Source organism: Zingiber officinale, chromosome 5B (assembly GCF_018446385.1).
Source record: "Zingiber officinale cultivar Zhangliang chromosome 5B, Zo_v1.1, whole genome shotgun sequence".
Lineage (NCBI taxonomy): Eukaryota > Viridiplantae > Streptophyta > Magnoliopsida > Zingiberales > Zingiberaceae > Zingiber > Zingiber officinale.
In genome coordinates this window covers 2,626,624-2,679,997 of record NC_055995.1, presented here as the reverse complement: position 1 = coordinate 2,679,997, position 53,374 = coordinate 2,626,624, and the positions used below count along the sequence as shown (strand labels likewise).

General features: G+C 37.0%; 2 protein-coding genes and 1 non-coding gene across 5 annotated transcripts; 2 read left to right on the top strand and 1 right to left on the bottom strand.

The window, feature by feature from the left end:
- The first annotated feature begins 22,412 nt into the window (after nt 1-22,412).
- On the top strand, nt 22,413-32,503 carry LOC121983916 (U-box domain-containing protein 44-like). 3 transcript variants are annotated; one of them, XM_042536614.1, is made up of 5 exons: nt 22,413-22,728; nt 28,689-29,251; nt 29,356-29,665; nt 30,485-32,100; nt 32,190-32,503. In XM_042536614.1, the coding sequence occupies exons 2-4, from the start codon at nt 28,703-28,705 to the stop codon at nt 32,062-32,064; spliced, it is 2,439 nt and encodes an 812-aa protein (XP_042392548.1). In that variant the 5' UTR covers nt 22,413-22,728; nt 28,689-28,702; the 3' UTR covers nt 32,065-32,100; nt 32,190-32,503. The 3 variants fall into 3 exon arrangements, with proteins under 3 accessions (XP_042392548.1, XP_042392547.1, XP_042392549.1); XM_042536613.1 differs by having other exon boundaries at nt 30,485-32,213; XM_042536615.1 differs by lacking the exon at nt 22,413-22,728 and having other exon boundaries at nt 28,868-29,036; nt 29,111-29,251; nt 30,485-32,213.
- Nucleotides 32,504-32,925: 422 nt separating this feature from the next.
- TRNAF-GAA lies at nt 32,926-32,998 on the top strand. Its single transcript has one exon. It is a non-coding gene; the product is annotated as a tRNA-Phe (tRNA).
- A 589-nt stretch (nt 32,999-33,587) lies between these two features.
- On the bottom strand, nt 33,588-39,662 carry LOC121983915. Its single transcript, XM_042536612.1, has 5 exons — nt 39,362-39,662; nt 38,620-38,776; nt 37,902-38,142; nt 35,984-36,174; nt 33,588-33,944 (listed from the first exon to the last, which is right to left on the bottom strand). Exons 1-5 carry the CDS (start codon nt 39,426-39,428, stop codon nt 33,836-33,838), a joined length of 765 nt encoding a protein of 254 aa, XP_042392546.1. The 5' UTR covers nt 39,429-39,662; the 3' UTR covers nt 33,588-33,835.
- Nucleotides 39,663-53,374: the final 13,712 nt, after the last annotated feature.

Below are 53,374 nucleotides of genomic sequence, written 5' to 3'. Positions count from 1 at the left end.
TGAGTTGGATTATTCCTTAGGCCATGCAATATGACCATGCATGCAGTAACACTGTAGTGATCGCATCCATTTACGTATCAGATTAGCATGCAGTTCCCTTCTTATATGAAAGGTCATCTAGATGGATCCATCGGATTCATCCGTCCTATTAAATAATTTTAATTTAAATATATTTGATTAAATTTTTATTATTGAGATGGCCCAACTTGTCTGGGCCCACGATCCATGTGGCCTGGGTCAAACCGAGGTCAAACCATGGCGAATTTGAGTTGACCCATGGATTAAGAAAATGCTGAAATAGTCACTCATGCACCTTGAATGGTCGATGATGTCTCTTGACATTTCTCTCATGTTCATCAAAGCTAAAAGCACATTTACTAGTTTTTTTTACGGTGCATTGATACTATGGAGATTACGAGTCATCTTTATGCATAAAACTTTTTTAACTTGCATTTTAAGATGTTAAATTTATTGTGTTTCATGAATATTTCCTCCAAACTGGATGAGTAATTTGGGAGTCAACCCAAGCCACTAAGGGCTTTTTATTTTATTTTATTTTTGGTGGACCTATAGGTTGGCCTACCTAACCTGTAATCCATCTTAAATTGAATTAGGTTGAGTATTTTTTAAACCGACAAAATGATGGATCGACCCCCTCCGCCCAGTTGAATGGCCGACCTCTCACGGATCGATCTGTCTGACCGCTCTAAATGTAGTGATTGATCATGTCCGAAAGTAAAGAAGATAGTGTTGGAGCAATCCCAATGGTCCGTGCGACCATGTGTTTTGGTGTTTGGGCAAAGCGTTTAAGTTAGGTTCATCCTTGTATTTGATATGTGTATTTGAGTTATGCAGGTTTGCAGGATACACATATAACTCAGGTTGATGACTTCGGGTCCGGTGAAGGATGGAGCATCTGAGGGACCGTGGACAAGGCAGCGAGGACAAGGGCCGAGGGAAGCGACTTCGAGGCATACGCGCAATGGCGGAGCCAGGATTTGTAGCCCACCTGGGCTACAAATGTCCTCCAAAGGGGTACCCGGGCTAGAGATTCCTTTGCTCTATTTGGAAATGGAAAAATCAATACAATTAAAGGGTAAAATTTAATACAATTTTAACCGGGTCCCCGGGCTATAGCCCGGGTAGTCTAAAGCCTGGCTCCGCCATTGCATACGCGAAGGATGACATTGGGGACGAGCCGCGGGCTTGAATGCATCCGAGGGACGAGAGCCAAAGGAAGTAGGCTTGAAGGCAAGAGGTTAAAGCTGCAAATGAAGCGTCAAATGAGTCATAAGGGTGAGGGTACGAGTGCATGAGAGACTGTACTCGGAGTAAAATTCTAGTTTTAGAGCTTTACTGTAGCAGTACTGTAGCAGTCGGTTGCATGTTTTAGTAGTCGACTGGGGCAGTCGACTGGCAGTGAACAGAATGTCTCTGTTCGCTCAATTAGTGTGGAATCGAGCCGTTGGGATGTAACGATCGAATTTCCATAGAGGGCAGTCGACTGTATGTTTTAGCAATCTACTGGTAGGCGGGGTTTTCCAACCCGTGGCCTATATAACCAAGCCTTGGGAGCTTGGTTGAGGTTGACGAAATAGAGGTGGTTAACCCCTATTAGTAGTCTACCTGTGCCCTAGCTTGTAAGAAGTTCTTGTGAGAGTTGTGGTGAGGTTGCTCCATCCACAAGGAGCTACGTGAGCTAGCCGGAGGTCTTCCGGGGAGTAATCCACCGACGGATAGGGATCGTCCACCTTACGGACACGCCGTGGAGTAGGAGCTTTATCTCCGAACCACGTAAATGATCGTGTAGCTTGGTTTGCATTCTTTCTTTTAGTATTTAGCTTTCTACTTGTTTTATTTGCATTTCCGCTTGCGCACTAACGTTGTAGAAAGAAGTGAGTATTTGGGGGCGCCGTCTATCCAACCCCTCTTCAAGCCGGTCGTCCGACCCCCAACAAATAGTAGGTTCAGAATGTGACTCTGTGGTTGACTTGATGGAGACTCCTCGTTGTCCTGCAAAAACGAGAGCGTTAGTGTTGGACCGGGAAGGGGTTCTCGATGTTGACCCTTTGACGCTCAAATCAGTCCTTGGATCAGTGGAGAAGAACAGTATGAACAGTAGCTAGAGTGTGTAGCATAGCAAGATATTGTATATCTCAGCCTATAGATGGAAACCCCCTTTATAGTGTCACTGTTAGCGTTTGTGCATGCATATTTTCCAAAGCGTCCTATGAAAAGACAAGTAAAAAGTGTCCCTAATATTTTTCCTTAAGCGACCACCGGTGTGATAGGTTGGAAGCTTCTAAAGTATGATTTGCCTGCTGGCCACATGATCTGTTGTCAGTAGTACAAATTTCCAAAAGGGTACTATAAGATATGTAAGTGGATCCCACTGTAGGCGGACCGAAAGTCACTTGGCAGGGATGCCCCCGCTTGATCGTACTAACTAGAACTATTTTCCTTCACTCGACTTTCTTGTTGTCGGAGGGTTACCTTTTATCCGACCGAATATGCCATTCGATCGGCAAGAACGGTGGGCCGAGAAATTTACTATTTGTCTCTTAACCCTAGTCACAAGTTTCCAGAGGAATGACCTTCCGAGCGGTCACGTCTGACCAATATTAAAGGCCTGATTAGTCAACTTCACATGATCTATAGACCTAGACTTTTGACTATTTTAACTTTACCCTTTACACTAACTGCTCTTCCTGCTTTAGCCGATTTTTAAGGGGCCCTCTCAATCACCGCATCAGTGATGAATTGTTGTCTCAAGTGCTTGAATTTAATGAGGGAGTTGAGGGGGAATGGAATTCAATGTGGGAAGCTCCCTTTGAGCGAATGAATGCTTGGTCGCCTTGGTAAACGACATCCATGTGCTCGCGTTTAATCAATGCCATCGAGTTCCTTAATTTTGTGCCTACAAAAATGTTAAGTGAATCATCAAAATCAATACTCTCCTGAAATGCATGCAACAGACGAACTGTCACTCTGTCAGTGTGGCTGGCACCTCACACACTGATCAGGGAAATTAATGAATTCTTTCTTTCTTTTCTTGTTGGGATTATTAATTATGAACGATGATAGAAATCATCATCATCAAAATATTTGAAATTTTGAAAACTTATTATATTCATGCATATGAGATCGATCACATTTTCATCAGGCTCATGGTCGACGCCAATAGAGGTCTCTTCCTCGAGCACTAAATTGAAGAACATAGTCCGGCGGACCAAGCCTCAGGTCAGTGTTTATCTTCATAGCCTCCTTCCGGAACCGTATCCCACAAGCATTGCACAAAGTCTGAAATGTAGTAATTAATTAACACAAATTAATTAGTACGTCCACATATATTTTCAAAGAAATCAATAAGTTAATTGCACAAATTCTAGCTCACTCACTTTAGGTCCATCAGGACCATTTCGCCATAGCGTCGTGTTCGTTCCTGTGCAAGCAACACAACTCTTCACCTTGACAACAGAGGGCGATGCACCATGCGAGTCGAGGTTGATGTCTGACTTCGACATCTTGTATTTGCTTGGCTCCATGTCTCTCGATCCGGCCGGATACTCCCTCGATCAACATCATTGTATACATATATATAGATAGATAGATAGATGGATAGATGGATGATGTTTTTCATTTGGATTTGATGATGAGATTTTGATTGCACATGCATTAATGGGTGACATTTACATGATTCTTCAATTCTCATGGAAGAAGCTTGCATAGTTAGTGTAACGCCTTGACATTCAATGAGTAAGAGCGCACAGCTATTTAATTACAAAACAACGATGCCCTTAATAAATCAGGAAATGAATGACATTAACAAACGACTATACACTCTTTCCAAATCTCGTCTTGTGGTTCTCATTGAATAAAATTAGGTTTGGCTGCCGACTTCCCCTCACTTGGGTTTGGAGCGCCTCCACCCTCACTTCCCTAGGGTTTCAAAATCTACACCTAAGCCAAGAGGAGTTGTGCTTCATTCGTTCTTCTGAAGGCTTGGATCATGGCCGCCAGAAAAAACAATGATGATATGGAAAACCAAAATAATCAGTTGTTGGCCGGACTTATAGCACACCTTCAGGAATAGAGTCGAGTTCAAGGAGAGCACATCTAGCACCTACTGAGGGCTAGGGAAAAAGAAGATGCACTTGGTCACCCCACTATTGGTGTGAACCCAATTTTAAGCCGTTTAGAAAATAGGGATCTACGGAGTTCAAGGGTCACGCCGATCCGATTGTTGCTGAAGAATGGATTAGATCGTTGGAGACAATCTATGATTTCATGCAGTTGACAGATGCAGACAAGGTGAGATGCACCATCTTTATGTTTCGAGACGATGCCCATATCTGGTGGGATGGGGCAAGCTCGGCAGTAGACGGTAATTGGAATTGGTGAAGGACTACGATTGTGACATTAGCTATTATCCGGATAAGGCCAATATAGTTGTAGACGCTTTGAGTCTCAAGTCTTCAACGTTATCACAGTTGACAACCCGACAACAGTTGATATCTGAGTTTCAACAGTTGAGTCGGGAGGTGTTAAGACCAAATGAGCCGTCTAGTTTATTAGCACTAACAGTTACACCGAATCTACTTGACCGAATTCAGGCAGGCAAAGCATCTGATCAGTAGTTGCTGGATTGGAAGAGTAGGGATAAGGTGAAAGGTTGTACTTTATATATGATGATTGATAGGATTGTGCAGTACAAGAATCGTACATGGGTGCTAATGGTCGACTCACTAAGAGAAAACATTATGGCCGAGGGTCATACTACTCCGTACTCCGTTCACCCAGGGAGTACGAAAATGTATAAGGATTTACAGTTATTATACTGGTGGTCAGGAATGAAGAAGGATATAGTCAAGTTTGTAAATGAGTGCCTTACTTGCCAACAGCTGAAGGCAGAACATCAGAGGCCAATTGGAATGCTAAAACCACTCCCTATGCTCACGTGGAAATGAGAAGATATCACTATGGACTTTGTGGTAGGATTACCAAATACATCAAGGGGATCGAATGTCATTTGTGATCTAATTACTCTACCAAGTGTGCAGGAGTTGACGGGTCGGAAAGACCTAACACCAAGCTGAAATCCAGCTAGGTCCGTGGGACCCGATAGTTGGCGGGAAATCCAGATAGGTCTCGGGGCTCGATATCTGGAGGAAAATCTGGTTGGATCCGCGGGACCTAACAACTAGCCTAAGTCAAGTTGGATCCGCGAGACTTGACAACTGGCAGGAAGACCTGGTGGGTCAAAGGCAAGTCAAGCGACTGCAAGTGGTAAATGAAAGTAAGCAAGTGGAGGAGAGATCTAGTGAAAACATGTTCCCGGTTGAGGAAACGATAGGAGTTGGTCCAACTTATGTCCATTTGAGAAACCTAAATTGAGACATTGACTAGATCCTAGTCTCGGGAAGACAGGATCTAATTACTACTCATATTTTATTAATATTGCCTTAACTCTATTTTGTAGGATAAATATATTTTTATTTGCCTGGACTAACTCCTTTTTACAGGAATTAAGGCTAAAAAAGGGAGTCTTAGCACTCAGAAGGGATGTGGGCGCTCGGAGTTGGTCCGGTTGCTCGGAGCTAGTCCGAGCACTTGGACCAGAAAAGTTATCCCAAAGTTGAGTTGGAGCGCGATGACTGGCCGAACCCACTTCAATGGTTCAGGAGCCAGGAAGGGGTCCAAACACCCGGAAGTGGATAAACTTCATGAATGAAGTTTCAACGAGAGATCACCACATTAGCAATGGTCTAGGCACCTAAAGGGGTTCCAGGCACCTAGAATGAGCTTATATAAGAGCCTTCGACCAGTAGCTTCAGAACATCATCCACTACACTTGTCATATTCAAGTGCTGCTCTGAAAAGGCTCTGACGATACCGAAAGGCTTCTCTGAAGTTCGAGGAACAAGAAACTTCATTTTCCTTTCTATTTGTAAATAACAAGTTTTATTTTCAGTTTTTGTACTAAATCTTTGTAATCCATTTACGAACTGAAAGTGATTGCCCAACGAAAGCGATCGACGATGGTGGGCCTTGGAGTAGGAGTTGTCATAGGCTCCGAACTAAGTAAAACTTAGCATTGTTAGTGTTGTCTTTTTTTTTCCCTTTTCCGCTACGTAACTCATTTTAACTCGTGATTTTTGATGAATACTATTCACCCCTCTCTAGCGTATTTACGATCCTACAAGTGGTATTAGAACGGATACCGCTCTGAATTAGTGCAACCACCAATCAAGCAAAGGGGTGATTTTTAAACTTGCTTTTAATATTTCTTTTTTTGGTTTTGAGCTTTTTTTTATAGAATCCAAATTGGTATAATTATCTCTTTAGATCAATTTTCGTTGCAAAATACTCTTGAATTAGTGCAACACCAATCAAGTTTTATTTTTTATTATCTCCCACACTACTAATCCAAGACCTAGTCTTGAGATTGATCTTCTCCTCCTTCTTGTGTGCAAGATTCCATTTCTCTAAATGACTCAATCCAAAGGATACAACACTGTTCGTCCCCTGCTCTTCAAAGGGGACTACTTTCCATTTTAGAAGAAGCAGATGGAGATGTACCTGAAGACCAACATCAACCAATGGTTCACCATCCGACGAGGTTACAGGGCGTTGGTGGACGAACAACAAAAACACTAATCGAGCCAGAAAGATGGAATCCGGATGACAAGAAAAAGTCCCAGACCGACTCGAAGGTAACAAATACAATCCAGTGCAGTCTTACTAAGGACGAACTGAACTGTGTCAACCCATTCAAGAACACAAGAGAGCTCTGGGACAAACTGATCGAACTACATGAAGGTACAAACGATGCAAAGATAATGAAGCGAGACTTGTTATTAAATAATCTATTTAACATTAAAATGTAGGATGGAGAAATGGCTACTCAGCTACACGCTAGAATCAAAGACATTTTGAACGGGCTCCACATAATCGATCACTAACTAGAGAACAAGGATGTAATCAGGTATGCCATGAATTCTTTTTCTCAAAATGCACTGTGGACATCTATAGTAAATGTCTGCAGAGTTTCGAGGAACTTAAATAAATTAAAACTAAATGAGTTATTTTGTGAGCTTGAACTCCACGAGCAGACTAACTCAAAACCGGTTGAGAAAGGTATTGCACTTTTTTGCAGGTTCTTCAAAAGAAGCCAAGAATAAGAACAAACTAGAGCCATAATCTAAATCTGACTCAGAAGCCGATGAAGAGCAACTAGTGAAGATGGTCAGAAAAATGTTCACTAGAAGAAAGAACAACTTCACAAAGAAGAACCTACAAAAAGTGATCAAATCAAATGATGCAAAGGCGAAGGTCACATGCTACGGGTGCAACAAGAAAGGACATTACAAGTACGAGTGTCCAAAAATCAAAGACAACAAATCCAAAATAACAAGAAAAAAGAAGGCACTCAAGGCGACGTGGGACGAATCGTCCTCAGAAGAATTGAACGTCGAAGATTAGAAGCATCACAACTACTTCGCATTGATAGCATCCAGACCGGAATTAGAAAGCGAGATGGAACAAGACAATGAGTCTGAATACGAATCAAGCCACGAGTTTACACTCGTTTTTAAAGGTTCGAAGGAGGTATCTTCTATCTTAACATCTGAATTTTTTAGAATAATTGTATGTTTGAATAAAAAATTAATAAAATTTGAAAAAAAAGCTAAAACACTCCTTTTGGAAAATCAACAACTCAAGGAACAAATTGAAAATAAAAATCTAAATCAAGAAATAAAACTTGAGGAGAAAAATATAATCTTAAAAAGTGAAATCAACAAACTCAAAGGACTATTAGAAACTTTTACCACAAGATCAAAAAATTTGGACCTAATTCTCAAAACACAAAAAGTCGTATATAATAAGTCTGGGCTCTACAAATAAAACTTTTGTCTCTCTAATAAGTCAAAACAAGAAATTAACCAAAGCTTGGGTTCCAAAAGTGTGCCTAACAACACAAGTAAGACTCAATCAATTCTATATACCCAAAAATAAAATTCATTATCTAAAACCAAATTCATCTAAACCAGTTAACTCAAACCTAAAATGTAAAAATAAACCAAATTCAAAGCAAAAAAATAAATTTAAATTAAACAACTACAAAACTAAGTTAAATTCAAATTACCATCAAGTTTATTATAACTACAAAAATAATTGACAAAAATCTAAAACCTAAAACCTAAAAGCTCAATCATTTAGGGGGAGACTCTAAATTAGCTGGCACCTCCAAAAAATAATAGTTTACCTAGCTGGGTAATTAAGATTAGGTTAAAAAGGGATAAAAGTTTAACTTGAAAAACATCACTGGAGAAGTTTTAGATGATAGTAGGTTAGAGAAACTATGTCTATGCATGTCTAAGAATATATGACTTCGACTTGGTGTATTTGGCTTAGTGGAACTAACTGAAGCTACCCCTTACTAATCCTAGCTGGTTAGACTGAAGTTTTGTTATTAAGTTTAGTGGATAGGATTATTTCAAAATTTTTGAAGATATGGTTACTCTAAGGATGTCCAGGTGACTCGCCACAGCTTAGAAGTTTATCCAAACAATGTATGTTTGTTGAACTCAAAGCTAAACTTGAATCTAACAACAAGTTAAACCCAACTCTAAAATTCAATTTAACTCATCTCACAAAATCATATAATCCCTTTATTTGAAAACTTAGACTAGTGAGATAAATAAGGTTAAATCAAAATAAAATTCAATTATGATTAATTTTAATTAATCAATCTGAAATTCAATAATTAATCCCTTTAAACTTATCATATTATTTTGAAAACTAAGACCTTAGTTTAAGGGGGAGGATATTTATTTGGTTAATTTTTAAATTCTAAGAAAACTATTTACTTTTCTTAAAATTTCCCTTTTTTCTTAGTATTTTAAAATTATTTTTGCCTTAGCCTATACCGAACCCTTAGAAAACATGATCCTATAGATCTAGGAATCGAGCATCTCACAAACACACTAGGTTTATCTTGATTGTGCATTCTTAAATATAGAATGCTATGATATGCGTAGGCCTTTTGCTTGGACTTCAGATGCTTATATCAGTGCATCAACATAAGTCTGCGTGAAAAATACAACAATACATTAATCAAGTTAAGCAGTCCTTTTTTAGTAAATTCTAGCTGGACATTAATCCTTAATTTGACTAACCAGGTGAACACTGCTATCTTCTGGTAGTTAGTTAATAACTAAAGGTTAAACATTTAAGGACTAATTTTAGATGAGTACATTTAAGCTAAGTTTTTTTTCACATTAAACTATTCTTAACAATTTAATTAATTTTCAACCTAATTAATTTTTAACTCAAATTAAGTTCTTAACTTAAAACAATTCTCTTTAAAATTAACTTAATTATTAAACAACTTGACTAATTTTAAATTACTTATTAAACAACTTAATTAATTTTTACCTTAATTAATTCTTAAACACCATAATTCTTAACTTAATTAACTTTTAATCAACTTAATTTTTAGCTTAATTAATTTTTTTTAACTTAAATTAAGTTTTCAACCATCAATTTTTAACTTTCAATAAGATTTAAAAAAAATAAAAATTTAAAAAACAAAAAACAAAACGACACAAACTAGGGGCCCAAACCGAGGATGGGGCCCCTTGGTATTGGGCTCCGGGCGCCCAAAAAATCTTCGGGCGCCCCGCCCTGCCACCTAGTCTAGGCGCCCATACATAGCTCTGGGCGCCCCGACCAGCCTATTTAAGGGGGCCAATGGGCACCCCCTTTCCTCACATCTCTTCCTTTTCTCTTTTGCAAAGGCTCCTCACCGGGCTTTACGAGCAAAAGCAAGAAAAGGAAAAAGAATTTTTTTTCCAATTTCTCAAACTTTTCTCCTTCAATTCTTAAGCTACGTCATTGCAGATCAACCGATGTCGTCAGTTCTATTATAAATATTTACGATGCGTCGGTAATATTTTAAACTTAAATTTTATTTTTTGTTTAATTTAGTATTTTAGTTTTAGAATTCTTTTTAGGAAAAAGTAAAATACTGGTGCTGGCCCCTCGACTCCTAGTACTCACCCTAAGTTTCCAACTGAAGAGCTTAGGGTTAGATTTTCCTCCATTATATATGTTCCTTTGTTTTCTAGATATTTAGATAGGCAATTTTTTATTCGGTCATGCATTCCCTCTATAGAGGTTATTGACTAGTATAGCTTACAGTGTTTAGTATATTATTCTAATTTAATCAATATAGGTTTGTGTGATGAATTCTATAATAACTTAGTTAGAGTTAATGATCTTACTTATTCCACTAGGGTCGCCGGTACGAATGTTATGTTGTCCCCTACTATCATTCACGACTTTTTACGATTACGACCATCTGCATGCTCTTTCCAATGCTACCCCTCTCGGGGCCCATCATTTGGTGATCCCTACTTGCATATCACGCTTGATACGATATATTCATATTTTTAGGGGTCGGCGTGTAGCGAGCATGACTCTGCTTAGATCTGTCACCCTTAGGATCCAAGACTATGCCCTGTATAGGGTCTTAGTTACATGCATTCTGCCTCTGACTACCCACGACGTAGCTATGATGCGTCTGTTCCATTCATTCCTTCTCTATGCATTATGTTAGAGGTTAGATGTAGATATCAGTTTGCATATCTTTCATGCCATCGTCTATTCAGCAGGTATTACCACTAGCTGACGGGCTCATATGCCTTATTGTCATATTTTCACCACCTACATAGCCTCATTAGGCATTGATGTCACCACAGGTGTGTTAGGACCAAAAGTAGCTAGAGGGGGGGTGAATAGCTCGTCGCTTGCCCGTTGTTCGGCGTTGCTTGTTTCTTCGAAGATGTGTAGCGGAAAATACAGAAACAACTCACACAACGCTAACACGGTTGGTTTACTTGGTATCCACCTCACAAGAGGTGACTAGTCCAAGGATCCACACCTACACACACACCCTCCACTAAATAAAACTCTCCTTTATGGTAACTACCAAGGGCGGAGAAGCCCTACAAGACTCAATACAAGAAGAAGAAAGGGTAGTAAAGAAATACAAGCTTACAAGCTTACAATGAGTGCACAAACCCTAACCCTAGTTTCTTCTTCTTGCTTTGATCCTCCTCTTGACTTGGAAGAGCCTCCAAGAACCTTCAAGAACTGGCGATCTCGAGCTTGAGAAGGGCTGTGGAGGAGCTGGTGAAGATCTGAAATGAATCGGTGAAGAAGTGCCGAAGACAACGCTCGCCTGCGGCTCAAATACGACTCAACGGTCGGATCTCGATCGATTCGAGTTTTCCCAATCGATCGGGGAGGCTTTGGATCGATCCACGGATCGATCCAGAGCACCTCTGTGCTCTGGAAAAACGCCTGGATCGATCCACGGATCGATCCAGCGCTTATCGCGCGAAGCAGCAGCGTCCCAATCGATCCACTGATCGATTGAGACCTCTGGATCGATCAACTGATCGATCCAGAGGCTTTCTGTTCGCTGGGAAAGATCTGGATCGATCCACTGATCGATCCAGAGCCTGGATCGATCCACGGATCGATCCAACACTTGGTTTTTGCCCAAAACCAAGTCTCAAACCTCCCAAACCAACATCCGGTCAACCTTAACCTGTTGGTACGTCATGCCTAGCATCTAGTCACTCCCTTGACCTGCTAGGACTCCCTCACCAAGTGTCCGGTCAATCCCTTTGACCCACTTGGACTTTTCTTTCATGCCAAGTATCCGGTCACTCTCTTGACCTACTTGGACTTTTCTTTCATGCCAAGTATCCGGTCACTCTCTTGACCTACTTTGACTTTTACCTAGCTTCACTCACTAGGGTTTTCAATCTGCCTAGCTTCACTCACTAGGACTTTCACCTGGCTTCACTCACCAGGATTTCCATCCGCCTGGCTTCACTCACCAGGACTTCCATACTGCCTAGCTTCACTCACTAGGACTTTCACCTGGCTTCACTCACCAGGATTTCCATCTGCCTAGCTTCACTCACCAGGGTTTCCTTCCAGTCAGGTATACCTACTTGACTCTTCTTCATTCACACTGATCAGTCCCTGATCAGAATCTCTCTATATGAACAACTGCACCTGCATTGTCCATGTGTCTACATGTATTGTCAAACATCGAAACTATGACCAAGACTCAAGCTTGGTCAAACCAGTCAACCTTGACCTAAGGGATATTGCACCAACAATCTCCCCCTTTTTGATGTTTGACAATACCTTTAAGTTTGGACCATTCTGAGTTAAGCTAATCCCATAGCCTTAACTCCATTCATGCCAAAGTATGAATGTTGGTTCCCTTCATTCTCCCCCTATGACCTCCCCCATAGGTAATGAAGGTCTAACTTAAACCACACATTCTCCCCCTATTGGCACACATCAACCCATCTTTGAGCACACGTAGACCCGTGCCTCAATTTCGGACACACTTCAACAAATGCCCCATTGTTAAAAACTCTCCCCCTGAAGAGTTGCTCATCGTTGTTCACAACTTCACTCGTTGTGACCAACACGATAATGAAGGACCCATTCCCTTCATTTTCAAATAATGTTCGCTCTGGAGCATTAACATGGTCTAATGACCCAAATGAAGGTCCCATACCCTTCATTTATCCTTAACCCTACATTCTTCCTCAATGTAGGCAAATGCCCATCCTTGAGCATTATCCACTTAACGGAAGGTTAACCACCTTCCAAGGTTCATGAAAAATAATTTTCATGCCTTTAAAGAGTCCCTCCCCCTAAAGACATGGTGGTAACTTCTGTCATTGCACCAACAATGACTTGGAATCCCTAAACCTTTAGGAAACCCAAATTTAGAAGCTTTGAGGCTCAGATATTCAAAATTTGAAACAAACCTCACCCTAGACTTCAATATAGTCTTCCTTAACCAATCCATCCTTGTTTTCAACACGAAAACACCTTTTTTATGTATACAAATGTATTTTGAGGGGTTTGGAATGGTTACCTAGACTAAAATAGGTTTAAAGATGCTGAAATCAGGCTTTCCCAGCCAAAATCAGCAACTTGGATCGATTGGAGTTGGGTTCCAATCGATTGAACCTTTCTGAATCGATCCACTGATCGATTCAGACTTCCTGGATCGATCGGCTGATCGATCCAGCGAGCTTCTGCTCGCGGGAGACTTGCCTTCTGAATCGATCCATGGATCGATTCAAGCACTCCAATCGATCCATGGATCGATCGGAGCTCTGATAGTTGCTGAATTTCAAAATCAGCCAACTTCAGAAACCCTTAGAAAATTCTACAAAAATCCAAAAATCATGAAATTTCGTGTAGGCATTGTTTAGGGCATATACTATCAAGGAAAAATAGTTTTCTATGAAAATACTTCATATTTTCAAAGATTGACACAAACTTGAAAACTTGCAAAAACTTTAGTGTTTTCTTCAAGTTTGTGTCTAACTATTCAATAGTGATTACTATCAAAAGATAGCCTCCACCAAGGTTTTCCAAAATCATTTTGAAAACATTTTCAAAACCAATATCCCACCATGTTCCTTGGGCTTAATGCACATGACTTGTACATTAGCTTTCCCAATGATGGGAAAACACATAACTATGTGTTTTGATGAACTTAAAACTCAAAAGAATGCACTAAATCAACATATTGAGTTTTGTTCATCATCCTAACATCTCACTTGTATCTAATGTGCACTAAAACACATACAAGTCATCTTATAGGTCTTGTGAGATGTGAGATTTTGGTTTTGCCCTATTCTAGGGATCATGCATATCTATCTAGGCATTTTAGAGATATTAGACCTCCACCTAGGATGTCACTTGTTAATAAGTGTTGTTAAATGCCATTTGTCCTTAATTACAAGGAATTAACCTTAATGCATGATAATGTTATGGCATACATCAAAAGGAACTAATTTTTCAAAAGAAAATATCCTATAACTACATGATGTATGAATGTCATGACATGGTATTTTTAGATTTTTCATAATAAAACATGAATGCAAAAATAGACATGATGTCATGGCATATGATGGGCAAACAATCATGGCAAGATTTAGCATCAATAAAATACCTAGATTACCTATCTAGGTGTCCTTAAACTTAGCTAACTTAAAATTAAACTTTAGATTGTCCATAAGTGCTTCAAGAAAATGCCAAAACTTAAATTGGCATTTCTAATTCCCTTGATTAATTTATGCCAATTGAAATTAAACATATTCCTCAAATGTTGGCATATTTCATTTTTCCACAAGAGTAGCACTTTTAAATTAAGACTTAAAATGCCTTCAATTTTCTAAGAATATACCAAAATCCCAACTTGGTATTTCTCTAGGTTTTCTCAATTTATGCCATTTAAGATAAAATCAATTTTTCCACCATTAGGCACATTTTACTCTTTCAAAGAGTAAATAATAATTCCATTTCATTTTCAAAGGTTAACAAAAACCTTGAAAATACTCCTTGAGTGTCAATTTCCTCAAAGTTGGGTTAACTACCCTTCTAATCGGAGTTGACACTCTCTAACCCATCTATGGGGTAGAGAAGATGCTCCTAGGAACCCAACACCTATTGGTGCTCCTTGGATGCTCTAGGTACTCACTAGGGATTACTTCCCTAGATACCTTCCTAGTGACCTTGTTGGGCTTCTTAGAAGCCTTGGTCACATTTTCTAGGTCAACTCTAGGGATAACCTCCCTTGTGACCTTGTTAGTGACTTTCTTAGACTTCTTAAAAGTCTTAGTCACATTTATCGCAAAAATACTCTTAGGGAAGACTTCCCTAGTATTCTTGGCTTGACCACTGGACCTTGGGTTTGTTCCATAACTATATGGAACTCTATGGTATGAGGGCACATCCTTCTTAGCCTTTGGTTTGTATCCCAACCCTCTATGGCCGTTGGATGGCTTTGATTTTCTTAGCCCTAGGTATTGCTCATTTTGCCCTTGTAGGATATTTTCCATCCTTTTTAGAGTCTTTTCCATTTTATCAAGTCTTGACCTCAAGACTTGATTTTCTATCATTAAATCCTTAGGTTTTGGTCCATGAGCATTTTTGTTCTTGGCCATGTATCTATTATCCTTAGTGTTCCTGCCCAAGTGTCTATCTACCTTCCTAGCCTTAGGTTGGGTAGTTTTGGCATGTAGGGCCACATGTTTTTCCTTAAAACTCTCATGCTTTCTATTCTTATGGTAAATTGCATTAAAATGATAAAAATTAGAACTAGCATGCTTTTTACCATGATGTAAAGGGGTAGGCTCAATAAAAGTTACCTTCCTTTTTACCTTAGAGGCTCCCCCTTGACTTGAGCTTCTCCCTTGGGCCTTGCCCATCTTCTTCCCCTTAGGGCATTGACTCCGGTAATGCCCCTTTTGATTGCAAGAGAAGCACACAATGTGCTCCTTGCTCTTCTTTGTTCCGGGAATGGTCTTCTTTGGCTTCTCCTTGCCCTTTGGTGCCACTTGACCCTTCTTCTTGGCCAATTTAGAGCACTTGCTTTTGTAGTGCCCATGTTCCCTACATTCAAAGCATATAATATGATTTTTATTATTAATTGAAATATTTATACCTTTGCTTGTAGTGGTGGCATCTTTTCCTTTGGATCCGGAGGTGGAAGCTTCCTCTTGATCGGACCTTGATTCCCCTCCATTTGATTTTTCTTGACTTGTGGAGGTAGAATCTTCTTCCTCCTCTTCGTCTCTTGACCCGGATGTAGAGGCTTCTCCTTCTTCTTGATCCGGCGTCACCAAGGATCGCTCCCCCTCAATCCTAGAGGTGGAGACTTCATCATCTTGAATATGAAACAAGGAGTATGCTCCCTCCTTGTTCCCTTCGATGCATTCCCTTGAGGATGAAGCTTCTTCTTGGACTTCTTCTTCGGAGGTTGAGCATCTCTCAACCTTGGAGTCCTTCTCTTGGTCTTGCTCCAAAGAGTCACCCTCTCTGGATACTTCTTGCTCTTGTACAGTGGAGGGGATCTCTTCATGAAGCTTGGCCAATTTGCTCCATAAATCCTTTGCATCTTCAAATTCTCCAATTTTGCAAAAGATGGTGCTTGGCAATAAATTTACCAAAAGCTTGGTCACTTTTTCATTGGCCTCGCACTTTTGAACTTGCTCCGAGCTCCATTTGCTTTTCTTGAGAAGCTTGCCCTTGGAGTTTGTTGGAGCCTTGAAGCCTTCCATAAGAGCAAACCATTGCTCTATATCCATCATAAGAAAATTTTCGATTCTTGATTTCCAAGAATCGAAGCTCGTGGAAGTGTATGGTGGAGCCACCCTTGTGTCGAATCCGAGCCCATCTCGGAATTCCATTGTAGAAGTTGAGCTTTTGAATTTCTTTGACTTTGACGATTTGCTTCAACTTCTTCACCCTCTAGCTCTTCTTGTTATACTTGACCCTTCCGACGATGATTCCGGTGAAGAGCGACCTCGCTCTGATACCACTTGTTAGGACCAAAAGTAGCTAGAGGGGGGGGGGGGGTGAATAGCTCGTCGCTTGCCCGTTGTTCGGCGTTGCTTGTTTCTTCGAAGATGTGTAGCGGAAAATACAGAAACAACTCACACAACGCTAACACGGTTGGTTTACTTGGTATCCACCTCACAAGAGGTGACTAGTCCAAGGATCCACACCTACACACACACCCTCCACTAAATAAAACTCTCCTTTATGGTAACTACCAAGGGCGGAGAAGCCCTACAAGACTCAATACAAGAAGAAGAAAGGGTAGTAAAGAAATACAAGCTTACAAGCTTACAATGAGTGCACAAACCCTAACCCTAGTTTCTTCTTCTTGCTTTGATCCTCCTCTTGACTTAGAAGAGCCTCCAAGAACCTTCAAGAACTGGCGATCTCGAGCTTGAGAAGGGCTGTGGAGGAGCTGGTGAAGATCTGAAATGAATCGGTGAAGAAGTGCCGAAGACAACGCTCGCCTGCGGCTCAAATACGACTCAACGGTCGGATCCCGATCGATTCGAGTTTTCCCAATCGATCGGGGAGGCTTTGGATCGATCCACGGATCGATCCAGAGCACCTCTGTGCTCTGGAAAAACGCCTGGATCGATCCACGGATCGATCCAGCGCTTATCGCGCGAAGCAGCAGCGTCCCAATCGATCCACTGATCGATTGAGACCTCTGGATCGATCAACTGATCGATCCAGAGGCTTTCTGTTCGCTGGGAAAGATCTAGATCGATCCACTGATCGATCCAGCACTTGGTTTTTGCCCAAAACCAAGTCTCAAACCTCCCAAACCAACATCCGGTCAACCTTAACCTGTTGGTACGTCATGCCTAGCATCTAGTCACTCCCTTGACCTGCTAGGACTCCCTCACCAAGTGTCCGGTCAATCCCTTTGACCCACTTGGACTTTTCTTTCATGCCAAGTATCCGGTCACTCTCTTGACCTACTTGGACTTTTCTTTCATGCCAAGTATCCGGTCACTCTCTTGACCTACTTGGACTTTTACCTAGCTTCACTCACTAGGGTTTTCAATCTGCCTAGCTTCACTCACTAGGACTTTCACCTGGCTTCACTCACCAGGATTTCCATCCGCCTGGCTTCACTCACCAGGACTTCCATACTGCCTAGCTTCACTCACTAGGACTTTCACCTGACTTCACTCACTAGGATTTCCATCTGCCTAGCTTCACTCACTAGGACTTTCACCTGGCTTCACTCACCAGGGTTTCCTTCCAGTCAGGTATACCTACTTGACTCTTCTTCATTCACACTGATCAGTCCCTGATCAGAATCTCCCCATATGAACAACTGCACCTGCACTGTCCATGTGTCTACATGTATTGTCAAACATCGAAACTATGACCAAGACTCAAGCTTGGTCAAACCAGTCAACCTTGACCTAAGGGATATTGCACCAACAAGGTGATGTCAGAGCCCTAAATAAGTTTGATATAGTAGGTGCTAGGAACCTATTCTTAGTTGGTGTACATATAGATGATGAGGGTGTCTTATCCTGGAGGAGACAGACCCAGCACCAGCCTAACCCAGCAACCCAGTCGCCACCTAACCCAACATCCCAAGCTCAACTTGACCCAGCTCCAGGAGAGGAGGCAGAGGTACATGAGTTTATGACTGATCTTTTTGGGCTGCCCACGCCTCCAGTTTCTCATACTTTAGATGATAGAGTTACTAGACTCGAGGCATCCATGACGGGTCTTTGACGAGAGGTCTCCAACCTTTGATAGGACATCTCCAGTCTTCGAGAGGAGGAGCAGACTTGTCATACTGAGTTGAAGGATATGTTATGATCTTAGGGTTCCGACCCCACTTCCTCGTCTTCTCAGTAGTTCAGTTTTAGACTGATATTATTTAGTTTTCACTTTAGCTATTTTATTTCACTTTAGTTTTAGACTAACCATTTCAGTAGTTCCTTCTGAACTGATGCTATTTGATTCTCACTTTATTTACTAGATGGTTCCGTTCATTTAATATCATACTTACGATTTCAGCTGTTTTGTGCTTATTGTCTTAAATAAAGGTCTCAGGTTCAGGAGGATCTAATTATAAAAGAAAAATTATTTGAGAAATTTTTCTTAAAACTTAGAAAACTCTCCGTAAAAATTTCTTTAAAAATTATTCATTAGAAATTTTTTCTTTAAATTTACTCTGAAAAAATCTTTCTTTGGAAAATATTTTTAACAAATTACTTTGAAAAGTTTTTCTTTTAAATCACTTTGAAAATTTTTTTCTTAAAATTGCTTTGAAATCCTTAAGTTAGGAAAAAAAATTTCAATTATTTTGAAAATACTTCTTATTTTAAAAATCTTTATTAGAATTTTTTTTTAAAAAAAATCAATTTCAAATTAACTTGGATTTTTTTTTAAAACTTCCTTTTACTCCGGAAATTTTCTTTCAAATTATTATTGACAAACTTATTTTGAAAGTGTTTTTTACTATGACAAATATTTTGAAAAATATTTACTTAGAATTTTTGTAAAACTTTTACTCAGAACTTTTTGAAAAAGTTGTCTCAAAAGTTTTTGCCAAAGTTTATTTAGAAGTTTTTGAAAATATTTACTTAGACATTTTGAAGAAATTTCCTTGAAAATTTTCGGAAAACAACTTTGCCAAATATCTTACTTAGACAATGCTCTTTAAAATATTTACAAATTATTTCATACCTCTTCCTAAGTTTGAGATATACAAAGTATTTATTTTCAGTTATTTTCTATATTATTATCCGACATTACCTGTCTTATACTTGCATTTCCTTTACTTTAGTTTTTTTAATGAATAGCAAGGGGGGTAAAGGGTTAATATAGAAAAATAACAAATGCAAAACTAACTTAGATCTTTTGTTTACATTTTAAATATTATTTTTCAATATTATTCTTTTTCTAACTTTAACCCATATTGTCATTGCATCAAAAAGGAGAAGATTGTTAGTGCAATTTGCACTAATGATCTAACTCAGGTTTTGATGAATGATAAATGGATTAAAGTTAGAGTGTTTTATGATCTAATTGCTCTACCAAGTGTGCAGAAGTTGACGGGTCTGAAGGACCTGACACCAAACTGAAATCCTACTAGGTCCATGGGACCCGATAGTTGGCGGGAAGTCCAGATAGGTCTCAGGGCCCGATATCTAGAGGAAAATCTAGTTGGGTCCGCGAGACCTGACAACCGGCCTAAGTCCAGTTGGATCCGCGGGACTTGACAACTAGTAGGAAGACCTAGTGGGTCAAAGGCAAGTCAAGCGACTACAAGTGGTAAGTGAAGGTAAACAACTAGAGGAGAGATCCAGTGAGGACGTGTTCACGGTTGAGGGAACTGTAGGCGTTGGTCCAACTTAGGTCCATTTGAGAAACCTAAGTTGAGACCTTGACTAGATCCTGGTCTCGAGGAGACAGGATTTAATTACTACTCATATTTTATTAATGTTGCGCTAACTCTATTTTGCAGGATAAATATATTTTTATTTGTCTGGACTAACTTCTTTTTGCAGGAATTCAAAGGCTGAAAAAGGGATTTCAAGCACTCGAAAGTGAAAGATGGTGCATGCCACTAAGCATGTAAATCCTAACTATATCCACCTCCATAAAGTATGTACTAAAAAGGGTAAATGGATCAAATAAAATGATCTACGTACACATGTCAGGTATGGCAAGTAACTAGACCTGATCACAATAAGGCATGGTATGTCACTACCTCTATAGACATAAATACACATTGCAATAATCAAGAGGGTATAAGCATGGATGTATAGCAGACAACAAATAAAGCATGCTACAGGTATCAAGTAGTGACATACCAAACAAAAATAAACATAATTATTACTGCAAGTTATAACCTACTAAGTATATCAGAATGACAATATCAAAAGGATAAGTCAAAGTATCCGCCTCAAAAAGGAGATCGAATCAAACCAATCCGACGTCGAGACGTCCCTCTCGAATCAGAGTCCTACAATCAATATATATATATATATATATATATATATATATATAGCTAAATTCAAATGGATTAAATAGCTAAATAAACTTCCCAAAACAAGTTAGGGAAAACCCTAATCGATATAATCATCTAACCACTCTAATAATCCTCAATCCACATAAACTTTTCCACACATGAACAACCAACTACCATATCCAACTCAATCCATAATCTATAGCAAAGGTCCAATTCTCTACATCTCACCTCAATCTCACAGCCACTCTTGTCGATCCACAGCCCAGGCAAGGAAGAGTAGCTGTTGGAAACCACCTCACTGTTCGGATCAAGAAGGAGATCAAGATGAAGTTGCTGCTGTTAATTATTCTCGATCAACACTTGTTAGCTGGAATTTAACAGGATTGTAGTTCTACAGATCATATCTATAACTAAATGTAATTCATGTGAGTGTCATGGTCGCAATCGCAAGAAAACAGGACTAGAGATGGAGATGGTCATCTTGATGGCTGCTTTCTCTCTGCTGGAGAAAGTTGCCCTGTGGTCGACGCCTCCCAAAAGCTACTGCCAGATCTTGTTGTTCGCAGTTTCCTCCCCAACGAAAATTAGGGCAAGTGTCGATCGGAGTTGGCATCGGCTAGATCCAGTGGCACCAACAGAGGGTAAACGGCGACGCCTATGCTCCCGTGTCGGCCCACAACAGTCGATGGTGAAGAGGGATGGCTAGGGCACGAGGCCAGCCGTCGTTTGACACCGACAACGCATCAGGTGGCACCTATCGGTGGCGACACAAGGAGAAGTGGGTGGCGCAAGATCAGGGAAGAGGAAGGCTCAGGTAGAAGCTAGGGCAGAGGGAAAGAAGGGGAAAACGGCCTGCGGTTTTGTACTTACGGGAAAGAAAAAGCGTCGAGGCGGCGCCGTCGGTTTGGGGAAGATGAAGGGCTCGGCGCCGCGCAGAGGAGAGGAGACGGCGTCAGTGTCGGGGAGAAGAGTCAGGCGCAGGTGAGGTTAGGGCACGGGAGAGAAAAGAAAAAAAAAGAAAAAAAAAAAAGAAATTAAACATTTCCTCGTTCAAATAGGGTAGCTTAAACAGGTTTTCCCTTGGCCCAATAATTTATCCCCTTAACATACGTTATACAAGCTCCGAAAAGTTTTCAGAAAATTTCTAAAAATTTCTAAAAATTTCGTTAAGGTTATTCGTCTATTAAACCTTATTATTAAATTTTTATTTGGGTACCATATTTTACAACTGGTACTAGTGGCCGACACAGCCGCCAGCCGCGTAGTGTGTCGGCCGCTAGTCGCTGTCGACATCAAGAAGAGAGAGAGGGGGGGTAGAGAGATTTACCGGAGAATCACCAGAGTGCTGGGGATTGGGGGAGAAGAAACTAAAGTCACTCGTGAGGAAAAAGAAAATAGGGGTGCCCTAATTCTAATCGGATTTACCGAAGGAATACTTATTCCGTCCGAGATTATCGATTAAAGTGTTATTCCGTCAATAAGTCTATTTGATATTATCTACGAAATCTATATTTCGTCGATAATTCTATTTGATATTAACGACGGAAAAATAATTTCATCGATAACACCTCAAACTCGTCAGTTATGGAGGTTACGTCTTCTTAGCGGAAATCAAATTCCGCCACTAAATACTAACGAAATTTAATTTTTATAAAAAAATTTATTTGATATTATTGATAGAATAACAAATCTATCGATAATCCTAAGTGATTGACGGAAATCATATTCCATCAGTATTTATTGACAGAATTTGATTTTTATTAGTAATCCTGATTCTTTTTATAATGGTATTTGCACCCTATGTTTAGTGAGAGATCGGATATCTTCTATGGTAGGGACTCCTTTTCGTTATTATCCTTATTTTTAAAAAAATTAATAAATATTCATAACTTAATTTAATTTTTTTTTAAAAAAAAATGAATTGTAAGAAGATGGGTAACCGATATGGAGATGAAACTACCCCTCTCGAAGACGGTAACTTCCTCCCTCGCGGCCTCGCTTACTCTGTCCCAAAGTCCAACCAACCCTCCAGACAAAGCATGGTCTCCTCTCTGGTATTCCGTACGCGAACGCCAAAGGAAGCAGGTGCGACTGCTCCACCGCCTCAATATAAGTCAAACATCTCTCTTGTTCCTTCGTTTCCTCGGAATTCGAACCCTCTCTTCTTCGCCTTCTCGATCCCTCGGCCCTACGCAGTGGGGGCATCGATCGGGACCAGCGGAGGCGGCAACCTCGGAGGCGGAAGATTAGGGTTGCAGACTCTGTGAACATTCTCGGGAAAGGGAGGAGTTGCGGTGCAGATACCGGTACCGTTGTCTTTCCTGATTCTTCTCGTTCTATTCGCTTACGCTGACTCATGGATCTGGCATGCTTGGTGGCATCGGGGTTGGGATGCGCAGCTGAGATTAATTAGTTACCATGGTTGACTCTGGAAAAAAAAAAGAAAAGTAATCCCTAGTTGAAGAAGAGAATGCCCATATGTGAAGTAGTTGTGTCTAACATTACGTGTTGTACCTAGTAAGAAACACACTCATGATTACATCTATATTAAGATAAAGTCGCTGATTTTAGAGAATACAACAACAAATTCCTGTATTCTAGTTAATTTTCAATTAGAATGGATTTTCTTCATGTTCATGCTCATGCCTATCACTGTGCAGATATTAGACAATTGCTTATTTTCTTTATGGATTCATACCCGATTATTATCTCTCCTAGAAGAACTAGGATTCTTATAATAGATAAAGCTATAATCTCGAAGGTGAAGTTAGTAAGGAAATAGATTGAAATAAGACAAACTGGTGATTACAAATAGACGGTGTTAAGAAAAGGGTAAGAACTGATAATTAGGTGGTATTGCAATTGCAACTTGTGCTCCTAAAGAATTACAATAAATAATAGAAAATGATCAAGCGATTGAAAATAAGCCAAAAAGAAAATAACAACATATATTTATATGGAACAAAGTAACATTATCATCTAAGTAAAAGGTATTTGTGGTTATCCAGTAAGTTGCATCTGCAAGGATCTACGCTGCCAATTCTGCATTCAATGGTTGCATTTCCTGTAAATATCTTTCAAGCATTTGACTGCAAGCCACTCAAAAGTAAACAGGGCTTAAGAATCCACAAATTCATCTGCCTAACCTTCCTACAATCTGGCCCTGTTCATTTTCATGCAGCTCTTCATTTCCAATGTGTGTTTCCTGTATACTTGGGGTTACCATGTAGGCCTGCTGTGTTGAAAGTGCTTGATGATCTGCTATACTGTGCTAATTGCTACTCATGTGTACTATTTCACCAGTGGTCTTCATTTTGAATTATAGAACACAATAGATGTTTAATATTTTCAGATCAGCCTAGTCAATGCAATAAATTTTATCACCGTACAGGTCTCCAAGTTGATCTGGCCAGTTCTGAAATGTTGCTATTCCTCTTTTCGAAAGATTGTCATGGAAGTGGATTTGATCTTTAATTGAACAGAGTCAACCGATTTCTTATCTTCATAGCAAAAATTGATTAATCTAGCAAAAATTAAACCATCGATTTGAATCTAATTGGAATGGATCAATTTCAGGCCTAGTGTTGCTATTCCTGTTTTTTATTGTCATCTTTTTGTCAGTTATTGTCTTAGTTGTGGAGGTGATCTAGTTAAAATTTACTTGCAATATATGATGCCTTATCTTACCCATTTATTGGTCTAGCATGTTCAACACAATTGTTGTTTTAGTGTGAATTGGTCTGATTTAGGCCTTTAGTTTTTCTCCGACAGTTGAACTAAATATTATTAGGGAGAGTTGACGTAACAATAAAGTTGCTGGCATCTGACTTTTATTAGAACCAAAATAATTAAGATATCTCCATAATGATATGATATTATTCACCTTGGGCCTAAGCTCTCATGGTTTTATTTTTGGGCTCTACCCAAAAGGCCTCATACCAATGGAGATATTTTTTTCCTTATAAGTCCATGATCTTTTTCATGTGTTTTCAATACAGGACTTTGTTTGCAACCATTGCAACCCAACATTCCCCCTCAAACAAAGAACCTCCCTCTCAAGCCTATCCTCTTGATGTCATCTTATCCTTGACCCACCAAGACTTTCCTGCCCCTCGATCCAACTAACCTACTAGGACTCCTTACCCCTCGGTCCACCCGATCTACTAGGACTTCATTGCCTCTCGGTCCACCAGACCTACTAGGACTTCTTTGCCTCTTACTCCGATCGACTTCCTAGGTCTTCCTTGCCTAGCCACAATTAAGACTTCTCTACCTGATGTCAAATCGTCTTAATCCAGACATAGAAGCCCTCATTTCCTTCATTAGATGTCAATATTCAACCCACATGACTCAATTGGACCATGATTCTTGTGCATAGTCGACGATTAGTCCTTCTGGTAGCGCCAATTGTTAGGACCAAAAGAATTAAGATATCTCCACAATGGTATGATATTATTCACTTTGGGCCCAAATCTTCATAGTTTTGATTTTGAGCTCTACCCAAAAGGTCTCATACCAAGCGAGATATCTTTCCCTTATTATAAGTTCATGATCATTTATATGTATTTTCAATGTGAGACTTTGTTTGCAACAATTGCAACCATTGCAACCCAACAACCTTGAGATCACGGGTTCAATTCGCAGAAATAGCCTATTGCAAAAATGCAAGGTAAGGATGCATACAATTGATCCAATGTGATCCAACCCTTCCCCGTGTTGGTGCAATTTCCCTTGGTCAAAGTTGACCAAGTTGACTAAGTTTAAGTTGGCTCAAGCTTGAGTCTTCGTGTTTGAGTTTGTTTGACAATATATATAGATTGCAAGTGCAATTGTCCATATGGGAGATTGACGGTCAAAGGTTAACCAGAAGAGTCAAGTAGGCAAAGATTGATCGGATACTTGACTGGGAAATCCTGAGTTTAGGCAAGGGCAAGACCAACGAGAAGGTTGGCTAAAGAAAAAAATCCAAGTGGATCAGTGTTGACCGGACATTTGGTGTGGAAAGTCCTAGTGAGTGAAGCCAGGAAAGTCCTGGTGAGTGAAATCAAGCATATGCAAGTCCTAGTGAATGAAACTAGGCAGATGAAATCCTAGTGAGTGAAACTAGGTAAAAAGTCCTGATGAGTGAAGCTAAGTGGATTGCAAAGTCCTGATGAGTGAAGTCAGGCAGATATAAGTCCTAGTGAGTGAAACTAGGTAGATGGAAATCCTGGTGAGTGAAGCTAGATAGTGAGGAAGTCCTGGAGATAAAAATCTAGGTGGGTTAAGGTTGATCAAACATCTGGTGTTTGAAAGTACAAGTGAGTCATAGAGGATCGGAACACTTCGCACGAGACAGTAAATCCAAGTTGGTCAAGGTTGATCGGACACTTGGCACAAGGAAGAAAGTCTAAGTGGGTTAAATGATTAACCAGACACTTGATGACAAAGTCCTAGCAAGTCAAGATTGACCGAATGGTAGGCAATGAGGAATCCCAACAGGTCACGGATAACCGGATGTTGGCCGTGGGAACTCTGGAGTTGAGTTAAGCAAGTTTGGGTTAGCCAATCTATTGGGTAATTGATTGAGCTAGAGACCAATCGATTAGTGGATCGATTGGGTGGTGCATTTTTGTCGTGAGGAGCTTAATCGATCAGGTGATCGATCGAGAGGAATTCACAAGAAAGCAGAGAGTCTCTGAATCGATTGGGCAATCGATCCATAGCACTCTCAATCGATCAGTTGATCGATTAAGAGAGGTTTTTCGCGAAGCACAGTGCATGCTGTACGGAATCGATTGGGAAGGTGCCCAATCACTTCCGGGACTTCTCACGAGAACACAGAGGCACTCTGGATCAAGTTGATTGATACAACTCCTTTAATCGATCGACCGATTGATTGGATTATGACCGTTGTGCAGGTTGCGAGCTTTGGACGGCTGAGATCGGCTGGATCTAACGTGGCAATCGATTGGGAGTAAGCCCAATAGATTGGGAGCCCTAGATCGCAAAGAATAAAACCGTTAGCGAGATTCAAGTGCAATAACGTTTACACGATTCTTCTCCACTATTGTTCGCCGAATTTTAAGCTTAGAAGACAAGTGTTGTTACACTTTCCAACTGGTCCAGAGGCATCTTCATCAACAATAGATCAAGCAAGAAGTTTTCATTTATATTCTTGTATTTACTTCTTACTTCGAGTTGTATCTTTGTTGTTGAGTTGTACGAGATTTTTCCACCTCCGGATTGTTCCGAGAATGAGTTGTTTTCATAGTAGAGAGTGTGCTCGAGTGTGGATCCTTGGATTAGTCACCTCATCTTGAAGTGGATACTAAATAAATTCTAGTGTTAGCATTGGTGGAACTTCGCTTCGTGTTTTCCGTTGCAAATCATTATCGATGAAGCAAGACGAGTTATTCCCCCCCCCTTCTAACTCTTCGTGACCCAACAAATGGTATCAGAGCGAGGCCACTCTTCATCGGACTAATCACCGGAAGGGGCAAAGAGCTAGAGGAAAAAGAAGTTGAAGCCCTAATTTCAACAAGTCAAAGACTTCATCGAGAGAAGCTCAACTTCAAGATGGATTTTTGAGATAAACTAAGATATGCCACAAGGGTGCCTCCACCATTCACATGCTTCGATCTTTGAAAATCAAAGATCGAAAATTTCTTCATGATGGAGATCGAGTAATGGTTTGCTCTAATGGAGGGATTTGGGGCTCCAAGGGATAGCAAAGGTAAAATCATCAAGAAGAGAAAATGGAGCGAAGGTCAAATTCAAAGATGCGAGGCCAATAATAAGGTGACCAAATTATTGGTCAATTTAGTGTCAAGCAACATTTTGAGCAAAATTGGAAATTATCAAGATGTCAAGGAACTTTGGAGCAAGTTGGTAAGACTTCATGAAATCCATCCTCAAAACAAAGCAAAGTAGAATCCAAAGAGGGAAATTCTTTGGATCAAGAGGAAGAGGATTGAGAGGTTGAGAGATACTCAACATCTGAAGAGGAAATTCAAGAGACCTCCACGATTGAGGGAAGTGTCATTCATTGATATCGGAGCAAGAAGAAGCTTCTACTTCTAGGTCAAATGGAGAGGAAGATTGTGCCACCTCCACAAGTCAAGAGAAATCAAATGGAGTCACATTATTTACTTTGAGTGTAGGGAAAATGGGCATTACAAGAGTAAGTGTCTGAAGTTGACCAAGAAGAAGGGTCAATTGATACCAAAGGATAAGGAGAAGCCCTAGAAAATTGGCCCTGTAGTACGTCAAGGCAAGGAACACATTGTGTGTTTCTTGTGCAAGCAAAAGGAGCACTATTGGAGTTAATGCCCAAGGAGGAAGATTCGATCAAGAGTCAAGAAGGAAGCTCGAGTAAAGAATAACATTAAGGTACCATTAGGTAATGGCACTTATTTCAATCATGATAAAAAGTATGCTAGATCAAATTTATACCACCTTAATACTATTTATCATGAAAATAGGAAGCATGATAGGATTAAAGAAAAACATGTAGCGTATCATGCCAAAACTACACTTCCTAAGGATAGGAAGGTAGAGAATGGCTTGGGCAAGAATTCTAAGGATTTTAGATATAGGCCTAAAGATAAAAATGCCAAAGGTAATCTAAAAAAATCCACATCCAAGGATTTAAGGATGGAAAATCAAGCCTTGAGGTCAAGGCTTGATAAATTGGAAAATACCCTAAAAAGAATGGAAAATATCTTTAAGGGATCTACTGAAACATTCTTAATAGCTTCTATATTTGCAAACAAATTTGTGAAAAATATTGCTTTTGTTACATCATGGACTCAGTTAAAATTTACTCGCAGATATTGGTTTCATTTGTGTGACATAAGATCCTGATGTATCTTTCATGAGAATATGTAGGTTTATGCATTCAAGTTGCTAACTAGTTCAAGTTTATAATACCTGTTGGTTGGCGTGTACCAAGACCTACTTATGGGTTGAATCAAGAACTATTACCAGTAAATCTTACATTGCTAGTGCAAGTCACTATATACTTTAGCTGATAAAGTGTAACAGATTGACATTAGAACTTTAAGCTGGACCGAGCCTTGGTCCCCTATTGGATTTAAAAGAATCTTTTGTTCATTTTGCTAGATTTCAGTTTCAAGGTTTGGGTATATAGCTATATTTTCAAAACCAATGATGATGGAAACATAAATCAAATTAATTTGTAATTGACTTTTGTATTACCATTTAGATTGTCATGTCTAGTTTTCTTAATTCATGGTTCATGATGGAACCATCTTTTTTTAATCAGGTTTCTGTGAAGCAATGGCAGAAAATTGGGTTGATAGCTTCAATTTGGGTAGACATTCAGATGAGAGCCATCATGACGATTCACGTGTTGAGCCTATCTATGAAGCATTTCTTTGTTCACTTACGAAACAAGTTATGCAAGATCCAGTTACCATAGAGAATGGGCAGACTTTTGAGCGAGAAGCTATTGAGGAATGGTTCAAGAAATGCAGGGACAATGGAAGGATGCCAACCTGTCCATTGACAAATAAAGAATTAAAGAGCACTGAATTAAACCCTAGTATAGCTTTGAGGAATACCATTGAAGAGTGGACCAAGAGAAATGAAATTGCCCAGCTGGACAAAGCATGTAGAACACTGTCACTTGGAAGTTCTGATGTTGATGTTTTACAGTCACTTAATTCCATTATATATATTTGTCAGAAAAGCAGGTCAAGCAAACATGCTGTGCGTAATGCAGAATTAATACCTATGATTGCTGACATGCTGAAGAGCAGCAACAGGAAAATCCGACTTAAGGCACTAGAAACCCTTCGCGTCGCTTCTGAAGAAGATGATAATAAGGTTGCCTTCTGTCTGTTTTGTTTAATTTGCTGATACTCTCGAAGATTCTGGACTTGGTTCTTACCCTCTATGATGAGATAACCTCAGATGTTATTGTTTTGCAGGAAGCTATTGCTGCAGGAGACACAATCCGAAGAATTGTGAAATTCTTGTCACCTGAGCATTCACAAGAGACGGAAGAAGCTGTATCATTATTATATGAGCTTTCAAAATCTGAAACTTTGTGTGAAAAGATTGGAGGAGTCAGCGGAGTGATACTTATATTGGTAGGAATGGCAAGTAGCAAATCAGAAAAACACTTAACTATAGAAAGAGCTGATAAGACATTGGAAAATTTAGGAAAAAGTGAAAATAATGTCAGACAAATGGCTGAAAATGGTAGATTGCAGCCGCTTCTTAAACTTCTCCTTGAAGGTAATTTGCTGTTTTGGTTAGTTCGTTATACTCCTTTATACACTCTTTAATGTACAATTTCTTATAAATTGATATGATATTTAAACAATGATGATAAATGCATATACGATATGTCGATATCCCCTATTCTCAGCAGCATTTGTTTCTCTAGCAGCTTCTTTTCCCTTGAATATTTATATTGTTTGTTCTTTTTCATTAAATTTATTTTCCTCTTTATTAAACAAAAAAAAAGGGTTTTGCATGTTTTTTTTTAAATTTTTTTATTATGCCACGTAAACTACTTTTTTTAATAATAGCTAAATCTAGCAATTACTTCAGAGGTTTTACATTCACTTGTCACAAATTTATGTTTAGCAATCTTTCTCGTTATCAATTTTTGTGTCTTGCTTGGCAGTTGATCATCCAAATTTGGCAGTGTCACAGTATGATAATCCATCTTTTTTTAAGGAATCAGGCCAATAGCTGTCATGCCAAAATATTATCTAATGTAAATTGTTGCAGTAGATGACATGGGCTAGCTTTATTGTAAGTGTAATTGGATATAGGTAAATATTTGGGTTGGATTTATTAGAATCTCTAAAGCAGAAATTGTTTTTTTTCCTTTTTGTAAGTTTTACCTACACTAACCTCTCTCCTTTAAAGTAGTTGTAGTCTTCTATGAAGTGTCTTAAAAAATGCTTTGTTATTCTAGTCTTGTCTGGATGATTAGTGTTAAGGTTTTATTTCTCCAAATATCTAATCTTTCATTTTGTAAATGAATTATTAGTTATGTTGTTTTTTAGGTGGTTCTCTCTCCAAATTTTGTGCAAAATCTTGCAGGATCACCTGAAACACAGCTCTCAATGGCTACTTATCTTGGAGAGCTTGTCTTAAGCAATGATGTGAAAGTCTTTGTAGCCCAAACAGCTGGTTCGGTACTCGTCAATGTCATGAAAAGTGGGAGCAAGCAAGCGCGAGAAGCTGCCCTCAAGGCTTTGAACCAAATATCATCGTATGAGGCTAGTGCAAAGATACTTATTCATGCTGGCATCCTTCCACCACTTGTCAGAGACCTTTTCACGATAGGGATCAACCAGCTGCCTATGAGACTGAAAGAGGTAGCTGCAACAGTTCTTGCTAACATTGTGTCTTCAGGTGCTAATTTTGAGAGTATCCCTCTTGATCATGATCGCCGTACCTTGGTTTCTGAAGACATTGTACACAGTCTTCTTCATCTAATTAGCAACACTGGACCTGCAGTTGAATGCAAACTTCTTCAGGTACTTGTGGGGCTTACAAGTTCTTCAGCCACTGTTTTGAACATAGTTGTTGCTATTAAAAGTTCAGGTGCTACCATTAGTATTATTCAGTTCGTTGAAGCCCCACAAAGAGACGTCAGAGTGGCTTCTATAAAACTCTTGAACAATATTTCTCCTTACATGGGTCAAGAGCTTTCTGATGCTCTTCGTGAGACTGCTGGTCAACTCAGCAGCTTGATTAATATCATTGCAGATGACAGTGGGATCTCAGAAGAGCAGGCAGCTGCTGTTGGGCTCCTCGCCAACCTTCCCGAGAGTGACTCTGTTTTAACCAGGTGCCTCTTGGATGAAGGAGCTTTCAGGATAGCCATCTCAAAAGTGACTAGTATCAGACAAGGGATAACTCGTGGGGGACGCTTTGCCACTCCTTTTCTTGAAGGCCTCGTTAGTGTTCTCTCGAGGCTCACATACATTCTGGAAGGTGAACCGGAGATCATTGCCCTAACTCGTGAGTATAATCTTGCTAGCCTTTATACTGATTTGCTTCAGATGAATGGTCTAGACAAAGTGCAAAGAGCTTCTGCCCTGGCTCTGCGAAACCTCTCCAGGCAAACAAAACTATTAACAAGGGTCCCAGTGGTTCCAGAACCAGGGTTTTTCCGTTCTATGTTTTCTTGCGTAGGCAAGCAACCAGTTATTACTGGACTGTGCCAAGTCCACCACGGCTTCTGTTCTGTAAAAGAAAGCTTCTGTTTGTTGGAAGGAAAAGCCGTAGAGAAGTTGGTTGCTTGTTTAGATCATACTAATGAAAAGGTTGTCGAGGCTGCCTTGGCAGCCTTGTGCACTCTGTTGGATGACGATGTGGATATCGAGCAAGGAGTGTCTGTCTTGGATGGTGCGGATGGGATTAAACCAATTCTGGAAATATTGCAGGAAAACCGCACAGAGACGCTCAGGCAGCAAGCTGTCTGGGCTGTGGAAAGGATCTTGAGGATAGAAGAAATAGCTTGTGAAGTTTCAGGGGATCAAAACGTTGGAACAGCATTAGTTGAAGCGTTCAGGCATGGGGATTATAGAACGAGGCAGATCGCAGAGCGGGCACTGAAGCATGTCGATAAGTTGCCAAATTTCTCTGGGATTTTCACAAAGATGGGGCAATAAGAGGGTAGAAAGACCAGAGCTTTGTACATTGAGCTTGTAATATATTCGTCTCAACTCTTCTGTATTTTGATATATTCTTTTCTGTTCGCAAAAAAGAGTGTTAAGGTTATGGATTCTATTTTCAGAGAACACTCTTGCATGGTAATAAACCATTGGGTTGAAAAGAAACGCCAAAAGGATTCACACAGATTGTTTATAGAAGAAAGAGTAGGAAGCCATTTGCTGATGGGACTGCAAGAAAGAGTTGGAAGCCGTGGCTTGTAGATACTACAAATTTTGTGTATCGATGTGATGACATTGAATTGATTTGGCATTGTAAAGTGTATTAGTTTTTGATGAATATATATAGGTAACGAATATTTGGTATTTTTAGCATTGATCAAGTTAAATTCATTAGTAACTTTATTAATTGTTGTTCAACCCAGCTTCGCTTCTGGATAATGTTTTACGCTGTGTTCAAGGGAATAAAATGTTTTAAGTGAAGAGAAAAGAAAGGAATTATATTATTTTATTTCTATTATATTTTCTTCTAAATGGAGAGATAAAGTTTTACCTATTTATTCATTTTTATTCAATTTGGTTGATGAAATGAATAAAATTAAATGTCTTCCTTTTCTCTATTTCCATCTGGATAAATATTACAAGTGAAATATTTTTTATATCATTTCATTTAATTTCATGGTGGATAAGATTGCGTACAATAGATCCTTTTTCGAGATTTCGCATGATGAAAATTTCGTGCACCGGAATATCTTTGTTTATTTCATTTAATTTCAGTCACGGGAAAAAGATAAATTATACATATATTTCACTTGTAATATTTACATAATTCTAAAATCTTTTTTTTTGTGACAATGTAATGCGGGGATAGCTCAGTTGGGAGAGCGTCAGACTGAAGATCTGAAGGTCGCGTGTTCGATCCATGCTCACCGCATTATTTTTGTTAAATTATGCGGTCAATTTATATTCTTACCGCTAAATTAAATTATTACATTCTACACTAAAATATTTTCAATCAAATCCACAATTTTATTTTTACATCTCGTATTTCTTCATTTTTGTGATTACACAGTCGAAATTTCATGATCCATATTTGTCGACGTTCTCGTTTCCAATCGAACATTTCACCACAAAAAATTGGGCCATTTTTCCACAAATTTTAAAACTTTTACGCAAGAAGTTGAATTCCCAAAAATTATTAAATAAAACAATTGGACAATTTGGCAGCTGAAGGGCTAAACGAGCATTGAACATTTTTTTTTTTTTTGCCAAGGTTAGATTACACTTCATCCTTAATCAAGATTGAGCGCAAAAAGTACTTCCGTAGGATCGGACTGATCACCCTTAGAGATAATAAAAAGATTGAGCAAAAAGTAGTATTATTCACCTTAAACGTTCAGTAGTATCACCTAGCCCATAGTAAAATACAGGAAAATAAATTACAAAAGACATCGGCAACGCTTTGTATGATATTTTTATATCTATTCGAAATTAACCCCAAGATCTATTATAACAAATAGACATATCAGTACCAACTGCGTCAGAGGCATTAATCATGATTCTTGAACAAATAAATGCATGCAATTGATCCATTTTCAGATACAGCACTCTTAAGTGACCAAATAGAAGTAAACGGAGAAGAAACTTCCACTATTCATCATTAGATGACTCAATGGCTGTAGGAGAAATTATTTTTGAACGCCAAAACAAGGCAACATGGCAACTCGCCAGGAGAAGCAAGATAGCCATTTGTAGAGCAGCAGATGAAGACCTACTTTTTCCTCCAAATGCTAAAGATCCCATCTGCCAGGGCTCTCATGCTGCCCCACCAGTTTGTTTCCCTGGGTGAATCTCCATGGTTTGAACTCCTATTGCGTTCACTGCAGAAAAATAAAAAATAACTCTCTGGACATACGTGGCATTTAATAGAGAAAATTAATGCACCTAGATTGAGCAGTAGATGCAACCCTACCAGTCTAAAACCCAAAAGGCTATCTAAGCCATATGCTTATCTTTTGTCCAAATAGATAAAATGGCTGCTTAAAGAAGTTAACAGCATCTTCTTTTTATAATTTAATGAATGTCAATGTCTCATGTCAAGACAAACAAAAAAACTTACAAAGACAAAGCAAATGTTTGGCTAAGAGGAATTAAACAACTTACTAGAGCACGAACTTACCATTGACCTTTGTTGTTAGGAAATTCATTATGCAGAAAAGTTCTCATTTAATTTGCATGCAAGTACAAGTTAGTATTCACTAAGGTCTGATTATACTTGGAACTCGGTTTTAAAATTGCAAATAGTATCTCCAAAAAACAGACTTTAAAACTACACAGTACTCCAGAATAAAAAAAATCAAGAAAAACTTCTTTTTTTTTTTGCTTAAACAATGCAGGACATTAATTGAATACTTCCATAACTAGTCAACTGCAGGTTCAATAATTTCTAGGTTTACATAAACTTCCTCTGCCTCACTAGAGCTTCGCTGGAGCAACATGACAAGGGGAGAAGATAATCACTGTGGGTCGTTACAGAGCATTGCCAGAATACTAATTAGTTTTGTTAATTTGAACCAGATACAATTAAACCCAAAAAGGCTGATTAAACCCAAAAAAATATTTGAGGTATGTCCAATGGTATTATTTGCAGTTTTTGAAACTCATAAAGCATCCAAGTGCAATTAGCAAGGGGCAAATGTAATTTAGCCGATTTAAGCTACTCCAACTTCAGGAAACTCAGAGAAGTGGCAGAACAAAATCCAAGAACTTAAACAGGAACAAAGTTATTATCTCAAGGCAACCCCACACATCATTTAGTAGCTAGAAATTTAACTAACAAGATAGTTTCTTTCAACTAGGCGGTAAGTTGGTATATCTCGATCCCAACAAGATGTTGTAATGACCAAAAGATTCAAGGATAAATTAAGCTTTTTAACTCACTACAAAATCTTCTAGAGAATTATACAAGATAGGCTATAGCAATGAGCCTCTTTATCATTAAATAATCATTTAGGAAACAGTAAAAGACAATTTTGATGAAGATTCATGGTAAATGTAACTGCAACTAGTAAACTAACAGAATCAAACAAAGAAAAGTAACATGGCATTCTGCCTAAACCAATTAGATAGTACAGCTGCATCGTACCTGGCAAACCAAATAATGCAGCTGCATTTTATGCAACTTTGAAGTGGACAAGTTCTTTGATATTACCAGTCTAATCATTTTTTTCTTTCTTCAGAATTAACATGATGTATTGGATACGATATATTTTTAAAGGTTAGGCGGTTGTGCTATTACAACACCAGAGAGGCTGTCTACTCACCCATTCACATCAACGATATACAAAGAGGGAAAAGGAGAGAAAATAACAATAAACAGTTAAGTGGGTTGGGTCATGAATGATATCATCCAGAATTTCAGTTTCATCTGTATCAAGGTGAAGTTGGTTATGAGCTAAATATTCATATGTATTATGGCATTCCCTGGCTCTATATTTGTGTTTGAATCTTTCAACCCGTAGCCAGTGGGATATGTATAGTTTATTCTTCTACCCTTAGCATCTAGAAATGCATTTTAGGTTCATTACTTATAGGATAGAAGGGCAAAAATATCCATATAGCTGAACTCAAATAATTTCAATAGAATTGGCAAGGATGAATCTGGATTTTGTTTTATGTTCCAAGAGCTGCTTCAGCCTATTCTGGATGAATTCAACATGAAAAGATGATCAATCAAAAAGCGACTAGCCCTAGGTAATCCAATTTGAATTGATCAGAGCCAAAATCATGGCTATTAAAGTCAATGCAAAAAAAGTTTGATTCTAGCTTGTGCTGGCACTTACAATGAGGACGTAAATTTTTTGAGAATAATATCCTGAACAAATGAGCAAAAGGTACTAAAATACTTTAAATTGCTTACATAGGTTGCAAGTCCTCCATATCTGTCTTCAGAGTTGTATCATCCCTTGCATGTTCAACTGCCTTATGGTTAGGCGTGCCTTGTGAAGAGTCAATGGTGCTAATCTCTGTTTGGCAGCCTACAGGATCGCCAGGAGGAGTTTGTGAAGAATCTGCTTCAATTGCCGACTTCAAAGGAACTGATGACTCATCCTACAAACAAGTAATCAAAACAAATAATATACAAGTTAACATAACCAGCCCTCCTCCCCTCTTTTATCAAAAGAAAAAAAAAGAAACATGTAACTAAAATAATTTCCTATCCTTCTCATTAAGAAGACGACATGGCTTTAATTCATTTTTAAATATCAAATCAATTATTACAACATTATTAGCCTAATAAAAGTTATGTTGAGAGTAAGAAATAAGAATTTCTAATATAAATGTTTGTATTTAATCTGTCAGGATGAACTATGAACTGAAGTCATGTTAGAACTTCATGCTAATGTGCATTTTGAACTCTATGCTAAGAGCATCCACATCAGTTTCTCTATAATATCTCTAAAATTTGGATTAATCCACACACTTTATTAAATTTAGACAATCACTTTTTACTACACATTACATCAGCTACTCTAAAATTTCCATTATCTCCATGTTTTTATTATTTCCTTTTCTCTCTTCCACTTTTTTATTATTTTCTCTCTCTATGTAATATTTATTTTTCATTACTCAATCCATTCCCTTTATTTTTTTCTCTCTCCCAAATTAAATGATATTTTAATATTTAGGGAATGGATTTCATTCCCTAAATTTAAGAAGTACTATTCATGAAATTTAAATTTAAAGAATGGATAGGATAGCTGATGCAAAAAAAAAAATTACGTAAAAAGTAAAATTTAGGGTAAATTATGTGTTTAGGGAAGTCGATGTGGATACTCGAACAACGTCAATTGGTGCATCTATTAGCTTATGCTTAAGTTGGGGATCTCCGCACTCATATTAAATTAAAGTGAAAAAGTTAAACTGCAACGACCAAAATTTTCATTTCAGTTTAAAATTTTGCTAAAAAAATTTAGGTTGATTCGGCTCAGAATACATGAAATAACATTTCATTTTGGTTCCCTTTTTGCTAAGTTGACAGTGAAGCAAACAAAAAAGAGATTTTAATACCAATGTCTTAGTATTAAAGCTTTATTATTTTTATATCGTTATTTTAAACAAAAGCTAATAATAATTAACTAAAAGGACAGTATATTTGTAGTTACTTAGTTCCATCCGAAGCTAACCAGTATTTTGGAGAGATTTAGTTCTGCTTCAATAGATATTTTGTTTGGTTAGATTCCCAAAAAAAAATAGTTTCTAAATTGGTTAAAATCACTTTGTACTGAATCAGAACCACTAAATAAAACAGAGAACAGAGAAAATCTTTTCATTTACTAGTTTACCAATATCATGTGCTGGCTAAGATTTATCTATTAGCACAATCATGATTTGTGAAAAACACAATCATCAAACCAAAATGGGAACCATGCAAGAATGAAGATGAACACTATAAAAGTTACAAATTTAAAGATTTATTACCAATCATCCTTAGTCGAGGAAAATTATATCAATCACCTTTTGAGAGAATCCTTAATTCTCAAAAAAGCAAAGGAGAAAACAAATAACACAAACATAATCATACGAAGGGAAAAAGAGATAAAACTGGTGTTGGATCTCTCTTTTTCTCTCTCTGTGTATATGCACATATATATATCCAGGAGGAAAAATATCAAGAGATAAATATGATACAAAATTAGCATGACAAGGTTGCTTAGATGTCAAAACATAGCCAATATGTCAAACTCACAAATGCTACAAGTTGACTACCATCACAAGTTGTTATACGTAACATGCCAGTTTTCTAGCTTGAAACAAACTACCTTATAAAAACTTACTTTAGTCATGGTACTTAATTTCAAGTTTTCATCTGCGACGACTGCAGAGGAAATTTCTGCATATGAAATTTGACCACCATCTTCTACTTTTCTTGATACCCTAGTCTCTTTGTTGAAAGAGGCCAATTTAGCATTATGCTCCAATTCTTGAACCAACACTCTTATTATGTAATGTTGCCCACCAACCTCCTTACGGACCTGTGTCAAAGAAGGAAATTTTCCAACATTTTGGGCTCTATACCTGTCATACCAACCAAGTATTAAATAGAGATGACATCAGCTATTTCACAAAGTTGCTACTAGAACATGATGCAACATTAGCAAATGACATATTAATATAACAAACTTACATGTTGACAATCAATGTTCTTAAATGTAAACTAGCAAGTTTGCAAGAGCTGTAAATTTACAAACATTAATGTTTGTGGAAAGTGCCCTATAGGTAGAAAAGATGACTTCAGGGGAAGCAATTGGTATAAGTAAAGAAGCTATGTCTACATTGAACCTATACATTCTTATCTCTATATTGTTTGGTGGACTGCAATATGATCTAGCTGTACCAGACACAAATTTAGATGATTCTTAGAGAACAATCACAAACCGACAGTTCTATGCAACTTTGTTTTATAAAAGACTAGAAAGAGAATTTAGCACTTGATGAAATTGAATGTGGAGATAGAATGGACATTATAAGACCCCATTTAAATAGTTATCTTACTTGTTAACAAAAGACTCCACTAGAGCACGCCTTTCTTCTTTAGGTATCCTCTTTCCTTTTTGTGGTTTACACGAACTAGAATGAATTGATGCAGCAAATGGTTTTCCCTGGCTACTGGAATTTGTCCGAAGTAATGCACTAGGTAAGCCAATAAACACTGCAATGATTTAAGAAAGACAATCATTTTCACCAACAAACAAGGAATTGCCACCTGGATATAAAGCTAAAATCCTTTTTTCTTGAAATATACTCTTTTTTGTTCATCGTTGGAATAAATAATGAATAAGATGCAACAAAAGGGGTATGAAGAAGACTACATCTATAGTTATTTAGAGACTGAAGTACTAGTCAACAAGCTTCCTTGTGTTAAATGTGGAAGTGAAATAACTTAGCAAAATTGACTTCGGTTAAAAGTTTTCCCACTAGCAAGGAAAATCTAAATTAGCTTCCTTTTTCATGCAATAGAAACGCAGAACTGGAAACATTCCAAGGCTAACAGAGAATTGGAATAGACATTGGACGACAAAACCAAGATAACAGAACAAACAGAGAAGACATGTCCAGTAAATGAAAGAACTACACATTGCTTTTTCAAGAACTTAAATTTTGCTACCTAAACCATAGAACTAGACATCTCGTTCCTAATGTTCAGGTTCCTAGTACAGGACAGGTGCCTTAAAATTGTCACAGCAAAGCTTTGCTATCAATCATCAGGTGAAAGAGAGGAGGTACAGTTTGGTACCCTTTTCCGAGGAAGAGGAAGACGAAGCTGGAGAATAAGAGGAAAGTCGTCTCACAGCCGTCTGCATCTGTGCTCCTTAATGAGTGTCACGTGGAGATCATACACAAGGAGCGGGATTAGAGCTGAAAACGCATCAGCATGACCGCACACCGACGCCGGAGAGACCTACGGAGAAAAGAGTATTGTCTGCCGCCACCGGAAGTTGCCGTCCGGCGCTGCTCGCCGGAGGGAGAACGATTCGCAAGAGGTTCGAAAAATGAAAAATGAAAAATGAAAATTGAAAATTGAAGAGCATTTAGGGTTTAGGTTCTTCGAGGGTTTATAGAAAACGAAATTATTACTGAACCAGAAGGCGGTTTGGTTCTAATCAAGCGAACCGAACTATGATATGGCCCGGTCCGCGACTGCTTGGTCGAGTGGTGCTTCAAATTTTGATCTAGACGTGTCGATTTTTGTTTTTTAAATAAAAAAGTTCATAAATCCTTTATCTTACCCCCCTAAATACATATATGATCATATAAAATTTTTTAATTTTTTTTTTTTTTAACTTGACGACGATAACCCAACCCTTAAATCCCTAAAGTTAAAATCTAATTAGCTCAGATCCGGAGCTAAAAAAATAAATGGCAAAAAAAACAACCGTATATTTCAACTGGGATCCATGGTCGCGATATAATTAGCTCAGATCCGGAGCTAAAAAAATAAATGGCAAAAAAAACAACCGTATATTTCAACTGGGATCCATGGTCGCGATAAAGCAGTCACGGACCATTCCATAAGGTAAATTAACAATTCCATATACATAAAAAGCTGTGTTATCTTGCATACCATACAATCTTATTGACACGGTCAATTAGGAATGATTCTGTGCCCGTTTAACATTCCATCAATCGATTAATACAGTGTAGCAATCGATTAGTAAAAATAATTCGATCGGAAACGAGTTGAAAAAATTAATGCTATCAATATAGTGTGTCAAATTGATGTTTAAAAGCTTAGATTATTAAGGAGACTTAGACGAGTACAAAAGTCTTGGTTTGGAGTGATTCGGAATTCTCTAGGTCCATCAATCACTTTTGGACAAAATAGACTGATGGACCTAGAGAATTTTGAATCACTCCAAATCAATATCAATATATTCGTCTAAATCTCTTTAATATATTTATGCCTTCAAACATCAATTTGACATAATATATTGAGGCAGTGATTTTGTCAACTCATTCTCAGAATGGAAAATTTTATCAAATGTTCATTATTGATCATTATAAGTGGTACAATAATGATACTCACCAATCGACATCACAAATGACTTCCTAGGACTCTCCGTGGGAAAATATCAAATTTTTTATTTTCTGAATAGTATAGATCTATTATCTGGTTTCATCCAAAAGTGACTGATGGACCAAAAGAATTCTGAATCACTCCAAATCAAGATTGATGTACTCGTCTAAGTCTTCTTAATATGCTTTCAAACATTGATGTGATATACTATACTGAGAGTAATGATTTTTTTAACTCGTTTCCGATCAAGTTATTGTTACCAATTCATGTATCAATCAATTTGTGGAACATATTCATGTCCACAAAACCAATCCAAATCAATTGGTTGATTTATCAATCGATTGCTATAATGTAACAATCAATTGGTAATAGTTACTCGATCAAAAACAAATTAAAAAAAAAATCTCTACTTTTAATATAATATGTTAAATTGATATTTGAAAGTATAGATGTATTAAGGAGACTTAGACAAATATAAAGATCTTGGTTTAGAGTGATTTGAAATCTCTAGGTCCATCAACCGATTTCATCCAAAAGTAACTAATAGACCTAGAGAACTTTGAATCATTCCAAATAAAGATGTTTGTACTCATCTAAGTCTCCTTAATATTGTTGGTGTAGTGGGAGTGGTTCGTAGAGCTAGAGGGGAGGGATGAATAGTGACCTACAAAACAAAGTTGTAACTTTTTCTTGCTATCAAATTAGCAAGGACACAAACTAATTAATATATAAAATAACATGTAAAATAAAAGAGGCTAGAGATCAATTTTTTACTTGGTTGGCAACTAGAATGTTGCTAGCCCAAGACTATAAAGCGCATTACAAAGATCTTATTCAGCCACAAGTCGAAGGCAGAAAAGCCCCTTACAGTGATTAATCACGAAAACAATAAGACTGAACGAAAGTGAATACAAGTGTGTTATCTCAACTTAGAGGACAAGGCCTTTATTTACAGCTCTCTGGTCGAGATAGTCGTCTACTAATGTGGCACTTCTCAAGCACGTAGAAGCAATCTGGGTGCTTGGACATCGGTCAAATCGATCCACTTGGTAATGGTCTGCTCAACGGTTTTCAACATTCCGAGCACCTAGAAGACATCTAAATGCTTGTAATATGCTGACGTTGACTCTATGTTGATCATCTTCGATAACAACTTGCTAACATGTCAGCTCTTTCTAGGCGCCTTGATTAGATTCGAGCACTAGAATTCATGCATTTGGAATGGATCTAGGCGCTTGGAATGGTCAACTCAGAAGTTTAACATTCTCTAGTCTTGTCGATTGTGATACTTCGGCTATTCAAAGTTGAGCTCACCCGAACTCAACTCCGGTTTTTTCCTTGAGTAGGCTACCTCCTCGGCTTCTCGTCCGTCGGACGCTCCGCGCGCATCCATCTTGCTCCACCAGTATACTCTTCCGCAATTCCTTGTCCCTCGGATATACCGAGCCCATCGACTCGCTTCCCTTAACATCCTTCTAGCAAGCTACATCTTCCGCTCGATTTCTTGTGTTCCTAAGTCTCTATACACTCAGACACAAAACAACAAACACACAAGACCTAACTTAACTCCGTTAATCATATCAAAACTGTGCCGAGTATTTATAATCTATCCCTTTTAATATGTATCAACCCGAATTAAAGTTAGGGTAAACAAACAAGAAATATGTGTTTTTATATATATAAAAATCTAAGTTAAAGTATTAAATATTGCAATTAAGTACAAGAAAGAAAATTACAAATTTAAAACATTAAATTCCACCCCCCCCTTAACTTAACCTCTATAATTTTTCTCCTTTCATAGTTTCATTACATAAAAAAAATAAGAAAAAAATAAGGTAGAAAAATTCTAAAAACTTTTCTAGGGCTGTACCTATAGTAAACAAGTTTATATATTTTTCAAAAAATTATTTTTAAATCTAAGAATTTCTATGGTTAAAAATCAGATTTTACAAAAAAAATTGAAAATTATTTTTTAATCTTTGAAACATTTTGAGTGTGTAAAACATAAATAATTTGATCGTTAAGAAAATTTTTCACGAGAAAATGAATTTTTCTAAACAGTGAGAACATAATTTTCTTTATAAAAATAGAAATTATTGAATTAAATGCTTTGAAAATATATTTAAATAAAAAATCACTATTTTTCTAAGCATTCAAAATATAACAGTTATTAGGAGAAAAATCAAGTTTTTCACAAATTAAATTTTAAAAAAAATATTAATACTTCATTTTTTGGAAAAGAATTTATAAAAAATTATATATTAGTCAAAAATTTCCAAAAATATTTCTGCTAATAGATAATATTTTTATTTATCAAAAAAAAATATTTTGTAAAAAAATCAAATAGATAGCATTTATTAAAATTAATTTTTCCAATGCATTTAACAATTCAATAAAAATAAATTCAAACATGCATACCAAATTTATTCAATATATTAGAATAGATTTTGAGATCCAAAATAAATTATTAATTACTGGATTAATTAAATACACTTCTAGGAATATTATTTTTTGATATTTTTATAATTTCACCCCTATGATTTTTGATTGTAAAAATTTTGAATTTAAGCATATAGGATATTTTTCTAATAATTATATTTGTTCTTTTAATTTTATATTTTTATCTTTAATTCTACCAAGATATTTTAGTAAGTATGCATTTTGTTTATTTGAATCAACATATTTATTCCTCATTTTGCATAAAGTTCTACTTAACATTTTTATAGCACTGTAAAATTGATCAGTGGGAAGATTACGTACCTCACTTACCATGTCAGACTCGTAGTTTGATACTCCCCTTCATCGATGCTCTCTTCCAAAGTAGTTTCATCATCTTCCTTTTGGTAGCTAGTCATTAATGTTAGATTGGCGTATTCTTCTGTCTCATACTTAAATGAAGACGATTCGCACCACATCGCTTGAAGGTTCTGGTTCTTGAATCGTCTTGGCCTTTTGTTTTTTTTTGTTTTTCTTTGCTTTTCAATTTCGGGTCATTGTCCTTAATATGCTCTTCTTCTTGACAGTTGTAGTACCTCATTTTCATTTTACCTTGTAGAAGCTTCTTGACTTGTATCTAATAAAATTTGTTAGTTTTAAAAAATTTATTAAACTCACTCACCATGTAGGCTTTTTCATTTTTGTCGAGAGAAAATTCCGAATTTGGTTCGTTCTTCTTGGCTTGCAATGCTATATTCTAATTCGGCTCCTTTTCCTTTCTTAGTCCTACACATCAAGTTTCGTGTAATTCTAAATTAGAAAACAAATTATCTAAGGTACGTACCTCAAGATCCTTAGAGATGTAGTAAGAGTCTACTATCGATGTCCAGTCTGGAGTCCTCAAAAAGGCAATTAGTGCATATCTTAATGAGTCTCGATTTGTTACCGTTTCTTTAAGATTGTCAGTCCGATGATTAGCTCCTTGAATTTAGCATGTAGCTGAGCAACGATTTCTCCTTTTTTAAGTCGGAGGTTACTAAGTTGGTTTCTAAGAATATCTCTCGTGGCTAGTTTTGCTTCAGAGGTGTCTTCATGTAATTCTAGAAATTTCTCCCATAGATCTTTGGTGGAGTCATATGCGCCGATCCGATTAACTTCTTGAGGTGGCAATACGGTTAGCAGATAGAATTTTACTTTATCATTGACCACCAAGTCAGCCTGCTGCTTTTTGTTCCATTGGAGTTCTTTTTCTCCTCCATTTTCATCCCTAGGTGTTTCAAAATCATATTTAATCCCTAGAATAATTTCAAAGTTAGTTTTGAAGAATGTCTCTATCGGGCGCTTCCAAAGCGCGAATTTTCCCTCGAAATTAGGGAGGTGAATGCTTGATCCGACCATCGTCTTGTTACTTTAGTTGACAGTTAGTTCTTTCAAGGTGTCCAGTCTCTATTACCAATTGTTGGTGTAGCAAAAGTGGTTCGTAGAGCTCGAGGGGAGGGTTGAATAGCAACCTACAAAACAAAGTTACAACTTTCTCTTGCTATCAAATTAGCAAGGACACACACTAATTAATATATAAAATAACATGCAAAATAAAAGAGGCTAGACATCAACTTTTTACTTGGTTTGCAACTAGAATGATGCTAGTCCAAGACTATGCAAGGGCACTATGAAGATCTCCTTTTTTTGACCACAAGTCGAAGGCCAAGAAGTCCTTTACAGTGATTAAGCATGAAAGTAATAAGACTGAACGAAAGTGAATATAAGTGTGTTATCTCAACTTAGAGGATAAGACATCTATTTATAGCTCTCTGGTCAAGATAGTCGTTTGTTGGCATGGTACTTTCCAAGTGCTTGGAAGCAATCCTGGCACCTGGATTTCAGTCGAGTCAATCCACTTGGCAACGGTCTGCTAAACGGTTCTCAACATTTTGAGCACCTGGAAGACATTCAAGCGTCTGGATTCTACTAACGTGGACTCCATACTAATCCTCTTCAACAATGACTCGCTAATGTGATCGTCCTTTCCGGGCACCTGGAATGGTCATCTCCAATTCGGTCGATTAGGTGATGCTCTAGTTGTCTAAAGTTGAGCTCACCTGAACTCAACTCCAATCTTTTTCTCAAGCAAACTTCCTCTCCAGTTTCTCATCCCTCGGGCGCTTAGTGCATGTCCTTATTACTCCACCAGTATACTCTTTCGCAGTTCCTCGTCCCTCGGATGCACCGGAAGAGGAAAAAACTAGCCATATTATGGAATCTAAAAAGAATATTAGAAATACATAGTATAAAGTCTTATATAGTTAAGTTAAAAAACCCGAATTTTTAAATAAAAAGAAAAAAAAAAGATAAAATTGTCATAAAAGTTATAAACAAATATATATATAAAAAATCTAACGGCCCCCTCAAACTCACAAGATGTTACAGCTAGAAGCATTAAGAGTTTATCAGACAAGAAATGAAAGTGTGAAATGGAATATGCATTGGTAAACATATATCAGCAATCTGTAGATTTGAAGGAATGAAAGGCAATGTGATGGTGTCAAACTGAAGATGATGATGAGTAATGTGATAATCAATTTCAATATATTTTATCTTCTCATGAAAAATTGAATCGCGCAGAATTTGAATAGTACTATGATTATCACAATATAATAGAGTACCATGCCATATCCGCAAGTAACCAACACAACCAAACTATTTCACAAGTAGTTGAGGTCATGGCATGGTACTCAACTTCTATGGAAGATCTAGAAATAATATCGTATTTTTTACTCTTCCAAGAAATGAGGAAATCATCAAAAAAAACACAGAAGCTAGTCGTAGATTTATGATGTACAGGATCACCAACACAATCAACATCAGAGTATGCACGTAGTTCTAGAGATGAAGTAGAAAGAAATAAAAGGCTTTGAAATCGAGTGCCCCGAAGATATCTGAGAATATAAAGAACAACAGACTAATGAGTTGTAGTTGGTGCAGTGATAAATTGACTAACCACATAAATAACATACGCAATATCTAGACGAGTCACGATGAGATAAACCAAGCTTCCAACAATAGTTTGGTATAAACCAAGATCCGAGAAAAGTGAGTCATCAGATGTTGAATATTGAGTATTAGTCTCAATGAGAGTATCAATGACTTTATTATCAGTAAGACGTGCACACTCAAACAGATCAGATATATATTTTTACTGAGATAAAAGATAACCTTTTAGAGAATAGGTCACTTCAATGCCCAAAAAATAACGTAGTATATCCAAGTCTTTCATAGCAAACAACAATCTAACTCAGACTACAAGGAAGTAATTCCATTAGAATCATTGATAATCATCGTTTGGACGTGTTATTTTATTGTAATTTAGTGGTGTTTTATCCTCTTGTGTATCTAAATTCATGATTTTAGTGTGTTTCATGAGTTTAGATATTTATTAGTCTTCATTTTTAATTTCGATATATTTTATGAGTATTTTAGATATTATTTGATTATGTTTTATTTTACAGGAATTGAAGGAGACACCAATTAAGGAGAAGAGCACTGATTCAATCCAATGATGGTCTAGTTCAATTACAACCGTTTAGTAAAGAACAATGGAAGAAGAAGCACATTTGTATAAACCTAAATCAAAGCCCAATTTGAGGAGCCCAATTTCAAAACTCTAATTCAGATTTTGGTCCGATTCACTTGTTTCCAGCCGAGCCGATTCATTTTGGTCCGGTTCAAGAGGAATAAAAGGGTTTCAATGGTTCAGAAAAAGACGGCTCAAGCTGGAGAGGGGTTATTGTGTGCGTCATCTTCCTCTTCTCCAATTAGCGACACCCCCTTTCCTCTTCTCCCGATCGAAGACGATGAAGCTGACGGCGGCGGCTTCCGGCAGAATTGGAATAGCGATGTCCTTAGAGCAGAACCGGAGTGGTCTCTCCGGTGAGATCCTTTCTCCTCCATCTCGCATTCCAATCGGGCTTCCTCTTCCAGGTGCGGTGAAGAAGGCGGAGGTGGCATCCTGGTGGATGGCGAGTTGCATTCCATCTCCATCATCAACTCCGGTTGAGGATCCTCAACGGCGTGGGTTGCGCAGGTAAGGGTCCTCCACTGTAATGGCATTTCCCCTCCTTAGCGGTAACACCTTCTTCCCAAAATCAGCCTCGAAGCAGATTAGGGCAACCTTCCCAACGTGGTTTGCACAGGGAACAACAGTAATTTATCAGCTCCAGTGGTCCACCTCTGTCTCGGGTGAGGAACCCACGGTGTAGTTCACTTCCGACTCTATCTAACCTTGGCTCAGCTGGCGTGGTTCGATCAGGCTTGAATCTAGGGTTGACAGCTATGGACAACACTTTTAATTCCTTTGCATCCAGAAAATTTCCTCGAATTGGTTCACTTCGAGGAAGTTGTGCTTCCACCGTTGTCGATCGCATCTCCAACCAGCAGTGTTGTCATCCACCGGACTCAGGGGACTTCCAAGTGACAGCGGAGTTCTCCTTGTGGTTTTGTTAGTGACAAACATAACACTTCTTATGTTTGATCAGGAGAACTGGATTGATTAATTAGGATTTATTTGTTGGTGATGTTTGATTGTTTTTTATTGCACTTTGTTTAATTTCATTTATGCATGTTGGTATTCTTTGTTATGTTTTCGTGTTATGACTATTGACGGTGATTCTTGTGTTGTAGGGTGATAATGCGGTGTAGGGTTGTCTTCAATAGTTAGATAGGATTGTTAGTTGGTTTAATTCATGCTTGTTTATCATTTCTATTGATGATGTTATCTGTATTGTAGAGTGACACTACATTATGAGTTCATTATTGACGGTTGAATAGGACTTTCAATTATTACATTAGAGAACAAAATCCCCTTGGTTCGATTTTGTCTGAAAGCAAATGTCTTGTCATTGGTTCTATATGAGAGATGACTCGGGCTCTCTACTATACTACCTTAGTATAGGTTAAGGGGTTTAGTTAATTATAAATTGTTAATTTAATTTGCATACGTGTTCTTGTACACTCAGACACGATATCAAATACACAAAGTATAACTTAATTCAGTTGATTACATCAAAACTATCTTAGGGTACTTGTAAATACATCTATGCCATTAAATATTAATTTGACATACTATATTGAGAGGAGTGTTTTTTTTTCAATTCATTTCTGATTGAGTTATTGTTACCAATTGATTGCTACACTATAGCAATCGATTGGTGGAATGTTATATGTGCACATAATTATTCCCAATAGATTGACGGCTTTACCAATAGATTAGGAATACTAAAAGGGGTCAAAGGGAAAATGACTAATTGATTTTGTCATTTTCAAATTTAGATATTAGATTTGGGTATTTTAGAACTTCATCTACGTGGTTTGAAAAATTGCCGCTAATAAATAGATGATAGAGATAAATTGAATCAACTAAAATCAAAATATTCAACCACATTATCCAAGAAATTGGTTAGGTGATCATAATAAAAAAAAAATGATAATCTCAGTTAGTCTTATTGACCCTAACGATGAGATATAGGGTGGATAATCATAGCATCATACTCTATTTGGAAAAAATTATGAGAAGTAATACAAAGTATGAATATACCCAAGTAGGGACAAGTGGCCCCACCTAGCAGAGCGGTTGTATTTGTAGCTTATGGCTCTAATAACCAGGTGGAGCATAGTGGCCTAAGCAATGGGTCGATTGTGAAGGTCGGCTACTAGTGGGTCTTCAATATGAAAAAAAAAAAATGATTAATCAAGTTGGGTAATATTGAGCCTAGGATGATGGATCTAGTCCCACGGAAGTTTCTCACTAGCCACCAGGGTAAATCGGGAAGTGATCGCAGTGGACTGCCCAAGAGCCCAACATCCTTTAGTTGCGTGCCCCATTTAGAGGAAAAATTCCTGCAAATATGTCAAAACTGGGGTTCGAACTGTGGGTGTCTGGATGACAACCTGGATATCCTACCGCTGCACTATAGCCCCAGGGGCAATGGGGCTTCAACATGATGGTGGCAAAAAGACGAATACGCTCGCCCCCAGCGCCCTCGCCAACCTGTCTCAGGGCCAACACGGAGGAGGTAAATCACGAGCGGCTACTAACCTTTGGAATAGTGACTAGCACATAAGGGAGACATTTATCTCGGCTTTGCCAAATTGGGTCTTCAACATGAGCACTTTACTCCCGTGGTTAATAGATAATTTTCATAAGATAAGATCGATAACATTTACGGTGCATTTGGTTGAGGGTTATTCTTGATAACCTTGGTTATCCATCCAAGGTTATCAAAAAAAATCTTGTTTGGTTTAGGTAATCGATGATTCCAGAGTAATGTTCCATGCTCGACACATCAGCAAAAGGGGCATGCAACCAAGAATCAGAAAACCTCAGAAAATTGAAGTTTTTCTTGATTCCGAGATTAACGAATTTTTTTTTCCTAAAATACTCTCGGATAAGAGAAAAATGTGACAAAAAAGGAAAACGTGTATATATATATATATATATATATATAATAAAATTAAAATATTAAAAAATTGTAAAAAAATAATAAAACCCCATAAAAAATAAATAAAAAATTGTAAAAAAAACTTTAAAAGATAAAAAAAAATATAAAAAACATTTTAAAAAATTTTAAAAAATGAGAAAAAACATTTAAAAATATAAAAAACGTAAAAAAATAAAAAAAAACATTAAAAAAATGTAAAAAAGCATTAAAAAATAAAAAAAACTTTAAAAATAAAGAAAACATGAAAATATAGTAAAATAGAGTAGATTTAAATAATAATAATAATAATAATATTATTATTATTATTATTATTATGTATAGTTGATTGTGTAACTAAGGGTAGTATAGTAAAATATTAAACTAGATTATTTATTAAAACCTTCAAACAAATAAATTTTTGTTGCATTATCTAGATTGAACCAAACAACATTTGGTTATGTTTTATTCCTCGTAACCTTGGTTATATGATTACTAGATAATCACATAACCAAGATTATATATGATAACTTGAATCAAACACACAGATTAATGGGTTCGGAGAGTTAAATTACAATCAAATAAGAAATTGGTTATGTTCCTTTTTTTTTCATTTGTCTTTCTTTTAAAAAATATTATTATTTTTAAAACAAAGCACTTTACTAAATTAATCCATGTTTTTATAATGATAAATATATTAAGATTATTTTTTTGAAAAAAAATAAATAGAGCATTTTTTGGGTTCCATGTCTTAATTTGAAAAATTTTCTATTAATCATCATAGTAAATTAGAAAATACTTATAGCCAGGTCTAAAGTCTAATATTTCTTAATTGTAAATCTCATTTAAAGAAAATATCCTTATAAATACATCATAATTGGATATTTGAGAGATAATTAGGTACCCTTACCGCTACACCATAGTCTCGGGAGTAAAAAATAATTAATTAGTAACGTCGAGCTTGGGGTGATTAATTCGTTCTCACGAAAGAATTTCATCGGCTATCAAGATAAATCAGAAAGTACTTACGACGGATGATTTAGAAATCCAGCATCCCCTAGTTACAAATTTTTTTGGAGAAAAAATCCCTGTAAATATTCCGTAGTTAGAAATTAAACTATGGGTATCTAAAATATGACTGAGTGTTTTGACTGGTGCACCATAGCCGCGCCAAAGAAGATCCATTGGAGCTTGTAATTAATGATGCTTCCAATGTTTATCATGCGCAATAACCTTAATAGTATGTTTAATTATGACACCGACTGATTAATGACAAAGCACCGACAATATATAATTACGTGATAGACTTGAAGAAAAATGCTCATTTAAAAAAAAATAAAAATATGTCAATTTTTGTAGTTATTTTTTCAATAAAAAAATCTAAATTCGAAATGGTCACACTAATATTTCATATTTAAAATTTTTTAATTTATATTTTTTTATTTACCTTGTAGTTTAAGTTTTGTGAAATTATTAATAAATGTGAAAGCTACTGGTCTCCAACTTCGCACATACACTTTCAACTTCAAGTACGATTTTATTGAATTCTTAATGTAAATATTATTTGCCAATTTATTAACTAAAAGTCAAATCTTATTAATAGTGTTAACTATTAACTAGTGCACTATTTTCACTATTTAAATTAAATTTAATCTCCGAGATTAAAGTTTTTAAATGATTATTATTGAGTTAATACGACGACAATTTAACATTCTCTTATGCAATCAAACTCACGTCATAAATTAGGAGGATAAGAATGTAATTAGTGGAAACTTTATAGTTTACTTTACACAAATATTAAAAATAAAATGTAAGAATCATAACAATATCAATATGGATGGGCGGAGCTAAAATATTAGTTTAGTGTAGGCAACTAGAGTGCAAATGAGTTAAAAATATTTAATTTTTTTAATCGGCTCGAAAAATATTTAATTAGTATTTATGTGATAATTTTTTCAATTCAAATTTAAATTTATAATATTTTATTTGATTATTCACGAGTCGCTCAAACGTAATTTTTTTTACATAATTGTTAAGTCAAGTATGCTCAAATTAACATCTAAATAATTCGAATCGAACTCCAATTTAAGTTATATAGTTTGATTATGCTCGAATTGAAGTTTGAATAAGTTGAACTGAACACGAATTTTGTTTCAAATTGAATTCGAGTCAAAATTATTTATATTTTTTTGTTTTAAATAAAATTTGAATAGATTTTATGCTATTGAAGTACTACTTGCCCTCGAGTATTAGTTGTATATAGAGACCTAAAGCGTTCTTGTTCGATATCTTCCTCCATGAATTCCTTTACGGGAAGACGCCCTTCAAGAGCTCAGGTAACAGAGCAACATTGTTTAATGCGGTAGGCTCAAGTAAAACACCATAGAATAATTATTTTTTTAACGACTAGTATAGTTAACTGTCCGCACTGGACCTACATTAGCTCCGCCCCTTATATCAATTATTCAAAATTTCAAAAAAATATAGGAGTTACTTAATGTTTATTTTTGAAAAATATTTGAGATTGATATCAAAGAAAAACATCGATCATAATTAGCCATCTAATTAATTAATATCACAAGAAGCACATGCTTAAAATTAAACTAATATCGGTAATTGCTAAACTAATTACAAGGCCAACTAATTAGTCATATGATATGATAAGCTAATTATTAACTATAAGAACAAGTCACGCATGTCATTAATTAACTACAACACCCAATCGATTCAAATGAAGTAAAAAAATAATAGAATTAGAAATTATATGTATATTAAGATATATACATATCGTCAGAATAACTCATGTGATAATATATTCATTAATTAACGTATTAGTCAAAAATAGAATTTGATAATACAAATTATTATCACGAGGTTCATTTTTATTTAGTTGAATTATATTTTTAATTAAAAGAGGGTTTTAGTATAACAGTAAAATTATTATCGTGTAATCTGATAGTTATAACGAGTTCAAATCGTGAAAATAACCTTAAGATAAAACACATGAAGACAAAAAAAAATTATGAATAAATGGGAACTGAAGCTTACTGATTCCTTTAGGAAAAAAATAATTAATAGGTTTTCTTTAATTATTAGTGTTTAGTTACTAACAGTAGTAGTTAGTGACCACTTCATCATTCATATATAATTTATTTCATTGACCAGCGGGAATAGTGTTGGGATTAATATAAATATATATATATAGTATTATTTATTTGGCATTTGATAATTATACAATACAAAAATTATTTGAAAAATAAAATTAATAGAAATACTCATTTGAATTTGTTATTAGGATTATGGTAAGTCAAAGAAGTATAAATAGCTATTATAATAATAAAATAACTTATTGATCACCCAATCAATTGTCTCTGCCTATTAGTTTAATTGGTCTAATGAAATTGACCAATTAATTATCTATTTAACTTATTGAACGGCTTGAAATAAAAGAAGAATAAATATTTTTAGAAAATAAAATAAGATGCACGCTATAGATAGTCGTTGGTTTTTAAGTAGTGAATTATGTTAATTTTTTATTTAAAAAAGGATTATGTATACTAAATATGGCTTATAACTAATTAGTTGTCAATTTCAATCGTTATCCTTCCTACCAACCTACTTAATACATTGTATATGACTACAAAGACAAGGTGTTATATAATATTAAGTCCCGGAGCTATAATGTCGATCGCGATAGAATATCTAAATTATCATCTAAGTATTCATGATTAATCTCCAGTTATAATGTATTTATAAAAAAAAAAAATTCCAGAGATATTGAAAAAGGTTTACTGTGTTTATTATTTTTTTATATAATATTAAAAAT

What these genes read in the sequence shown, in the direction of transcription:
- LOC121983916 (XM_042536614.1), top strand. Translation starts at nt 28,703, where the DNA reads ATGGCAGAAAATTGGGTTGATAGCTTCAATTTGGGTAGACATTCAGAT. An exon ending in CTGAAGAAGATGATAATAAG is followed by an intron (nt 29,252 to 29,355) that starts GTTGCCTTCTGT and finishes ATTGTTTTGCAG; the next exon opens with GAAGCTATTGCTGCAGGAGA. An exon ending in TCTTAAACTTCTCCTTGAAG is followed by an intron (nt 29,666 to 30,484) that starts GTAATTTGCTGT and finishes AAAATCTTGCAG; the next exon opens with GATCACCTGAAACACAGCTC.
- LOC121983915 (XM_042536612.1), bottom strand. Translation starts at nt 39,428, where the DNA reads ATGCAGACGGCTGTGAGACGACTTTCCTCTTATTCTCCAGCTTCGTCT. An exon ending in AATTAAGTACCATGACTAAA is followed by an intron (nt 36,175 to 37,901) that starts GTAAGTTTTTAT and finishes ACTTGTTTGTAG; the next exon opens with GATGAGTCATCAGTTCCTTT. An exon ending in ATGGAGGACTTGCAACCTAT is followed by an intron (nt 33,945 to 35,983) that starts GTAAGCAATTTA and finishes ATTTTTCTGCAG; the next exon opens with TGAACGCAATAGGAGTTCAA.